This window comes from Lagenorhynchus albirostris, chromosome 18 (genome assembly GCF_949774975.1).
Source record: "Lagenorhynchus albirostris chromosome 18, mLagAlb1.1, whole genome shotgun sequence".
Taxonomy (NCBI): Eukaryota; Metazoa; Chordata; class Mammalia; order Artiodactyla; family Delphinidae; genus Lagenorhynchus; species Lagenorhynchus albirostris.
In genome coordinates this window covers 17,194,054-17,266,142 of record NC_083112.1, presented here as the reverse complement: position 1 = coordinate 17,266,142, position 72,089 = coordinate 17,194,054, and positions in this window count along the sequence as shown.

The window sequence follows — 72,089 nt, the reverse complement described above, 5'->3', positions numbered from 1 at the left end:
CATGTCATTTATTGTCTGGAATCCTGAGAGGGGTTTGGGACACTATCCCCTAATGAAATACACTAGTATTTCTGTGGTGAAATGTGCATCAAATGGGTTAAATAAAGACTATAAGCTGCCTCACGTTGGGTCACGTCAGCTTTTGCTGCCAAGTAAATTTGCTCTAGACTTAACGAAAAAACTTTTTTTCCGAACTTTTGGATTTATGAATTACAAATGAGATAGAACTAAAAAAACACTATAATGGATAAACTGTGTGTAAACTGTGTACAGTGCTGGGATACAGTAAGCATGAAACAACAATGGCTATTGTTGTTATTAGTAGGTTGAGCCATATGAAAGTTTTGTTTTTATAGGTAAAAAATAATCAGATACTTTAATTATAATATTATTGTCACCATTGGAATTCTTTGGATTGATATCTATTTGGCTCTATTACTATTCCATTTCTTTTCTTTCCTTCCTTTACATACCTTTCCCTCACCCCCTCCCTCCGTCATGCCCCCTTCCTAAAATCCTTGCATATGAAATGTGATGTGAGTAGTCATCTTTGGTTGGGTTACTAAACAGGCTCTTTAAGCATCATCTACTTGTATAGGGGTAGAAGGCGTGCTTAAAGAAGACAAAAACCAAGACCAAAACAAAAACAGTAAAACAGGCAGCAGGCATTTTACTTGTCGTAGATTTCCATGCCTTTCTTTCTCAGCAAGCCCTAAGTGTTCTAACCACAGTGATTCTGATGACCAGCATTTCCAGAGCTGGTAGTCTGGGCTGAGTTAGAGAGATTTGAGTCGCATCAGCACAGAGTCCAGGCCAAAGTCATGGTGAACTGGCATGAAAAAAAAAACACAACACAACACAAACACAGAGCAGCCAGCTGCCAACCACCTCAAAATTGTACCTAAATGACCTGCTGTTCATAACTCCATTTCTCTGCATTCCTTTCTGACTGTAGACCTCGGCCACTCAGATCATTTTCAATCTTAAATAATGTTATGGACCATCCACAGGAGCAGAAAAGCCAACAAACTCACAAACTACACTCTGTTTACAAGTTCACTTCCAAGGCTGATTATTTATTTCTTTGATTAAGAATTTCTATATCCTTAAGAGGACCTTAGTAATTGAAAACTGCTTTTATTTCACTAATATGTAAATACTCCTGACTTTTATAGTAGGAGTCTCGTCAAATATTTTCATGGTAATTCCTCTGATGAAGATAGAAGATCTTAATTAACCAAATAATTTATTATGAATATAAAGGCATAGAAAAATGGAATAAATATCATTGTTAATTGTTCTTTCCTTCTGGAAGATTGTTTGCTCTGTAGCAGTAATTCTTAAACTGGGTTTAAGAATTAAACCATGGTTAACTGGTATTAGTAGGTATTTTGGGAAAAAGAGAAAGGATTCTGTGCTCAAATAACTTTGGGAAACTTTTCTTTGAACAAAATCAAGCAGGTGTTATTACTGTAGAAACCGTCATAGCTTTATTATTTTTTGAAAGTTTTATTTGGCCGTGCCCCACGACTTGCAGGCTCTTAGCTCTCTGACCAGGGATCAAACCTGGGGCCCCTGCAGTAGAATCATGGAGTCCTAACCACTGGACCCCCAGGGAATTCCCCCATCATAACTTTTAATATACTAGTTTACGTTATGAATCTCCAAGAGGAGACTGAGTTTGTAGGAACTCCTAAGGCTGTTTGCACATGAAAATTTTCCTTTTGCCAACAAACTTAATATCTTGTGGAACACCAGTGTTGCAGGCAGTACAGTGTCTGAAATATTGTCCCTGGCCTATACTGGTAGGTCAGTTGTGATGCCTTGATACCCACAGATTTAACTGAGTAGTTAATAAGCCACTGATCATAAGCATTCATAATTTGACCTTTCACGTCCTCATGGCTGTTTGGAGTAGAAGTGGACACCTGATCCCAGGTGTCTGGGACTGGCCAGAACTGAGAAGCATGAAAAAGGCCAGCCACTTATTAAACATATAAAGAGGCTGCCATGAGAGAATAGGGTTCTTGAGGGTCCCTGAGTAAATCATAGACATGCATAGGTAGAAGTTTTGAGAAAGAGGCAGGAAAGATATGCAGAGTGGAGGGTGAGATCGTTGATGGGCTGTGTCAAGAGTTGTGGAAACAGAGACAGGGCATGTGAATCACCAGTGAGGAGGTAAATTTTGACTACCTGCCCTGGAGGGGCAAGGAGGTAACCTCATCCCTGGAGCAACTTGGGACCTTCCCATTGCTTTTGCCAGACTGGGACGTGCCCTTTCCTGGGTTCCTCAAGATAGTCTTGTACTTTTTTCCAGTGACTTATGGTTATAAACTTTCTCATTATCCAATACATTCTCATAAGAAATTCCATCATAATTTGAAGTAAACTGAGAACTCTTCACCTTCCAACTTAAAAAAAGTCGGATGAGCACTTCTGGTGTATTCCAAAGGCTACTTTTTTCCTATTAAAAATACTTTTTTTTTCTTGCAGCAAAATTGATGCATAGAAAAATTAAAAGCGCAATAAAGTCCAAAGCAGACAATAAAAATTACCTACAATTCCCCCCAACCTGGATAATTACTGTTAAATTTTAATGTATATCAGTGTAGCACTCTTTCTCTTTCTAATTACAGAAGTGGGAGCACTCTGTTTATGCGATTTTGTGTTTTTTTTCACTTAACTGTTGTAAATATCTTTTCCTTTTTATCACAACATATTTAATGGTTAAACCATATTCTATTGTGTGTACAATTAATCACCAATGTTGGACATTTTGGGTGTTTATTTTTTCACTACTATAAACACTTCTGTGATCAATAACTTCGTAGCTAAATGTTTGCACATGTATGTGATTATCTCTCTGATAAAGTCTTAAAAGTGGAGTTACTGGATCAAAGTGTAAGCACAGTTTTAAGGATTTTAATTCTTAGGGGCAAATTACCCTCCAGAAAATCTGTGCTGATTTACATATCAAATCCAGCAGTCTCAGACAGTCAAGCTCTCTTTTCTGTGGCTTCTCTCTGGGAGCTTTTCACTGCTTCTGCATCGATATTGCTTGTCCTAAACTTGCAGCGCTGGCTCTAGCCACTTCGTCTCAGAACACTATCCCAATCTTCTCTTTCTTTTTCTGCCACTGGATCTCCCTCGATCGAATTGCCTATTGAGCAGTAGAGGAGAAAAGTGAACCCAAGTTTTTTTTTGCACCCCATCCAGCCTGAAGGAGGCAGCAGTAGCAGCAAATTAAACTCAAGCCTTACAAGATTTGCTTTCCACTAGGAAATGAAAGACCCACAAGGTTCAAGGAGCCCATTAGTGGCAAGAAAATTAAGAGCATAAACCCAGAAAATGCCCATAGCTTGCAGCTTGGTATTACATGGTTGCTTATGGTTCATATAATCGCTCGTTTCTGAAATGTGTTTAAAGACAATGACAACTCCAGTTGCATTCCTGATATTCTACCTAGCGCCGACCACCTGTGGCCCCAGCCAACAATCAAAGAAGGTTGTGATAAATGCTGCATGAGAAAATAACAGGGGAATAAAAGCATCAGTGCTGATTTTTATTCTGTAACTTTTCTTCTTAAGTGTTTAGGGGAACAGGGGCTGACACGCCTATTTATGGGCTTCAGGGTCTCTCCTACTTCCTGAGGAGCATTCTTATTTTTGCATGGCCTTCTTCCATACTGCATATCACCTCTTTTTCTTTATTCCCCCAAAATACTACTAGTATAAGACTGTTGCATGAAGTAGATTTTTCTGAGGGTTTGGGGGGTATTGCAGGGTAATTGCAGTGGAGTTTGTCAAACTTGCAAGGTCTGGGGGAACAGTCCCCACACGACTGTCCTCATTTCTGACACCAACTATAATTTCAGGGGGCTCCAGAAGTAGTCACAGTGTTACCAAACCAAACTTGGGTCCACTCACCCATGCACAGTAAAGCCAATCTACTGACACCAGGTTGTGGTGAAGGAAAGTGCAGCTTTATTTTAAGGCACCAGACAAGGAGAACGGGTGGCTTGTGCTCAAAAACCCCCGAACCCCCAAAGGGTTTCAGCAAAGCATTTTTAAAAGCTAAGTGAGGGAGGATGGTCGCAGGAATGTAATCAGCTTGTGTACAATTCTCTGATTGGTTGATGTTGAGGTAATAGGGTGGTATCACAGGGATTAACATCAGTCCTTAGACCCCACTAAGCCTGGGGGCTACATGCTTATTGTCATCAAGTAGTTAAAGTCTTCCACTTGGTGCGGGTTTTTGCATTTGTAAAACAACTCAGATATCTAGGTACTTCAAAGAGGAGCTAAAGCAGAGGATATGGGGGGAGGGTTCTGCCCTGGGAAGGCCCCATAGGGTCTTGCTCAGTTAAAACAGAACCCATTGAAAGGAGAGGGATACAGGTTAACATCACCCAAGGGAAGAGATGTATAGGGCAGAGTCCAGGAGGAGTCCCAAAGTCAAGCTTCCAACTGTCCTTTCCCTGTTGAGTCATGATGCTGTTACCTCCTCCTGACCACAGTGTGTGACAGTATGCAAAGTATTGCCCACCAGGGAATCCCACTCGAGCCTTCGGTGTCCAGACTTTTTATTGGTGCTCATTCACACACTGCTTGTGTGACTAACATTTTATTTTTATTTAATTTTAACATCTTTATTGGAGTAAAATTGCTTTACAACGGTGTGTTAGTTTCTTCTGTATAACAAAGTCAATCAGCTATACATATACATATATCCCCATATCTGCTCCCTCTTGTGTCTCCCTCCCACCCTCCCTATCCCACCCCTCTATGTGGTCACAAAGCACTGAGTTGATCTCCCTGTGCTATGTGGCTGCTTCTCACTAGCTATCTGTTTTACATTTGGTAGTGTATCTATGTCCATGCCACTCTCTCACTTCGTCCCAGCTTACCCTTACCCTTCCCTGTGTCCTCAAGTCCATTCTCTACATCTGCATGTGTGACTAACTTTTAGTCTGCAGACCCTCTCAGAGGTTCAAGCTAATACCTTTAGTCTCCAATTTCTCTGGACCTGGGAATTTATACATTTCCCAAAGCCTCCATTATAAATCACATAGTTAGACCATTCAGTGACCAGATCCCCCTGAATGGCGTTAAAGAACCCCACAAAGACACTCCTGTCACGTAAAACATTCCAGGGGCCTACAGATCACCTCCTAGTAGCCAAGGGGCAAAAGCCAGATCTCTCTTTGGGTAAGGTTAATTCCTCAGTACACAATTACATTAATGAGACGTTTCTAGAAACTTACTGGTCAATCTTAAATCTCAGTAACTGGGACCACACCCCCTATTAATTATGTTTTTCAAGGTTCTCTCTTTCTCTAAACTTCTTAATGTCTCCCTTTTACCTCATTTCTGGATGTATATGCTGTTTTTGTCAGGCTGCCCTTAGAAATGTAAAGTTCTCTCTTTACTATGCAGAACAATCCATCTCTTTTGGATTTGCCCCAGTACAACCAGATTGAGCCCTGGAAGGCCTTTCTTGTCCTAAAAGCGCTTCAACCAATGAAGGTATTTTCCTCAACAAAAGAACCGTCTATTCTTGATTCATGCCACTCTTTAAGAAGGCAAATACTGAATGAAAGTAACCATCAGCCATAGATTTCTATACCCAGTTAAACTATCTTCAAAAAAGAAGATAAAATAAAGACGATTTTAAACAAACAAAAGTTGAAAGACTTCACTACCAAAAGTCCCTTACTAAAGGGACTTTCAAAGGATGTACACTGAGGAAGAAGGGAAATGGTCCCAGAAGGAACATCCAAGATACAGGAGAAAAGTTGAGTAAACAAATAAACTAAAAGGTTAACAAGTGGGTTAATATTTTTTATTTTTTTCTGTAAGATTTATTTATTTTATAAATTTATTTATTTATGGCTGCATTGGGTCTTCGATGCTGCGTGTGGGCTTTCTCTAGTTGTGGCAAGCAGGGGCTACTCTTCGTTGCGGTATGTGGGCTTCTCATTCAGTGGCTTTTCTTGTTGCAGAGCACAGGCTCTAGGCATGCAGGCTTCAGTAGTTGTGGTGCATGGGCTCAGTAGTTGTGGCTTGCAGGCTTAGTTGCTCTGTGGCATGTGGGATCTTCCTGGATCAGGGCTCGAACTGCTGTCCCCTGCATTGGCAGGCGGATTCTTTTTGTGGTACGCGGACCTCTCACTGTTGTGGCCTCTCCCGTTGCGGAACACGCGCTCCGGACGTGCAGGCTCAGCGGCCATGGCTCATGGGCCCAGCTGCTCCGCGTCATGTGGGATCTTCCTGGACCGGGGCACGAACCCGTGTCCCCTGCATCGGCAGGCGGACTGTCAGCCACTGCGCCACCAGGGAAGCCCGGCAGACGGATTCTTAACCACTGCACCACCAGGGAAGTCCATGATTGCTTAAACTTTAAGTTCAAGAAAACCGGTCTGGATGGCAAACTGTACTTTGTAGTGTAGTTTAGTAAATGAACAAACAAGATCACAGAGATCAGCTTCTCTTTAGAATTGATTGCTTTGGAGCTGGAAGAGCTCACAGAGCTTTTCTATACCTGGTAGAAGAAATAGAGAATCAGGAAAGTACAACAGAGCTGCTGTGTTCTGACATAGAGAGGTGGGGCCATTCAAGAGCTCTGACCAGATCCCCTGACTGTCAGAGGACTGTGGAGATTTTCAAACTTGCAAAGCTGACCTGTTCTTCTCCACCTTGGGCTTCTCCACTGGGGAACTTTTGTGAAGCCTCTTTTATTTTTTTATCTTTATTTTTTTACATTTTTTTCACACCTTTATTGGAGTATAATGGCTTCATGGTGTTGTGTCAGTTTCTGCTGTACAACAAAGTGAATCAGCCATATGTATACATATATCCCCATATCCCCTCCCTCTTGAGCCTCCCTCCCACCCTCCCCATCCTATCCCTCTAGGTTGTCACAAAGCATTGAGTTGATCTCCCTGTTCTATGCAGCAGCTACCCACTAGCCATCCATTTTACATTTGGTAGTGTATATATCAGTGCTACTCTCTCAATTCATCCCAGCTTCCCCTCCCCACCCGTGTCCTCAAGTCTTTCTTTACGTCTGCATCTTTATTCCTGCTCTGCCACTAGGTTCATCAGTACCGCTTTTTTAGTTTCCAAATATGTACGTTAGCATATGGTATTTTTTTTCTCTTTCTGACTTACTTCACTCTGTATGACAGACTAGGTCCATTCATCTCACTACAAATAACTCAGTTTCATTTCTTTTTATGGCTGAGCAATATTCCATTGTATATATGTGCCACATGTTCTTTATCCATTCATCTGTCAATGGACATTTAGGCTGCTTTCATGTCCTAGCTATTGTAAATAGTGCTGCAGTGAACATTGTGGTACATGACTCTTTTTGAATTATGGTTTTCTCAGGGTATATGCCCACTAGGGCATATGACCCAGTAGTGCTGGGTCATATGGTAGTTCTATTTTTAGTTTTTTAAGGAACCTCCATACTGTTCTCCATAGTGGCTGTATCAATTTACATTCCCACCAACAGTGCAGGAGCTTCCTTTTTCTCCACACCCTCTCCAGCATTTATTGTTTGTAGATTTTTTGACAATGGCCATTCTGACCGGTGTGAGGTGATACCTCGTTGTAGTTTTGATTTGCATTTCTCTAACAATTAGTGATGTTGAGCAGCTTTTCATGTGCCTCTTGGCCATCTGTATGTCTTCTTTGGAGAAATGTCTATTTAGGTCTTCTGCCCATTTTTGGATTGGGTTGTTTGTTTTTTTGATATCGAGATGCATGAGCTGTTGTATATTTTGGAGATTAATCCTTTCTCAGTTGCTTCATTTGCAAATATTTTCTCCCATTCTGAGGGTTGTCTTTTCGTCTTGTTTATGGTTTCCTTTGCTGTGCAAAAGATTTTAAGTTTAATTAGGAGCCATTTGTTTATTTTTGGTTTTATTCCCATTTCTCTAGGAGGTGGGTCAAAAAGGATCTTGCTGTAATTTATGTCAAAGAGTGTTCTGCCTATGTTTTCCTCTAAGGGTTTTATACTGTCTGGCCTTACATTTAGGTTTTTAATCCATTTTGAGTTTATTTATGTTTATGGTGTTAGTGAGTGTTCTAGTTTCATTCTCTTACATGTAGCTGTCCGGTTTTCCCAGCACCACTTATTGAAGATTCTGTCTTTTCTCCATTGTATATTCTTGCCTCCTTTGTCAAAGATAAGGTGACCAAATGTGCATGGGTTTATCTCTGGGCTTTCTATCCTGTTCCATTGATCTATATTTCTGTTTTTGTGCCAGTACCATACTGTCATGATTATTGTAGCTTTGTAGTATAGTCTGAAGTCAGGAAGCCTGATTCCTCCAGCTCCGTTTTTCTTTCTTAAGATTGCTTTGGCTATTTGGGATCTTTTGTGTTTCTATATAAATTCTAAAATTTCTTGTTCTAGTTCTGTGAAAAATGCCATTGGTAATTTGATAGGGATTGCAATGAACCTGTAGATTTCTTTGGGTGGTATAATAATTTTCATGATGTTCATTCTTCCAAACCAGGAGCATGGTATATCTCTCCATCTGTTTATGTCATGTTTGATTTCTTTCATCAGTGTTTTCCAGTTCTCTGAGTATGGGTCTTTTGCCTCCTTAGGTAGGTTTATTCCTAGGTGTTTTAATCTTTTTGTTGTGATGTTTTTTGGGGTTTTTCTTGCAGTACGCAGGACTCTCACTCTTGTGGCCTCTCCCATTGCGGAGCAAAGGCTCCAGACGCGCAGGCTTAGTGGCCATGGCTCATGGGCCTAGCCGCTCCGTGGCATGTGGGATCTTCCCAGACCGGGGCACGAACCTGTGTCCCCTGCATTGGCAGGCAGACTCTCAACCACTGCGCCACCAGGGAAGCCCTGTTGTGATGTTAAATGGGATTGTTTCCTTAATTTCCTTTTCTGATCTTTCATTGTTAGTGTATAGGAATGCAAGAGATTTCTTTGCATTAATTTTGTATCCTGCAACCTTACCAAATTCATTGATTAGTTCTAGTAGTTTTCTGGTGGCATCTTTAGGATTTTCTAGTATAGTGTTATGTCAAGGGCAAACAGTGACAGTTTCACTTTTTCTTTTCCAGTTTGTATTCCTTTTATTTCTTTTTTTCTCTCATTGCCGTGGCTAGGACTTCCAATACTATGTTGAATAATAGTGGCAAGAGTGGATCCTTGTCTTGTTCCTGATCTTAGAGGAAATGCTTTCAGTTTTTCACCATTGAGAATGATGTTTGCTGTGGGTTTGTCATATATGGCTTTTATTATGTTGAGGTAGGTTCCCTCTATGCCCACTTTCTGGAGAGTTTGTATTACAAATGGGTGTTGACTTTTGTCAAAGGCTTTTTCTGTATGTATTGAGGTGATCGTATGGTCTTTATTCTTCAGTTTGTTAATATGGTATATCACATTGATTGTTTTGCATATATTGCAGAATCCTTGCATCCCTGGGTTAAATCCTACTTGACCATGGTTTATGATCTTTTTAATATGCTGTTGGATTTAGTTTGCTAGTATTTTGCTGAGGATTTTTGCATCTGTGTTCATCAGTGATATTGGTCTGTAATTTTCTTTTTTGTGGTATCTTTGTCTGGTTTGGTATCAGGGTGATGTGGCCTCGTAGAGTGAGTTTGGATATATTCCTCCCTCTGCAATTTTTTGGAAGAGTTTGAGAAGGATAGGTGTTAACTCTTCTCTAAATGTTTGATAGAATTCACCTGTGAAGCCATCTGGTCCTGGACCTTTGTTTGTTGGAAGATTTTTAATTACAGTTTCAATTTTATTACCTGTGATTGGTATGATTATATTTTCCAGTTCTTCCTGGTTCAGTCTTGGAAAGTTGTATGTTTCCATGTATTTGTCCATTTCTTCAAGGTTGTCCATTTTATTGCCATGTGGTTGCTTGTAGTAGTCTCTTATGGTCCTTTGTATTTTTGTGGTGTCAGTAGTAATCTCTCCTTTTTCATTTCTAATTTTACTGATTTGAGTCATCTCCCTTTTTTTCTTGGTGAGTCTGGCTAAAGGTTTATAAATTTTGTTCATCTTCTCAAAGAAGCAATTTTTAGTTGTATTGATCTTTGCTATGTTTTCTGCATTTCTATTTCATTTATTTCTGCTCTGATCTTTATGATTTCTTTCCATCTACTCACTTTGGGTTTTCTTTGTTCTTCTTTTTCTAGTTGCTTTAGTTGTAAGGTTAGATTTTTATTTGAGATTTTTCTTGTTTCTGAGGTGAGCTTGAATTGCTCTGGACTTCCCTCTTAGAACTGCTTTTGCTGCATCCCATAGGTTTTGGATCGTTGTGTTTTCATTGTCATTTGTTTCTAGATATTTTTAAATTTCTTCTTTGATTTCTTCAGGGATCTCTTGGCTATTTAGCAGTGCACTGTTTAGCCTCCATGTATTTGTGTTTTTTAGAGTTTTTTTCCTGTAATTGATTTCTAATCTCATAGCGTTGTGGTCGGAAAAGTTGCTTGATACAATTTCAATTTTCTTAAAATTTCCAAGGCTTGATCTGTGACCCAAGATACGATATATTTCGGAGAATGTTTCGTGTGCACTTGAGAAGAAAGTGTATTCTTCCGCTTTTGGGTGGAATGTCCTAAAAATATCACTTAAGTCTATCTGGTCTATTGTGTCATTTAAAGCTTGTGTTTCGTTATTGATTTTCTGTCTGGATGATCTGTCCATTGGTGTAAGTGAGGTGTTAATATCCCCCACTATTATTGTGTTACTGTCGATTTCTTCTTTTATGGCTGTTAACATTTGCCTTATATATAGAGAAGCTCCTATGTTGGGTGCATAAATATTTATAATTGTTATTTTTTGTTCTTGGATTGATCCCTTGATCATTATGTAGTGTCCTTCCTTATCTCTTGTAACAGTCTTTATTTTAAAGTCTGTTTTATCATATGAGTATTGCTACTCCAGCTTTCTTGTGATTTCCATTTGCATGGAATATCTTTTTCCAACCCCTCACTTTCTGACTGTCTGTGTCCCTAGGTCTGAAGTGTGTGTCTTGTAGACAGCATATATAAGGGTCTTGTTTTTGTAGGCATTCAGCCAGTCTGTGTCTTTTGGTTGGCGCATTTAATCCATTTACATTCAAGGTGATTATTGATATGTATGTTCCTATTACCATTTTCTTAATTGTTTGGGTTTGCTTTTGTAGGTCTTCTTCTCTTGTGTTTCCTGGTTAGAGAAGTTCCTTTAGTATTTGTTGTAAAGCTGGTTTGGTGGTGCTGAATTCTCATAGCTTTTGCTTGTCTGTAAAGGTTTTAATTTCTCCGTCGAATCTGAACGAGATCCTTGCTGGGTAGAGTAATCTTGGTTGTAGGTTTTTCCCTTTCATCACTTTAAATATATCCTGCCACTCCCTTCTGACCTGTAGAGTTTCTGCTGAGAAATCAGCTGATAACCTTATGGGGATTCCCTTATATTTTATTTTTTGCTTTTCCCTTGCTGCTTTTAATATTTTTTCTTTGAACTTAATTTGTGTTAGTTTGATTAATATGTGTCTTTGTTTGTTTCTCCTAGCGTTCATCCTGTATGGGACTCTCTGTGCTTCCTGGACTTGAGTGGCTATTTCCTTTCCCATGTTAGGGAAGCTTTTTACTATAATGGCTTCAAATTCTTTCTCAGACCCTTTCTCTTTCTCTTCCTCCTCTGGGACCCCTATAATTCAAATGTTGGTGTGTTTAATGGTGTCCCAGAGGTCTGTTTTCATTCTTTTTTCTTATTCTGCTCTGAGGTAGTTATTTCCACTATTTTATCTTCCAGGTCACTTATCCGTTCTTCTGCCTCAGTTATTCTGCTATTGATTCCTTCCAGAGTATTTTTAATTTCAGTTACTCTGCTGTTTGCTCTTTAGTTCTTCTAGGTCCTTGTTAAATATTTCTTGTATTTTCTCCATTCTGTTTCTGAGATTTTGGATCATCTTTACTATCATTACTCTGAATTCTTTTTCAGGTAGCTTGCCTATATCGTCCTCATTTATTTGGTCTTGTAGGTTTTAACCTTGCTCCTTCATCTGTAACATATTTTTTTGTTGTTACATTTTTTTTTTTTTGATGGGTGGGGTGTATTTTTGTCTTACTGGTTGTTTGGCCTGAGGTATCTAGCACTGGAGTTTGCAGGTAGTTGGGTAGAGCCGGGTCTTGGTGTCAAGATGAGGATCTCCAGGAAGCCTCACTCCGATTAACATTCCCTGGGGTCTGAGGTTCTCTGTTACTCCAGCAGTTTGGACTCGGCACTCCCACCACAGGAGCTCAGGCTTGACCCCCAGCCTTGGAACCAAGATCCCTCAAGCAGAACGGCCCCAGTCACTGGGGGTTCCTCCCATCCCCTTAGGTGTCTGTAGTCCCCCACCAGTGTCTGGTAGGTGCCCTAGTTTTGCAGAGATGCGAATTCCACGTCCTCCTAGTCCACCATCTTGACTCTGTGCTAGAAATTGGGAAAAAAGTTCTATGTCCAAGATGGACAGTAGGAAGGAAATGGCATCCTCTGCTGTTGCAGCAGGGCCCCTGAAGCCTCTTTTATTTCAGTGCATGGTTCTCTTGTTGCCAGCAATGGCTGCACAGCTGTTTTCCTTAAAACAACAATACTTTTTTCCTCCAGAAAGTTTTGTGATCAGGTGACAATTATATCTGGACAAAAGCATTTGGGGAAACTTGAAGCCAGGACAAATTTATCTAAGATCATTGTTGTTGCTTTTAAACATGTGGCCAGCCTTGCAAGTTTATGGATTGGCTCCCAAAGTTTGTGCTCTGTGACTACTCTTTCTTGACAGGTTAGCAATGGAGAAGAAGAGAGACGAAGGCCACACTCCTGGGAAGAGCCATGGGGGTGTTGCGAGATTGAGGGGTGTGTGTGTGTTTGTGTGGTGGGGTGTGTGGCTGTTGCTGGAGAAAGATGATTAAGTATAGGAGAGAAAGGAATGGCTGCCACACTTTTATATTTGGAAGCAATTTCAAAACTTGTATGTAGAGATTGCTATGCATGGATATAACTGGGAAAAGCCTCAGAAAGTTGAATGCCTTAGACCAGTTTCTGTTTCTTCCAAGAGAATGCCTGTATGGGTATGGTAGGTGGCCTCTGGATGTTCATGAATATGGTTGTTATATGTCTTCTCTTCCTGGGGCTAGAACTCAGCCTGAGTGTGGCATTGGCCTCGACTGTGTGGATGGTGCAGGGTTTGTGCTGATGTCGGAGACTTCATGACTGACCCAACCTCTGTCATTGCCAAAATGTTCACAAGGACTATGCATCCTTTGCTCCAGAACAGCTGCTTTCATATGTCAGTAGTGGTGTATCTACACAAGTGACACTCACCTCTGTCACCAAATCCTGGTGAGCTTTTCTAGGGCCCTTGCCTCTCTCCCTCTCCTGGGTGACAAAGGTGTGAATTGTGTGGGGTTCAACTGAGGTGTTTTATTGAAATAGAGGGTTGTATTTCATTAGCCTCTATTTGGAAATGGGGATTGCAGAGGTCTTTTCTTATTGTTTGGTGTTATAAACATATGCAGGTGAGGAAGAGCAGAGGAAAGCAGTTCAGGAACTTAAAAAGGGTGGACAAATTCCTAAAATGTTAGCTCTGTGGTTCCATCTCATAAGCCAAGTCTGACTGGCTGAGACACAACGAAAAGAATAGTAGGAAATTTAATTAGAGGAATGAGTAAAAAAAAAAAAAAAAAAAGAATGGATATGAAAACCTGAACCTCCGAACACTTAGAGACTTCTGGAATTAAAAATACCTCAGAAATAGTTTTTTCTGACACTGCCTTGCAGATGAGCAAATAGAATGAAGATGTCCCAACATCTAGCCTGCTTTCTAGCTTAGGGCACATCATTAGAGAGCCTGGGAACTTGGCCTTGAATCGAGGACCTTTGACTGGACGAGATGGGGGTTTGCTTAAGAGCCTCCAGCTTTGTGCTCCTTCCTTGGGGACATCTTCATTCAGTATCATCCCAGGTTCTCTGCCCAGATGATCCTAGTGATATCTAGGCAGAGATGATATGATATCTAACTTTTTATGTAATGAAAACTTTTTTTACTGTGTATTTTTGCATTGAGACTATTTTGTTATAGTGATTTAAGTTCTTTTGTCTTTTTCTTTTAAATCATTGCCCCGTATAGTATTATCTTCTCTTTTTTTCTCACATTTCACATTTTCTGCTTTAACTTTTGCTTTCCAGTATCTGTTTCATGTGGTGATGATGAGGGTGACAATGACAGAAAATGGTTACATAGCAATCACTGTGTACTAAGCACTGTTCTAGGTGCTTATGTATGTAACCTCTGGAGGCCTGTTGTTATCCCCCTTTTATAAATGTACATGCACTCAGACATTTTCTTTTGATGAAAATAGATTTTAATTCTGATTTTTATTCACTTTTCACCCCAAGTTTTAGTTCCTTTCAAGTTTATCATTCTTAAACTTTTATTGCTAAAATTCTTTCTATTTTAAGGTCTATTGTCCCTTATTTTCCATTTTCCTCTTATTTTTGTATTTTATTTGCTGAACTACCTTTGATAATTATTTTCTTTTTTGCTGCCTTAGGTTTAATATTATTTGTGTATTTTAGCCCATTAAAAAAAAATTCTTCCTTCCATACAGGAGACTGAGAAGAAGTTAAACAGTAGCAGGAGGTCATATTCAGACAAATCCAGGAAAGAGCCAACATTATGGGGGTGGGAGGAAAGATGGGGGTGAGACTGTCACAGGCTAAATAAGAGAGACCAAAGAGAATTAACAAAATATAACTTGTGAACCTTGGTTAGATGCTGGTTCTAGAACAGTAACAACAACAAAAAAATCCAGCCCAGCTAGCAAAGACATTCTTGGGGCTATTGAGAAAATTTGAATATGGACTAGAATGATTGTTTATTTTGCTAGGTGTAATAGTGGTATGAGAGTTTTGTAGGAGAATCCTTACCCTTAGGCCATGCATGAGAGAGATGGATAAAGGAAATATGGCAAAATGTCAATGATTATTGAATCTAAACAAAAGATGTATAGCTGTTGACTTTACTATTCCTCAAATTTTCTGTAGATTTGAAACTTTTTGTGATAAAAGAAAATACAAACTAAGCAAAAGGCCCTTGTTGATTATCTATTTTATATATAGTAGTATGTATATGTTAATGCCAAACTCCTAATTTATCCCTCCCCCCACCTTTCCCCTTTGGTAACCATAAGTTTGTTTTCGAAGTCCGTGAGTCTGTTTCTGTTTTGTAAATAAAGTTCATTTGTATCATTTTTTTAGATTCCACATATAAGTGATATCATTTGATATTTGTCTTTCTCTGTCTGACCTACTTCACTTAGAAGGATAATCTCTAGGTCCATCCATGTTGCTGCAAATGGCATTTTTTCATTTTTTTTTATGGATGAGTAATATTCCACTGTATATATGTACCACATTTTCTTTATCCATTCATCCATTGATGGACATTTAGGTTGCTTCCATGTCTTGGCTACTGTAAATAGTGCTACAGTGAACATTGGGGTGCTTGTATCTTTTTGAATTACGGTTTTCTTTGGATATATGCCCAGGAGTGGGATTGCTGGGTCATATGGTAGTTCTATTTTTAGTTTTTTAAGGAACCTCCATACTGGTCTCCATAATGGCTGTACCAATTTACATTCCCACCAACAGTGTAGGAGGGTTCCCTTTACTCCACACCCATTCCAGCATTTAATAGGCTTTTTGATGATGGCCATTCTGACCAGTGTGAGGTGATACCTCATTGTAGTTTTGATGTGTTTCTCCAATAATTAGCTATGTTGAGCATCTTTTCATATGCTTTTTGGCCATATGTATGTCTTCTTTGGAGAAATGTCTATTTAGATCTGCCCATTTTTTGATTGGGTTGGTTGTTTTTCTGATATTGAGCTGCATGAGCTGTTTGTATATTTTTAGATTATAAAAGTAATGCATGAGTATATGTTTATTATTAAAAAATACATTTTTTCCCTCCTGTGAATCTTCCACTTGGAATTCCAGTACTAATTCTCTCTTTGTGCAATCCCCTTGAACATGCTCCCTCATTCGTCTGGATCCCTCAAAGCAGCTCTACTACGCCCAGCTAAAAGGATTGAAAGGAAAGATAGGACCCCCATCACAGAGTATTTGAAGTGGTTACTTACTAGGCCTGTATATGCATATTAAAATTCTCTGAGTTGTTATGGCAGCTGTTGCAACTGAAAATAATTCAGCAAACAGGATCATTTTCTGTGCAGTTTATGGGCTCAGCAACAGTCCAGAAGCATTGTTATTTGAGTTACTGTTAGCCTGCTCAGCCAATCTCCACATGTCACAGGCTGGTAATTCGATCTATAGCTCCCTTGAAGTGAGTTTGCACTAAACACAGAAAGCTCTTTTTTTTTCTCCCTTTTTGCCAAACATTAAATGGACTTTTATGTGCGTCCTTTTTTCCCCTTACGAAATCGTGATTTGATTCAACAAAAATATTACACACCTTCCTGAGGGTTTTGTATCCTTTTCTCACAGCCACACATTTTCTGCAGCTGCCTGCCCTCTGTTCACCAGAAGGCCTGAGTCCCTAAGATGGGGAGAGACTAGCTTTGAATATAGCTGGGCCTAAGAAAGCACAGATGGCAGTGAGGAAAATATCTTCCAATGACTTTTCCTTTCAAGACTCAGGAAGTCTGCTGCTTCTCAGTGCTCTTATCATTGCTGTGAAGTTTTGATTTTTACTATCTCCAGGGGTGGCTTTCCAGGTGAATTAGAGCTGAAGCTGAAAGAGCCTCCTCTATTTAGAGAGCTGGAGGAGCCCTCCTCAGGATGGAAGCAGCCCCACCTGGCCTCTCCTGACCACCTTCCAGCAGCCAGGGCCAGGGGCGTGTCTGATGATGGAAACATTTGGAACCACGTCAGCAATGGAAGCTGGCGCCGTGTTTATTCCATCTGCAGATATGTAGATTGTGGTGGGTAGGGCAGAAGGCCTGATGATGCCATTGACTCACCACCATGCAATAGGCAGCCTGCTTTCCAGCCACTTTGCATGATATCCAGACTTCCTGGCAGTAAGACTGGTGGTTCATAGAGCCTGAAGCAGCACCTCTGAGCTCAATTGCTTCCAGTTTTTAATGATACCCTAACCAGAGGTTGAAATACCTAGGTAATAGTAGTCACAGTGATGTGCTATTTTGGGTTACTGAAAACTGAAATTTGGTTTTTGCTGAAGACAGTTTGTCAGACAATTTCGTAACTTTTATATCAGTAATATGAGGAGTCCTGTCTATCTAATTAGCCAGTTGTACTACAAGGAAAGGTTAAATATCTGTCTTCAGAGTCACTGAGTTCTTATAACATTTTAAGTTAAAATCCAATACTTTCTTCCCTAGAGACATCTAAACTTATTTGATCCAAGTTCAGGGATGCCAAAAGCCATTGTGGTTTAGATGATATCTGTTTATGATTGACACAAATAGTCACAAGTGTACATAATCTTGAGTTGTGGGATCTTGCTGTCCATCTGAAAGGCCATTGAATAAATCAGAAATCTGTGCTTGTCTGGGGCACCCAAGCCAGGGGAAGTGGGAGTTTAGATGGATGAACTTCAGGGTTCAAGCCACATACACACGATATCCCAATAAACAAAAGCACCAACTACTGTAATCTACTTCTTGATTTTTCAAGACAGAGATTGATTATGAAGAAGGCAAAAAAAAAAAAAGAAGAAAGAAAAAATCAACTCAGAAAACCAACCAAACAAAAACACAACCACATATTTAATTATAACATTAATTTTGTGATCATTTCAAAGGGAGTATATAAGAGACATTAACTGGGTTCTAACTCTGGAACAGACAGGTCTCTGGCTTTGAACCCAACTCTTCAGAATGATGTCCCCCAGAAGGCCTTGCTTGTGCCTTGACACTTGACAGACAATACCTGAGGAGTAGGTTTTTCTGAAGCTTTCCATGGACAGATCTTGGCGGGCAGGCTTAGTGATACTGGCCCTGCTCATGCCCTTAGCAAAAGGAAGAAGGCAGATTGAAGGCTCCCCCAAACACTTAATGGAATTTTGGGATAAAATATTTAAAAGGTTAAAAAGCCTTTTTATAAGGGGGGAACTTCTGGTCTTCCTGTGGAAGATGACCAAATGCTATTAAAATATTCCCATTTCTGGTGAGTTAATCAATCCCCAGATATTTATAGCATGCCTTGCACAGTCAAAATCTGGATCCAGAATCGCTCATTAGAACAATTTCATCTGCAGAAAGAACTTCCCTACATCAAATGGCAAGGTCGTAACTACACACAAGAGCAAACTGCACAGCCCCATTTTAGCAGAGTGCCCGTTTGCAGCTTGCTGTAGGAGGGAGTGTCCTCCAATCCAGACACTATACTAAGAAATAAGGTAATTCAATGACAATAATAATTTTAGCTGCAGCTTAAGGGAACTTTACAGCTTTAAAATAGGAAATGGAAAGCAATAAGTAAGGAACTATAAAATAAATTGAGCAGACAGCTTTCTGTTACATTTTATACCCAGTGGTACATAGCATTTACTTTAGGAAATGACAGGCTTATTTAGAAGGCCAGCAACTTCTGGAGTTTCCCTCTTTTTTTAAAAATTGAAATGGAAGTGGGAGCAGTGTTGGATACACTTAAGGCTTAGTTTTCTATTTCTTTTTAAGTTTCTAATTAGGGAGCTTTAGTATGTGTCTAAAAGTTTTTTTTTTTTCCTTTAATATTTACGTGCCATCTTATGGCAAAATAAATTCTACTGTTGATTTGAATCTGGGTATTATTAGCCATGTTTTATTAAATGATTACAGTTAGCCAGGCCCTATATTAAACACTACAATGCATTAGCTTATTTAATTAATTTAACATTATGATGTAGGTATTATTATTATCTACATTTTACAGATGAGGAAACTGAGGATCAAAAAACTTATGCTGCTTGCCTAGGACACAGCTACTAGCAAGTATTGTACCAGGAACTCAGATCTACTTGTCCCCAGAGCCCAAGATCTTCATCTATTCTGCTTTTATTCTATATCATGAATTTCACAATCTGAAGTGTGGGAACTCCTGGGAAGCCATGGGACAATGTTTAAGAAATATTTAAGGGTGCTGTATACATTGCAACTCCCATGTTGAATCATGATTTCTTTTAAATAAAGTTTCTTTAAAATAAATGCGAGAGGGGGTCTCTGACTAATGAACTCAGATCTCCAAAGTGGCTGAAATTGTCATGTGCCATTCCTCCAACATTTGGGCTTTAATAGACAAAGTGTGAGTGACCACTCCCTTCCCTGGGCTTCAAGGACTTTAAAAATGTCCTGCCTGCCCTCAAAGTTAGAGAACTCTGATTTTTAGCATTGGTGGTGTGTGTTATCTGAATGGCAAGGGTCAGGGTGTAGGGGGAAGATGATAGGATCCGTAGTCTAAAGAAGATCTGGGAATCCTAGTAAACCCATTTCCATAGAGTCTGAGTATTCTCACCTTTAATGGAAATGATATCAATACCTATTAAATCAGAGTGTTGCTAACATTAAATTAGACAATGCATGTGAGTGAAATTTATGGGTTACTGTTTTTAGAGGTATTGAAGGTCTCCTCTACTGTTTGACCGCATGTGGGCTGGTACTTAACATCCTCTCTTTCTAAGACCTGTTAAAAGTCTTTTTTTTTTTTGTCTGAGAGTGCTCTATCCTTCAGGATCCTGGCAGGAAACAGATGGTGCACTCATACTGGGAAGAGTTTAATAAAGGGACTTTTTACAAAGGTGTGTGCTGGATTTAGGAAAAGCACTGAGGGATGTTGCAGTACCCCAGCAGGGAGCCATTTACCAACCCTAAGTCTGAAGGGGCAAGCAGAAGGAGTGTTTACCAGAATCTAGAGTTTTTGGAGAAAACCGTCTGACAGGAACTGTGGCCTTTGGTGGAAGGATGCAGTCAAGCCACAGAAAACTACCAGGGAGAGATCTTGGGAAAAAAATTTCCTGACCTCACTTTTTTCCCTTGCTTTGATCTCCTGCAGGTACTCACCACTGGCTGAATCCAAATGGAAGCCAGAAAGGAAGGGAACTCTTGATGCATCCGTACAGGTTGGTCCCAAGGCAGAGAGCAGAGGAGAAGAGTGGAAAGTGGATCTGGGCAAGCAGAAGGTATGGAGCACAGCCTCATGGCCTTCCAAACATGTTAACCAATAATCTTTATCACTCTGGTCAGATTTGGCTTAATCGACGGTAATGCAAAATTATGTTGTCTTTAGTGGCTCTACCTCCCCTTCTGTATTTTCTCTTTTTAGAAACGTTCACTCTTCACTTCCAATCTGTCTTGTGTTCTTTTACTCCTCTAAGTCTTCTTGTGAAAAAAATGAACACAAGAAATTAATTCACACACTTAAATATCTTATGCCTAATTTTTATTTTTAAAAATGCATACTGATTTTCACTCCTGGGATGGCTAAGTTGCTACCAAACTGACTTCAGATGAAAAATACAAAGAACTACCTTTGAAGGCACTGGAAAGTGAATAAATGCAAGGAGATTATGGAGGGTGGTTGGCACGTGAAAGGACAAGGCAAGGAATTCCTTCCCTTATTTATAGTATTTTAGCTTAAGAGTTGGCTGTAGGCAATGTCCATAGTCTTTCTGGCCTGAAGAACTAGAGGAACGAGTTGAGAGCAGCTACAGCCATTGAAAAGTGAGGGGGAAATCTCTAAAAGGAGAGAGCCCGAGAGGCGAGCCCTAAATTCTGTGTATAAACTTCCCAAATTCTTGGCTGATCCCATGAATGTATGTGGCAGACTACAAGCAGCTCTGTAAAGGGTAAATGCACTAAACTGAGATAAAAGCTGTTGCTCAAGAAAGAGTCCTTTTTAATTTATTTTTTTGCAATTTTGCCAAAACAAAAATATCATACTCTTTGGGAGAAGTATAATATAGTTCAGAGTCCTCACAAGAAATCCTCCACAATATCCAGGATATCATCAAGAGTTTCTGACATACACAAGAACAAGAATGGGGTTCTTGACCTCTTCTTAAGAGAAAATATAATCAGTATAGATCAACCCTGAGATGGCTCAGGTATTAGAATTATCAGACATGGATTTTAAGGCAGCTATTCTAACAGTAATTAGGGGAAATTTTATATCTTTAAGGGCTTGTATTAGAAAACAAGAAAATTATAAATTAATGATCTAAGGTACTAACCTTAGAAATCTAGAAAGACAGAGCAAATTAAAACCCCAATTCAGTAAAAAGATGGAACCAATTAAGATAACAGAAATCAATGAAACTATGTTGGTTACAAGAAGTGCACTTTAAATATAAAGACAGGTGTAAAGTTGACTTTTGAAAAGATAGAGAAAATTAATAGACCCATAGCTAGACTGACTAAGAAAAAATGAGCGAACACAAATCACAAATATCAGGAATGAAAAAGAGGATTAACTGCAGATCCCATGGAGACATAATAAGACAATATGGTGACTACTCTTTTCCTCTGTGATTCCTGGGCTCTAGGATGCCAGAGTGCCCTGTCAACAGTCATAACTTATAGTTCAATGGGACTCTTGCTCTGTCTTCTGGCAAGAATGTACTCTTCAAGGGCCAATGCCTCCAACTCTGCAGAGCCCAGAATTGTGGAGATGGGAAGGACAAAATCCCCCAGTGAGTCACTGGAAGCTATGGCAAATGGGGTCTCTCTGGTTTCCCCCCTTGGTTACACATTTGGAACACAGAAACATTTCAGAGCTTTTTGGTTGTGGATATTTGGGTACAGGAATACTGTCATTGAGAACTCTTCTCTGAAATTCCTTCTATAAATACTGATCCATCTCCCTCATCACTATAACCTGATTTCCATGTCTTTTTTCCCTCTGTCCATGTAACATACCTCAAAGCAGACCCTTTGCTTAAATAGTTTATCTACTTGCTCCCCTACCACTTCTGGAGGGGAGAAAGTGAGTAGAGTGAGGGAAGGAGCTGGGTTTATCTGCAGGAATATAGTTAATGCTCACTACATGCTCGTTCCCCTGTATTTCCCAGTCATTTTTGCAGTTAGTCTGGCCCATGTGATTAGTTCTGCTCAGTGGACTGTGGGTGGATCTTCTGAGTTGAAGCAGTTAAGAGCCAGTGTACCTCCTCTGTGGCGCTCTTGCTCTGGTATGGCCACACTGGAGGCCACATGTTAGAGATAGTGCAGCTATGAGATGAAGGAGGCCTACCTAACACGTATCAACTAAACCTTTATTATGCTAAGCCTCTAAGATTTTGGTTTATTTGTTGTGGTTGTAAGTGTTAATTACCTTGATTAATAAATCTATTCTCTCCACACCCACCAATCATAAACATTTTAGGACCTTAATTGTAAATGTGTTTACACTTGGAAAAAGATTAGTCAATCAAGACTTTATTGAGGGTTACATGCACTTAGGATTATGCCAGGTGTTTCACTATTGAGTGCCCACTCTGGGTATGTGGAACCTTCTTTCCTGGTGGTTGTGGCCTTTCTGGACCAGATAGAAGTTAAGATATTTTAAAAACATGCCAGGTCAGCTTATTCAGTTCTTACCAAGGCTTGGAGAAGGTTATAGCCTGCCCAGATATGCAGAGAATGTACAGTGCTACATATTCAGGGTTCTTCTTTGGCTGACTTTCTAATCCCTTCTAAGTCCCATTCCTAAAACTGGAACATCACCAGTTAATCTCTTAATGTATGTGCATGTACATGTACATGTACATCTTTCTATGTATTCTCTGTCTAGCCATGAGTATTAATACTGCTGTCATAACAGTCTTGGGGTTAGTTTATGTGCAGTTCCTACTGCTGTGGTCTTTGGTTCCTTCTTTAGTCTCTATCTTATCAGTCTTTCACTTTGAATCCACACTTTGTGGCCTCATCCTTACAACTTCTCTAATTTCCTCTTTATCCTATTATTAAATAAAAGTTAATAACTCTATAATCAGGCCAGTAGAATCCAGCCGCAGGCACAGATGTTGGGTGGTTTACATGTGTGATTTTGTGTCCAACTGTGAAGTAGGTTTTTTTTTCCCCCTCTTCACAGATGAGGAAATGGAAGCTCAGTGAGGACGCAAGAGAAATGTGATGTGATTCTCATAGGTACAATCTAGGTAGAGAAACAATATGGATATGAGAGAAGTTTTTAATAATAGCAATATTTGTATACTATAAACAACTAAACCTTGCTAAGAGAAATTAAAGGACAGCTATATAAATGTGGAGATATGCTGTATTCCTGGAATGGGAGACTCAGTGTTTTTAAGTTGTTAATTTTCCCCAAATTGATCCTATAGATTCAAAGCAGGCTTTTTTTTGAGTAGCAATTAAAGAAGCTGATTCTAAAATTCATATAGAAATGCAAAAGATTTAGAATAGTCAAACAACTTTGAAAAAGAACAAAGCTTGAGGACTCCCATTACCTGATTTCAAGACTTACCTATAAAGCTACTATGATATAGATAGAGTGGTAATGGTGTCAAGATGGACAAATATGTCAATGGATATAATGGACAAACAAGTCCACATGTATATGGTCAATTGATTTTTGATAAAGACACAAAGGGTTCAGTGGAGTAAGAGTGGTCTTTCCAACAATTGGTGCTGGAACAATTGGACATCCATATACAATAAAAGAAAAAAAAAACCTTTGATCTGAACCTTGAAACATATATAGACCAAAAAAGGATCATAGACTTAAATGTGAAATCTAAAAGAATAAAATTTCTGGAAGGAAACATAAAAGAAAATTTTGGTGCTCTGGCATTAGGCAAAAATTTCTTAAATTTCATATCAGAGACATGATCCATAAAATAAAAGCATATAAAAATTGGACTTCATCAAAATTAAGAACCTCTACTCCTTAGAAGAGAATAAAAAAAGCTAGCTATTGGAAGAAAATATTTACAAATCACATATCTAATAAGAGATTTGCAAACAATACATAAAGTAGTAAGAGAAAAAGCAGTTCAATTAAAAATAGGCAAAAGATTTAAACTGGCACTTTACCAGAGAAAACATCAGATGGCAAATAAATATATTAAAATGCTCAATATCATTATTTGTTACAAGCAAATTAAAACCATAATGAGATACTGTTACACACCTAGGAGAATGAAGACTGACCATGCCAAGTTGAGGATGTGGAGCAACTGGGAACCCTCATACACTGATGATGGATATGTAAATTGTGCAACCGTATGGAAAATAGTTTGGTAGTTTCTTAAAAAGCTAAACACATACCTACCATATGACCCAGCCATTTTACTCCTGTGTATTCACTGAAGAGAAATGAAAGTATTTGTCTATATAAACACTTGTACATGATTATTCATAGCAACTTTATGGTAACAGTAAAAAACAAGAATCAACTCAAATGTCCATTGATAGATGAATGGACAAATTACAGTATGGTGTATCTATGCAATGGAATACTTAGCAATAGAAAGGAATGAACTATTGATACATGCAACACATGAATGAAATTCGACATAACAGATGAAAATGAGTCCAAACTGTATGACTCTATTTATGTAAAAATCTGGAAAATTCAGGCTATACTGTAGGCACAGAAAGCAGATAGGGGGATGTGGGGAGTGGGGAGTGGTGGGAGGGAAGGATTACCAAGGGGCTTGAAGAAATTCTTGGAGCTGATGGATATGTCCTCCATCATATTGTGATGGTTGTGGTGACAATTGTGGTGACAGTTTCACAGGTTGTGGTGTGGTTGTGGTGACAGTTTCACAGGTGTATAATATGTCAAAACATATTATACATCATATTGTACATCTTGAATATGTACAGTTTATTGTACATCAATTATACTTCAATAAATGTGTTAAAATAGCAATAACAATAGGGAATATTGAGAGGCAGGAGATGATAGTAGGGAGACTGAGTCTGGAGCCAGAATGCCTGAGGTACCAATTGTGGCTTTTCCACTTGTTAGTTGTGTGACTTTGGATGGGTTAGCTCTGGACTTGTTTTTCTGTATACAAAATGGAGAAAGTTCCTGCCTTGGTGTGTTGTTGTGAGTCTTGTTAGTTCATTAATGTAAAGCCCTTATGGTATTCCCTGGCATGTAGAAAGTACTTAACAAATATTAAGAAATCGCGTGCTGGGCATTATGCTGAATGCTTTATAAGAATTATCTCATTTAAACTTCACAATCCTATGAAATGAGTACTAATATTCTTATTTTACAAGTGAAAAAACTGAGGTACCAAGAGGATGTATAACCTTGCAGAGGAGGCAAGTAGCAGAATCCAGATTTGAATAAAGGCAGTCGAATTCTACACACTTTTAATCCTATGAATAAGTGTTAACAGATGGGGCACTGACTCAAGTGCTAATAAGAAAGTTGTCCATACACTGTCCCTGTTTTCTAGGATGTTATTATCTGAGATATGTGAAACTATTGAAGACCAACATATTTGGGCAGCTTTCTGTGAGTTCCTCATGTAATTATTCCTGGCAACTGGCTCAGTGCTCACCAAACCTGTTTCTTCTTCCTGGGAACATGGTCAAACTGTATTTACCACTCCTCCTGTATCTAGTAAGGTCATGTGACTAGTTCTTGCCAATGGAACATGAGCAAAAATGGTTGTGTCACTTCTAGGCCAAGGCAGGTAGGAATGGGTGGGCTTTCTCCATTCTCCACCTCCCTTATTCCTGTCGACTAAAACATGACCTGCAATGAACCACCTTTGATGTATTAAGCCACTGACATTTTGAGATTTGAGACTGTTTATTATAGCAATTAGCATATTCTGACTAATGCATTAGTCTTGTGCAATATTACCTTTGCTGACATATTCCATCTCTACAAATTTCTGAAATACAGGTCAAATACCTAGATCAATTCTATTGCTAGGAGATGGACCACAGAGAAGTTAGAGTAGAAGTTTAGTTAATAAAAATAATATATAGTTAATAGGAGATAATAGATATATGAACAGTACATGGAACCTAAGTGTTTCAATATTTAAATTCTTTCCAAAATTCCAATATTTAAATCTCCTTTATCTTACTCGTGGTAGTTGAGTGGTGGCATGTGTTCTTGGTTCAAATTCCCTATTGGCTTTTGCTGTGTGTGCTCTCTTGGGGCTTCAGTCATGGCATCAACTCTAGGTATTCCAAGACTTACAAAAAATTGAATCATTCCTGGCCCTCTCAGATGCATTAAATTGTCTTCCTCGGTTATTTTGAAACCTTCCATTCACATCTCAAAAACCTATTTAAAGGGACAGGTTGCCACCATCTGTTTTTCAACTGCCATTTCCGTCCCCCCCCCAACCTTCTTGCTCATTGGAAGGTTTGCCTTCCACTCATTTTACCAACTTCCCCATCTGTGGTGTGTCTTCTTTCAGACCGTATCCTGTCTCAACTATGACAATTCATGGTCTGCTGACAGTCTTCTGGTTCCTGGCCAATTACAGCTGGTTCATGACTCCATTAATCTCCTGGCACAAGAGGCTTCTCTCTGTTTCCTAGGGCTTCCGAATGAGAGAAAAGAAAAGGAACACTTACTTACCCTGGCTTGAGGACCATCTGTGACAGCCTGAACATGTAGCATTACTTTTATGTTCCATCTCTCCCTTTTCTAGTTCTGGATTAGGAAAAAAAAAAAAAAAAGCCCAGAGACAGTACCTTTTGTTCTGCTTGAATTTGAGAGGTTTGGGGAGAGAACAGCTGTTCACAAAGCTGGACAGTGAGTATCTCATGCCATTGTCATGGAGAAGGGACTTGGTTCTGGGCATCTGGTTCTGCAAATCTGCTGTTTTTGGCAGAAGGTGATCACTTATGATAGCATTCCAGGGACTATCTATGAAGGAACATACATGGGAGATTTGATCCTCTGGTCTCATACTCTCATTTTACTGATGAGAAAACTGAGTCAGATGGAGGGCTTCTCAGAGTGTGGTCCTCAGACTGGTGCCAGTCTGAGAACCACTTACTACTGGTTGGTATAGGTACGGAAAGCAAAAGTAAGAAGCATTTAGTTAAAATAAATGAGCTACAGGGATACATTGTACAACACAGGGAATATAGCCAATATTTTATAATAACTTTAAATGGAGTATAATCTATAAAAATTTTGAATTACTATGTTGTACACCTGAAACTAATATTATAAATTAATTATACCTCAATTGAAAATAAAGAAAAGAAAAATGGAAAAAAGAAGCACTTAGAAACTTTTATAGTAATTTGAGAGAGAAATTTTAAGTCGATTGACACTAATAGTTTAAAGAACTAGGCTTATATTATATACGCCTCTTAAAAATTCTTGTATATTTAATGTATTTTATTTTTTATAACAAAATTATTTTTAGAACAATTTTAAATTTACGGAAATATTGAGAAGATAGTACAAAGAGTTCTCATAGCATCTGTCCAAGTTTCCCCTATTATTAATATATTACATTAGTATGGTGCATTCATTACAATTAGTGAACTCATATTGATACATACTTAGCTAAAGTTCATATCTTATTTATACTTCCTTAGTTTTTAACCTAATGTCCCTTTTCAATCCCAGGATCCCATCTAAGCTCCCACATTACCTTTTGCTGTCATGTCTCTTTAAGCTCCTCTTGGTTGTGACTATTTTTCAGACATTTGTTGGTTTTGATGACTTTGACAGTGTTGAGAAGTAGTGGTCAGAAGTTTTGTGGAGTGTCTTTCAGTTGGGATTTGTCTGATGTGTTCTCATGATTTAATTGGGCATGTGGGCTTTTGGGAGGGAGACCAGAGAGGTAAAGGGCATTTTCATCACATCATGTCAAGGCTACAAACATGACTTATTACTGTTGGTGTTGACCTTGATCATGTGGCTGAGGTGGTGTTTGTCAGTTTTCTCTACTGTAAAGTTATCTTCTCACATCTCCTTTCTATATACTCTTTTGAAGGAAGTCACTATATGCAGCCCACACTTAAGGAGTGGAGAGTTGTAATTTATTTTATTGTACTTTATAAAAATATAGTTTGTGATATATATTAAATATATATAGCGTGTGATATAAAAATATAGTTGGTTTGTGATAGATTGAAAACGAAAAAGGTCTTTCACCACTGATCATTTGAGAAGCACTGCTCTAAAAACCTGCTTAAGGGCACACAGATGAAGCACTGGAACTGAGCCCAGTGCTCATGGACATGTTGGCTCCAATCCCAGCTCTTTTCATTCCCCAGAGCCCAACCTGAGTATCCATCTTATTGTGGAGCCAAGAGCCAAGCTGGCTCTGTAATACCATAGACGACTCCATGATATTTCCATGGATCTTAAGAAGGGCTTCAAGTCTTAGTGAAGTTTCTGGAATATCAGTCTCACTGTGCCTTGAAATGTTACCTCTGAGCTATTGTTTATGTCAGGTTCAATGGCAAACAGATACTGAGATGGAAATTTGCACTCGGGATATTTATTAAAAGTGAGGGGAATGGTATTGGGCAGAAGGAGAAGTTGAAGGGCAAAGCAGTCCAAACAAAGGCTCTCATCAATGATATGGGGAGCACTGGATCTGGGATGTCCATTCAGAGTTGCTCTAAATTTAGGCAGAGAGACCAGGCTTTGAACACCCACATTGACCAGGTGTTGAATGCTGTCTGTCTTTGGGAAGGAGGTGTAACCTTGGGAGCGGTGGCTCCCTTAGCCCAGGGACATAACCTAGAAGGGGACTTAGCTGTGCCACCAGCAGCCTATACTTCTGGCAGCTAGGGGAATGAGCTAATGGGGGGATCTGGATGGCACCCCACAGCACTTGTTATAGATACTATTGCTGTTTTTATTTCTTTTGCCTTTGTGTTGTGTCTAGATTCTAGGAATCAGAAGGTTGTTTGCTCCACTCCTCCTTGCATTGTTAGCTGTCTCTAGTGCCTGAATGCACTAATTGTACTTTGGCTATGGATGAGGTAATCCAGCAAAGGAATGCTGGGAAGAGAGGCCATATGAGAAGGTTAGTGTGGGTGTAAACACAATGCAGAGGATTTGTATTTGTGCAATCTGCCTGCTTCTATGATTCATCTGGGACTCTGCACCCTCATAATCAGCAGCCTCCAGTGAACTAAGTGTTGCTTTCTAAAGAAAAATTGAAGCTGGAATTTCAGCAGGGAGGAAGGCATATGCCCAACAGTAATGAGTGCAAACAAACACACAATACCAGGGAAGCCACATAGAATAAAGCTACGGGAAGATTGTTATAATTTTTTTTCATGGAAAGGGGTGTAAGTGACAGAACTGTTTTAATTGGTCAAGAATTTGTCTCTCCAGTCACTTGTCTCTCATAGGATCTCAAGCTTGCTCTTTCCCACCCATTTTGAATGGGGGTGAGACCAAGGGAATTTTAATTACAGGGCAAAAGATGGAATTTGAAAGCAGAGCAAATTTGGTACAAGTAATTCTTATGTAAAAAAACATGCTTCCTGTACTTGGCATCTTGCTTCCCCAACTCTGCCTGATGTTCATTTCTTTTATTCCTTGCAGTTTGAATTTAGACATGCATCTTCCCTTTCAGCTTCACCCTGGATTGGAGGATGCTTAGCATGAATGAACTCAACCTGGTTGATAGGATAATCTTATACTTAGATAAGGGGACTCAAAAGAAAAAAAAACCCCTTTCCCTCAAAGAGCCTTTTGCACCAACAGCCTCAGGACATGGCACCCACCATTTGGATTATATGTAGCTGTGGGACAGAAAAGGGTTAAAGGACTCAGAAAGCATTGCAATGGATTTTTTTTTCCTCTTGAGATAGCAGAATGTGATCCACCATTTCTGCATAATAACCACAGACATATTACCTAACTGAGCTCTGTCTAGGTTCTGGGCACTGTGTTAAGCACTTTATAGGCATCATCTCATTTTATGTTCATAATGTTGTGACGATTATTATAAACCCCTCGACACAGATGATAAAACTAAGAGTTGCAGAGCTTAGGTAAGTTACCTAAGTGTGGAGACGGGATTCAAATCTAGGTGTTGGATACCTTTGCACCACTTCCTGTGTTGCTTCAGTAGCCATGAAATTGGGAAGGGGGAGTGGTTTGAATAGGAAAACAGGAAGTATGCTCAGAATGGCTTCCTAGGAAAAAGGTCTTCTGAGGAACATCCTACTGTAAGCTCCTTCTTTTAGTTCAGGCCATTTTCTTTTAGTCCTAAAAGGAGAGACCAAAGGGACAATTGAGATCTGAGAGTCAGGACCTTAAGACTGAATTTGGAAACTCTTATATTGATCTGTCAGTTTGTGACATGAAGGTGGTGATGGAGGCCCATAGGTGTGGATAAGATTGTCCAAGGAGAGAAGGTACAGCAAAGAGGTTAAAGGGCACAGGCTGGATTCCTAGAAACCAACACTTAAGGGCCGTGTAGAGGAAGACAAACCAATAGGAAGGTCCAAAAGGAAGAGCCAATTTTGCTGCAATCATCTAGGTCAGGGTGGTGTGTGGTCATTTAGGAGAGGGTGGTGTGTGGTCGTCCAGGACAGAGTGGGGTTTGGTCATCCAGAGCAGGGTGGGGTGTGGTCATCCAGGAGAGAGGAGCGATCAGAGTGGAATGATGCAAAGCTGTTAGGTTAGGTAACATCTCATCTTCTAATCGAGGAGAGAAGGAAGGGAAGATGGGAGGAAAGGCAGATACATTAGAAAGTGTAGAGAAGACAAAGTTAGGGAAGGTTATGTCAGTGCCCATATATTCTTAAGGAAGTATTATAGAATGTTCTTTGGGTTTTTCTGGCTCAATTCCTTCCTTCCCAAAGTATCCTTTCAATAGTTCCTCTCATGCTGTGCATGAGCAGGAGCACCTCAAGCACAGGGTAACCCTGCTGCGGACCTGCCAGAGTAATGATGCCTTGTCAGGGATAGGTGCATCTGAGCCTTTGTTGGACCACTGGTGACTGTGGTTGCACCACATGGCCCTGTTGGGTGGTTTTTCATCCCCTGAGGATGTTCTCCAAACTTTCTTGGAAAACTTTCTCAGAAAACTGGGTGATTTGACCTTTTGTCTTAGATAGAGCTCATTTCTATCCAAGTTTGTGTTCACTGCCAGTGGAGCATCCAGGGACAGTGGCATGTGGATATTCAGCTGACTCGTCTTTTAACTGAGAACTTGGGCTGAAGGAAACTCTTGTGAATGCTAAAGTGGTCAAGTGTTGTCAGATTCATGGTAAACACTAAGATCAGATGCTTGTGAGATATTCGAGATCTGTGCTTCCTGAGTGCTCACCTCCCAGAGGTCTTCCTTGCTCTTCAGTGTTCTGGTCCCTACTAGAACTTTCCTGCTCTATTTATGTGACTAGTTGAATATTCTGTTCTTTGAAAAGATATGAAACACATAAGTCAGTGTAGTAGGATCTTTCTCATAATTTTTACCATATTTATATTTCTTGCTCCCAGTAATTCAGGTTATAACTGACTTTGTCTTTCCAGGGAAGTATACCCATAGCCTCATCACCATGGCTAAAACAAGTCTATCCCCTGAGTCTTTCCTAATTACAATATGGCTCTTGAAGTTTTAAAATTTGTGAACAAAGCTCTTCTTTCCACAGCTAGAGATACACCCATAAGACAGCTATCTTGGAGAAATCTGATTTAAATTGGAAGCAAATTATAAAATATCAGTGTAAGATGTTTTCCTGGGAGCAGGCGTTTAATGGAGGTGGGAAGAGATTGCAGTAGTGGCTCGATGTTGGGTATTTTGCATACTCTATTCTAAGTCTATAACAACACTGGGCATTGTTCCATTTTATTGCACAGGAAACTGGGTCACAAAGAAGCTAAGAAATTAACCTGGGTCCCCTAGGATTAATTATGTTAATTAAGTGGCAGTGCTGGATTTCAGATCTTGGTTTATCTGCCTCCAGTATCTGTGCTCTTTCTATTACCCAATAGTTCTCTAACTTGACATAAAATCTTTTGGGAGATTTGTTTAAAAAGCAGATTCTACCCGACTCAGGGGTTCTAATTCAGCAGGACTGGAGTAGGGTCAGGAATTTGTCTTTAAAAAGTGCCTTCAGTGATTCTGTTGTACGGCTTGTTGGGAAATACTGGAGGGTAAAACAAGAAAGGGGGGCAACAAGGATAGATGGTGGGTTCCCCTCTTTGATAGTTTGGGGGCAGGCCCACATACCCCCTGAGGCTCACAGCCTTTCTAGACCTGGCCAGTGTTCTCCGACTCCAAAGGTGGGGGGATTCTCCTTGAGCTCTGCTAGAGGAACTTGCACTAAGGCAAGGCTTGCCAGCATGGAGGTCCAAAACTGGCCCAGAAGTTTTCAAGTTAGAAATGAAATTCCTGTTATCTTCTTCCAAAGGAAGGACCACTTACAACCACACTCTAAGCCCAGAAATGGGATCTTCCTCATCTCTGTGTTCTTAGTGTCTGGCGCAAGTATCTGGCACATGGCGGGTGCTCAGTGTACATTGGGTCATGCGGGGTGGTGGGTGTGCTAGTGTCCAGTCCTGGTAGGTAGGGCTGAGGGCTTACATTTTTAAATATCTCCTGTTTGGAGGCCACATTCTGTTTGGGGGGGGCCACCCTTCTGGCATGTAGCTCTGAGGAGGCATAGCTGAGAGTCCAGATGTAGCCAGTTTTCTAAGGTACACAGTGATGAGTGTGTGATAGCCTTTTTTCCTTCATAATGTTTTATAAGTTGAATCTCATTTACTTGTGGGAAAGCCCCATGGAGATTAAATTTCTAATCTAGTCAGCCTGTAATTATTTCTTTGGCCGATTACTGATATTTCAGGTGGCTCCCTCCCAATTCAGAGTCAGCAGTGAGTATCATTAACTTGCCTTCTAGTGTTTCTCCCATATCATTAGTATGAGATGAACAATCAGGAGATTCCAAGAGCCTGAAGCTTAATCAAAGAATCGTGTCTTCTTGTTCTGAGATAGCGTCACACGTTCCACAGCTCTAATTTCCCATGCCTGCAAACGTCGAGTGCTCAAGTGAAGTCCTTTGATGATTTTCAATAATGTGATTCCATGTTTTATAGGATCCCATGCCTGCCCCCTGGCTCCAGCTGTACACTATATTTCAAGTAAACCACTCATGCAGAGGAGACACGAGATAACTCACCAACCTGATATTCAAAACTTTATCATATGTACAAACTCCAGGTTTTCCTCTTAGTCCATGTTGTCCGGAAAACTGAAAATGGTCCAGGCACAACTTAATGAAAGAGTTGGATGGAAGGCATCAGGAAGTTGTAGTCGCTACAGTGGCCTGGCAGGGCCCCCAAAAGAAGCAGTAGTAATATTTTAGCAAAATAGGGGCTCCAAGGAGACTGGACGTCTTCCTCCCTCCTTCCCTCTCTCCCTTCCTTCCTTTCTTCCTTTCTTTCACAAACACTTCTTAAGCTCCCCCCCCCACCGTATTCCAGCCACTGCACTAGGCCTCTGAGAATACAAAGAAGCAAATGACATGCCTTTGCATTTTGAGAGCTTAAGGCTCACTAGAGCTAATAGTTTGTCCAAGTGGAGCTGTGAATGGAGCGCCCGTTTTCTGAGCCATCATTTCTGCATCATTGACCCCTGACCTGGAGGCTGCTCTGATGCAGAGTGAAGTGGCAGGAGGTGCTTGAGTGCTGCTCTCCTGTATCACATGCCCCCCTCCCTCCAGCCCTCCCTTCTATCCAAGAATTTCCTCATTTAGATCAGAACTGGTTCTTGGTTTATGGGAGCGTGGCAGAGGGGAGGGGGTTCAGAAAGGTCTCATTTCAGAGTCACTTTTCTTTGGGAAGATTGGAACATGATTGCTGTGCAGTCAAAACAACTGCAACTCTGAGTGCTCATGGGTTTGAGGATGTGTAGCCACTGATTCTATAACTTGGCTACTGGTGGCTGGTGGTGATAAAGACAAAGAGAGAAGAAACCTTCATGTTGGAGAAATGCAGTGTTTGTAATGAACAAAACCTTGTAACATTTCTAAGAAATATCCAGATAAGTAAAATATTCAGTACACTGTGTGCTAGTTTGGTCCATACAATGCCTGTTTGTTCATTCACTCATCCATTCACCCATCCATCATGGTGAGCATTGGGTTTGGAGCTGGGTGGACATGAGCTGCAGGCCCTGCTCAGTCCGGTGACTGGGAAACCGATGTTTCCAAACACTGGATCTGAGTGTCTTGGCATCAGGAAGAAAAGGACTTGTGACTGCAGATGTCTGGTGGGTAGAGAAGGTGGCTCTTGGCATTTAATCTATGTTAAAAAACACTTTCCACTATCATTTTACCAACACCCCAGAGCTGTAAAATATGTTATGAAATTAAAAGAGAAAAATCAGAGAAGAAACTGTTAAAATGTAGAGTATTTTAGCTGAAAAACTTGGACATTAAAAAAAAATTTTTTTAATTTGGGACAACTTTGTCTCAAAGGAGGTTTAAAAAATCTTAAAAATAATAGAAGCTTCAAAGTAGGTGGTCATTTACTATATACAGGGCTTACTGTACTTACTATATACAGGGCTTACTGTTTGCTAATGTTAAACTTATGATGCTTGGTAATTTTAAAAGTTAATTATTTTGGCACTCTCTCACTTCGTCCCAGCTTACCCTTCCCTCTCCCCATTTCCTCAAGTCCATTCTCTGCGTCTGCATCTTTATTCCTGTCCTGCCCCTAGAACCAATTTTTTTTTTTTTTTTTTTTTTAGATTCCAAAAGGGTAAGCTGGGAAGAAGTGAGAGAGTAGCATGGACATATATACACTACCAAATGTAAAATAGATAGCTCGTGGGAAGCAGCCGCATAGCACAGGGAGATCAGCTTAGTGCTTTGTGACCACCTAGAGGGGTGGGATAGGGAGGGTGGGAGGGGGACACAAGAGGGAGCAGATATGGGGATATATGTATATGTGTAACTGATTCACTTTGTTATAAAGCAGAAACTAACACACCATTGTAAAGCAATTATACTCCAATAAAGATGTTAAAAAAAAGTTAATTATTTTGGGGTAGAAAAAAAAAGTCTTATTTGTTCCTCAACTCCAGTCACTCCAAAGTGGGAGATGGATTCTGCTCCCATCTTCCAATGCAAGCGAGTTTCCATTGGGTTGAGACCAAACTTGCACAATTTCAGCCTGAAATGATTACTTACTGGAAATTTTCAGTGAGTGGAAAAAGTCACCACATAGAGGTGTGGATCTTGCTACCTGGATCAATAACTTTAGCTAGTTAAGATTGTCGCTGAGGAAAGTCAAGGAAGATCAAATTTCAAAGACCTAGCAAACCATTGGAAACTTCTTGCATGTGTATGTTCAAGGATTGCTTTTATGATTTATAGAAATCAAAGCACTCACTGGAATATGAATAGTAGCTAACATTTATTTGTCATTTATTATGCTGGCCACTGTGCCAAGTATTTTATATACATTGACTCATTTAATCCTAATGACAACCCACGGGCAGGTACTATTAGTTTTCCTCCTTTATAGATGCGAACATTGAGGCACAAAAAGCCTAAATTACAGAGTAGGATCAATGTGTCATTCACTTAGAAAATGAGTCAAGCGCCATATGTGTGAATAAAGTGAACATTCCTATTTCCTTGTCATTTCATTTTCCTTCTCAAGTTTGGTGTGTTTTCTGTGTCTTCAAAGGATGTTGGTGACTTCTAAGTCCTTTGAAGAAAAGTCAAAATTTGAATGCAGAAGACGGTTTTGAAACCCACAGCATGAATTCATGAAGCTAAAAGAAAATCTTACTTCACAAATAGGATACTAACAGCTTGGAAAAATCCATTGCTTTTGCAGGGTTTGTTCTTGGGGTCCTTTATCTTTCTCTCTGAACACCTCTTACATTTTCTTCTCAGATAAGAGGTAACAAGATGCTACCAACTAACTCATTTCCTAAGCAAGTGACACATTTACCTACTCTTATAAGTCTAAGCTTTCAGCAATTCCCTAATGCTTAGGACACATGAGATGTAATTTTCTCTTCCTAAAATGTCTGGCCTTCTCCACCATGGCTTCCCACAACTCATTCCTGACGATGCTCTGGCACCACCTCTCTCCTGTACTGAGGAAGTTTTCTGGAATGTCCTTTGAAAACAGTGTTCAATCCGTCCTCCACTGGTGTCTTAGCTCCAGCCTTTTCCCCTTGTGTTCTCCTCACATCCATTCTTCTGAATGACTCCAGTATTGGGCTATTAATCACTGCATTTTATTACTGAATCACTTCCAGCCACAGGTGTTCCAGTCAGAATGCCTCCAGAGCCTGGACCTGCAGGAAAAAGTTTGTGTAGCTTCTGGCTCTGGCACCAAGCCAGGGAATCTTGGTGAATCATACAATTTCTCTGAGGCTCAAAGAAGGCACTTTGTAAATTTTAAGGCATTAACCAAAGGAAAGGAGAGATCAAGGGGCTCTGTTCTACACTTACAGGTAGGTGTCTTACTTCATTGTGATAGCCATCATCCTTAGAAACGTGTCTGAGATACATGCCCCTTGACATGCTTGGGCCTTAGGGAACACGTGTCCAAAGCCAGTGTCAACAGGGTCAGCTGGACGAACATGTTTCAGTGGCTAAGGCTGTTGGAAATTACCACTATGTTACATTTCCCTTTAAACTCCTCCCCTTGTAAAGAAGTAAAGTCAGGGCAGAGAACTGGATGGATTTGCCCTTGGCCACAGGATCAAGCAGTAGAGTAAATGGAAGGAGAGTAATCGTGTATGTTAAAGACTGTCAGCATTTGCGAAACCATGGTCTTTTAAAAATATATACATATATTGCACAGAGTTTGACATTATAAAACGGATCATGTAAGCACCATAGTCTTTTATCCAGAACATTAATAAGAACTTTTTATTAAAAATTAAGATGCCTTAGAAACCACATAAAATTTTAAAAGTCTTTTCAAGGGCACCTCAGGAGATATGGCAGAATTCTCAAGCAGTTGGAGAGCTCTGCAGAGGGACACTGCACTCAGCCAATATGTCTCCATACTGGCCCAGGGCAGCCATTCACCAACTTGTTTGGTTATTTCAGCTGCTGTTAGGAGTTCTCCTTTACACACACCTGCATCATAGCAGGCAGAACGCGGTGTGTTCTTGTGAGCTGTTGACGTGGGCCCTGCAGCCCCGTGTGCGCCTCTGTCTGACCTCACCTAGCTCTCCTGAAGTTTTCTGGGTTTTGTGTGAATTCTCTTACATACTGTGAACTTAAGTACAGGATCAGCCTCCTATTCATCAGTGCAGTTTTCTTTGTTCAACTCAACTCAGCACAAACGGGGTCACTTCATTTTGAGGGCCTCAAGCAATCTGCCCTATTGTCCCCTTCTTTGCTTGCCCTCCTTTTCTCCTGGACTAACATAAGGACAGTCTTTCTAAGTTTTTCCTGGACCAAGAGACCCTTCTCATGTCCAAGAAATCCTTTGCCATTCTAGGATACTGTGATTTGGCTAATAAGTTATATGTTCCTTCCCACCCTTGCTCATCCCACTTATCCCCTTCCTGGGTTCCTCACCTTGGTCCTGTCCTTTCAGCTTTTGCTTTTTTCAGAGGACAGCACCTACCGTTTTGTCTGCTGTTCACTGTGACCCCTTAAATTCCCTTCTCTTGGGTGCTCTTCCATGTCTTTTTTGTATTGCTCTAACAGCAAGCTTGTAGGCTCAGTTTGTAAAGGCATGTATTTTCCTCCTTCAGCTCCATGTGATCAGTCAGACTTGCCTTACTGTCAGCTCTTTTGGTTGAAGACCTGAAAACTCTGAGTTTGTCCTCTCCTGAGATTCTCTCTTTTGCTCATGGAGTACCGATAGAAGCTGAATAGAGTCAGGAATTTTCTGGCCTCCTGCAATTGTTCTTTCATGTAGGAAATATTTTGTGGAGTCCCTTCTTTATGCAAGAGTGTCCTCAGTGCTGGGGATACAGAGGCCCTGTCCCAAAGGGGCTTGCATGCTTGTGTGGAAGATAGACATAGTGACACATCCTACTCTCTGTTGAATACCAGTATGCTGCGGTAGAGTTGGAGGAGGGTTGTATGGGATGCTCTATCCCACACAGAGAATGGACCACCTAATTCAGCAAGGGAGAGGTGTCAGGGAAAGTGCCACCCAAAAGTCCTAGTTGAACTCAGTTCTGAAGCATGATGAGGTGTTCACCAGGCAAAGTCAGCCAGGGCCTTCTTGGTGGAGGGAGCAGCACAGGCAAAAGCTCAGAAGTATGAAAGAGGATTGATGATGTCCAATCTGTTTATGAACCTTGTTAAATATCAGATAGTCTTGCCTATGTGCATTTCTTGCCAGCCCTATAAGCAGAATGTGCTTTGAGTGGGTTATCAGGAAAGGTTAAAGCCTGCATAGCTGGTGTGGGGCTTGGCTGGGGAAGGGTGAATCACTTGGAAATTCTGTGCGCTGTGACAAGGCTCTTAAAGGATCCCCAGGGTTTTTGCAGAGGAGAAAGTGCTTAAAGGCAGATTTTGCAGCCAACGGTGAGACAGGAAATGGTTTCACTGGGACCAGTACTGGGACATTTTGACAGCCCTTTTTATTGGGCTTGGGGCTCTTTGGCTATCCAGTACCTTTGTGACTCTCCTTTCAAATGCCCAAGAGGGGTTAAGGTGAAAATATAGAGCTTTTGAGCACTTTAATGTGATTTCAATTGCTTTTTAATTTTTAATAAAACTTTTAATAAAGTTGTGCTTTAAGAGCCACAGGGATCAAGATATTCCATTTAGTAGGGAGTCCAATATTATAGTACTGGGAGATAGATGGGTTTAACAAGCCTGTGGTACATCTCTTCAAATAAGTGCAATAAGTGGTTCTGTTGGAATGGGAAGAAAGGGAGGGTGCCTACATACATGCATATATCTTTTTATTTTTCTGTGTAGCCAGTAATTTCACTCTTTGGAAGTAATTGCTGAGCTTCTGGCATCTTTGACTAATACCCTTTTCATATGATAGTTACAAGGCTCCAAAGACAGTACAGACATCTGAGCCAAACACTTTTCTCTTTCGTTTGCAAGAAATTGAACTGACAGATATACCTGTCTCTTTTGGTTCCAAGAAAATGTCTTGTTAGAAATGTGTGAAAATATATTATATGACAGTTGCTGAAAATGTTTCAGATGCAGCAATAAATTGATTGTGGTTTTGGGACCAGATGTGCACCATGTTTAGAATTTATTGTGTGTCTCCATATTCTAGCTCGGTGCTTAAGTAAACAGAAAGAAGTACTTTGCTTTTCAGCAAAGAACTCCTTGTGTGAATGGATGACATTTTTTCCCCCATTTAGTAATAGGAAATGATAGAAATCATGCAAATTGGAAATACTCAGTCTCCTCACATCCACTGTGTAACTGACAGGACTCAAATTAAGGGCCTATTGTTTTGTTCTGACTCCTGAGGCTGACAGTGAGACTTAACCAGCAAATGACCATAGCTTAACTGTGCAACATTTTTGAGCTCACATACAAACTAAAGAAATGTTTTTCCTGTCTTATCATAGTATTTTATATTCCTGTCTTGTGATTTAATGTGTGATAGGACCTAATCAGAACTCAGTTAGTTAGAAAGCCTGAAGGAGACATCTTTTTATTGCATATCCCTGCAAGACTCAAGGAAGCCTCTTTTCAAGGTGTTAAGACATTTGATTTTCTATGTGTGTTCAATAAAATATCCTTCTCATATGGAAATGATCTGTGTGTTGTGACTGGTCGGTTTTTTATGCTATCTCATTTTCCAGTTCAATTCTAGAGGCACGTTGTCTTGAATGGTTAAAGATGTCTCTCATTTCCTCACCAACTGAGATTATGTGTCTAGCTTTTTGTTAATTCTAGACATTTCAGCAGTTCCTGCTGATCAAGTCCCAAGTCACCGTGCTAGGCAATCAGTGGACCTGGGAACCAGTGTAGGAAATGGTCTTGCCCTCAGGAAAGCCATTAGAGGGTTCACGAAGGACAGGAAGGCCAAGAGCTTCACATTTGAGACCTCATTTAATGGATGGCAACCCTCAACTTTGTAAGGGGGTGTTTATTTCTTCATTTTACAAATAATAAAACTGGGCCTCACATAGCTCAAAAATTAAGCTCCAGAGCCAACAGATGCTTGACTGCAGAGCCCACACCCTCTCTCCAGCTCACTGGCTGGCTGGTTGGAGAGTCAAGACAACAGTGAATACCAGGCTAGAAAAATTTTGAATAAAGGCTAACAAAGGTGCTATAGCATTAAAATACCACGTGGATTAAAGAGAGATCTCTGTGCACCCCCTAGTCAGTGAAGGCTTTCTGGAAGAGCATCTGAGCTGTGACTGGAAGTCTGGAAAGATGAGGGCGAAATCACGGATGCAAAGATATTGAGGGGATGAGCTTGCTGTGGTGTTGACAGGCTATATCAGATAGCTATAGAGCTGGGCTGCAGTGGGCAACCAGGAAAGGTATAGGTGGGGGCCGATGATAAAGGACCCTGGATGCAGAACGGAGGTGTTTAGACCCTTGTGAGAAACTGTGTGTGTGTGTGTGTGTGTGTGTGTGTGTACACATGCATTTCCAGAGAAAACTTTTAAATGTGGAGGTAAAATGCCATTTAACTAAAAACTGCAGCATCTGGGGGCTATACAATGTTAAACTTTTCCTTGCAGAAAGAAAAATAGTGTTTTAATAATGAGGAGAATGTCACGTTTCTTTTTCCCACCAGGGAATAAAATAAGTCAACCTCTTTGCTGAACTGAAAGCGTCTGAGAATTGTTGGCAAAATGAACAAATTTTCTTTGAGTCTCAGTGAGAGAAGGAGGAAACTGGAGAGGGGGCAATGGGGCACATGAAGGAGGACAGGAGTGCAGACTACCCTAGTCTGGCAGTTCCTCTGATGTTCTGGAGATGCCTGGACACTAGGAGGCAGATGAAAATATAAAAGAAAGAAAATTCAAAGGGAAAGGCTGATGAGCCCAGAGAGCAGCAGGGAGCATGTGGGTCTGCTCTTTGAACCTGGGGGAAGAACTGGCATTTGGGAGGGGCTTATCTTCTCTCCCAGAGAATATAACTTTTTAAATGTTTCCAACAAATATTTTTTGTGCCAGGCAGGCACTGCAGCATAAGGCCCCCCTTTTTCCTTTTTGTTTATAGAGAGATACAGAGCAAGATGCTGTACAATTTTAAAGGTGATTATGACATGTGAGAAAGGCATGTGATTTTATAACTAGGCAGAAGAAAAAAATCTAAGAGGTATGGATGACTTAAGAATTCCTTTGTAGTAATCACGTTGCCTATCTATTGATAACCCTGTTTCAAACATGGAATCTAAATTTAAGAGAAAGGGGCACACAAGTCACACCTGTATTTTTCTGGTGGTTTGAAAGAAGGCATGGGAGTTTTGTCAAATGTTTGAAAACTTAATATGAAATTTTCAGTGTGTACATAATCATTTATGTAGTGGAAGATTGGCTAGATGCTGGGGTTACGAAGAGGAAGTCCAGGGAGCTTGCAATCCCTTGAGGGAGGCAGAGAAATATGTATACGAAGTGATTGCTACTACAATATATATATAAAGAGTGGTGAAAATATAGAAGAGGAGTGATTCACATAGTCTGGGTAGATCAGTGAAGGCACTATCAAGAAGATGACAGTTGAGTGGGTTTTGCAGTGTTGATAGGAGTTTGGGTGAAGAGAGGTGAAATAAAGGAGAATGGTGAGGAGCATGATAAGCAGAGAAATATACAAATAAAAACTCAAGCAGAAAAACATGGTCCTAAAGGATACACGCACCCCAGTGTTCATTGCAGCACTGTTTACAATAGCCAAGACATGGAAGCAACCTAAATGTCCACCGACAGAGGAATGGATAAAGAAGATGTGGTACGTATATACAAAGGAATATTACTCAGACATTAAAAGAATGAAGTAATGCCATTTGCAGCAACATGGATGCACCTAGAGATTGTCATACTGAGTAAAGTAAGTCAGACAGAGAAAGAGAAATACAGTATGTACGGAATCTAAAAAAAAAAATGATACAAAAGAACTTATTTACGAAACAGAAACAGACTCACAGACTTAGAGAAGGAGCTTATGGTTACCAGAGGGGAAGGATGAGAAGAAGGAATAGTTAAGGAGTATGGGATGGACATGTACACATTACTATATTTAAAATGAATAACCAACAAGGACCTCCTGTATAGCACAGGGAACTCTGCTCAATGTTATGTGGCAGCTTGGATGGGAGGGGAGTTTGAGGGAGAAAGGATACATGTATATGTATGGCTGAGTTGCTTTGCTATGCACCTGAAACTATCACAACATTGTTAATCAGCTATATCCAATATAAAATAAAAAGTTTAAAAAAAAAACTCAAGCATGTTAAGGTGTACCATCTACTTAGAGAACTAACAATAAGGCAACAAGTGTGGTGCATGATGTACAGGAAGGAAAGAATGATAGGAAATAGGGTTGCAAGGATAGATTAGAGACAGATTTCAACAGCCTTAAATACCTTGCTGAGAAGTTTGAACTTTATTCCTTAGAGTAGTGCTTCTCAAGGCTTTTTGTTTGTTTGGTTTTGTTTTTTTGCATGGGGTTCCTTCCTTCCTTCCCTCCCTCCCTTCCCCTTCCTTCCTTCCATCCTCCCTCCCTCCCTCCTTCCCTCCCTCCCTCCCTCCCTCCCTCCCTCCCTCCTTCCTTCCTTCCTTCCTTCCTTCCTTCCTTCCTTCCTTCCTTCCTTCCTTCCTTCCTTCCTTCCTTCCTTCCTCCTGCAACATGCTCTGGAAGAAAAGGATTCTGTGGTCACAAGTTTGGGAGAGATGCTGTAAATATGCACCCTTCCTCTTGGATATGCACAATATTTTCACTACACGAACACATTTTAGCATTGCTAAAAGCCAAATAAGCTCAAATAACAAGCCCTGAGAATTCCTGAAAAAAGCACAACCAAATGGTCTAACTCTGTTTTACCCTTTGCTTCCCATTTATGTTAACACAAGGTCCCCTATTCATGTAATACCTTCTCAGATTCCCTGAAACTAATATCCCCCAAACTAGATCAGGAAATGACACTGGGGAACCACTGAGATTTTTTAGCAGGAGGGGCATTTAATCTGGAATGCACTGGAGGAAGGGAACTGGTGCCAGCTTGGAGGCTGGAAGGGTGGTAGACCCAGCACTGGCACAGAACGCGGAAAGCTGCCCCTAATCCCAGTAAGTTCTCTGTCATAAGAATTTAACTTTGTGCTGTAATTTCCATCTCCTCCACTGACCTGTGACTTCCTTGTGTTAGTTATTTTGCATCCCATGCCCAATACACAGTAGATTCAGAATAAGTCTATGTTAAAGGAGTCAAGGGAAGAGTGAGCTACTGGAGCTGTTTAGTTAAGAGATACTGATGAAGATATGAGCCTCTTAAAAAAGCCTCTTAAAAAAGATTCTTTGAAGCTAGAAAATAAGAAAAAGCAAATGCCTAAGTGCGGTTTAGACATAGCTCTCACTCTTGATATTGACTCTGATAAAGCAGTCTGACTATTTTTTCTTAATTTTTATTAGATGCGGTATTTCACATGGATGTCTTTTCTGTAAACCACCAATAAGTTCTTTTGTCCACACTGAAATGTTTTACCTGTTCTTATGAGAGAATAAAATATAAAAGGGAAAGTGTTATTTAATATATTTATGAAGATGGAGAAATACAACAAGGAAGATAAATTATGAGCCTTTTGGTGTGGACTGACAGTTATTTTAGCAGGTAAAAGACATGTTTTCTTAATGTTTATCACAACTTTTATAGAAAAGGCAAAACAAGGAAAGAGGGCAAATCTCCATTAACAATTTACTTTCTCTCAGATTTCACAATTTGAGACTCACTCTAAAGGCAAATCTTAAAGAAAACGAGGTAAATGGTTCATCGTACATCACCATTATCACATGTGAAATGGCAGAACCACAGAGCCCTCAATTTTGCTGAAGCTTAGAGATACCTCTCTGCAGCTTGGCCAACATCATCTGGAGGAAGTGGACAGTGAAATCAAGGCCTATGGCCGGAACAAAGCTTTGTGAGGCTGTAGGGTCCTCATGCACTGTGGTGGGGCAATATTTTGAAATATCAGCTGAGGATTTTTCTAGTATTTCCTTGTGTTGCTTGGTTCTGGCTTCCATTTAATACACTAGGCTGGTCTAGTTTTATTGCCTTAGGGAAGGTAGGTTGTAGAGTAAGCACAAGATATAAAGTCAGTCTTGGCTTTTGGGTTCTAAAATCCTAGCTCCTTCAGGAGAGAGAAGAACCTCAGGGCATGAGAAATAGATGAGCTAGAATATCACAGGGAGGGTCAGCTTCCCACCATGAGGGGTACAAGAGTCGATGGAGCAGGAAGCATCAGGGAGTTGTGGGAGCACATTTGGGAGCTTTGGTATGGATAACCCCTGAGAAAGAGGACTGGCGCCCAGTCCTTACCCAGGTCAAGCCCTGGGTAGGTGTGACTACAGAGCCCCTAGACAGATTTGTCGGAACTGGATGCACACAGGACGTGCACCTCGCTGGTGGTGCTCAGAGGGGAAATGACTGTAGGGGAGGAAGAGCCTTAGCATCAGTTTCTCATGGCCCAGTGGGGCGGGAAGAATGATTCTCTGAGCCAAGTGGATGAGTTCTTGGGTGACCCCACAGTTTCTCTCTGCCCAGCATGGTATGGAGCAGTAAGTGAATTCCTGGGCACAAGAGAGGAGCACAGAAGAAGCAAAAGCAGAGGCATTGATGGGAATGTGGGCTGGGCAGCAGTGAACTTGTTGCATGGTAACCAGGGCCAGGGTCCCAGGGGGCATCTCAACAGATACCGCTGTGGAAAGCAAATGACGATGACTGGGAACTCAATGTCCACCACCCCCATCCCTGCCTCCTTGTTACCACTCAACCTGCCCCCACCCCTCTAGAATCCTGAAATGAGTGGACTAAGCTTCTACCCCTTCAACAAGGGCTCTCAAAATAGAAATTCAGTTGTGGTATAGAAAAATAAAGTCACACTGCTTATACACATGACTCCAGGGATTGAGATTCAAGCCTGCTTTTTGTATAATGAGGAGAAATTCCATTTGATGATGTCTAGTCAAGAATGGGCACTTCTCTGTCCTGCAGAGATCAGAATGCCCTTAAACTCAGGCCAATACAAAGAAGGGTTTGTTGAAAGGATACACAAAAAATCTCTTAGAAACCAAGCGCAGAGTAGTATAGATGGGTCTGAGGGGATTCTTGGAAAGTGGAAAATGAGGTTCTACTGTAACTAAGGGGCTGCATGAGCTCTTTAATCTCTCCCTGAGTGCCCTTCCCCTCCCTCTTCTTTCCTCGCTTTGCCTGCCTCCCCAGCCTGGGCAGTCTGTGACGGCCCTGGCCCAGGTCTCATGCCTGTGCAACCACCCTGCTAAGGAGCTGACAGTCTACTGTCCACACAGCAAGAATCTGATTGGTTCTCTTTGGTGAGGTGTCTGCTGTTGGTCCAATCACTGGCCGGCTGTTGGTAAAGTCACAGCCACATTTAGATCATCAAGAGCAGGGATGCCGTATCAGATGTTCATGGTGATCAGAAGGAGATTACCTTGTCAACTTGGGTGGTTCCTGGTTAGTACAGTGGTTTAGAGGATGTGCTTTGATGTTCAACAGACTGCATTCAGATTATAAAATGCAACGTTGGTAGAGTTACTTGATTTCTCTAAGTCTCGGTGTCTTCACTGATAAAGTGGGGATGATCATTTCTATCCTACAGGGATTCTTATAAGGATTACAGGGTTCAACACATTTAAGGAATTTAGGCTGGTGTCTGGTGCTCCACAAATACCTTATAAGTGCCAGATATCATCAATTCTATTATTAGTGATAATAAACCATATAAATTATGCAGTCATGAAATATTGACCCATTATATGAAAAGCATTTATTTATATGCATTCAAGGTAATTACTATGTGTTTGGTTAAGATCTATGGAGTTAAAATTAAAATCAGAATCACGATGTTATGCCAAATTGATACTGGTAATAATTAACGACAATTACAGTGACATTGATGATGAAAGGATAAACTTGGATAAAATTCCGTGTGGCACATATGTATTATATCTAATTTGGATTTTATTTAAAAATCTTTGTCCTAATGGCTTTTTCCTTATCATCTTGACCCTATTGTGACATCTAGCAAGATGTGATCTTTTTCAAGATACGTGTTTCATAAACAAAATGTATGTTTATATCTGACTGTACCCAAGCTGCTAATTATGGGCATCTCTTTCTATAGCTCACTATTAATCATTCATGTCTTTGGGGTTATATAGAAAACAATTTATGTTACAAAATAAAATCCTCCCTCAAAAATGTTTGCCCTGGGAGTGAGGAGAGAGGAAATCACAAACTGTTATTATTTTCCCTTAGATAGATCTAAATATTAACATTCCCTTAGCTTTAAAGATTATTTTTATGCCGCTCCTTTATAAACAGTCGAAGTACACTCACTCTTCTGTTGTCTGGGGTTCTGTCTGCAGCATACCCAAACAACCAAGCTAAAAAAAATGAGAAAATCAATTCAACAGGTTATTTGGCATTGCATGCAGAAAATAAATATGTTCGAATAGCTTAAAACATTTTAAAAAGCACAGCATATAGTAAACTGATTTGAATATTAAACACAGACTAAGGATCCCTTGCACAGTGGAGAAGTTTCTAGGTTTCATTGCAGCTGTGTTAACTACCCAGCTTCTAGGAGGACAGCAGCAGCATAATAGGAAGAACTGGAGAAAGAGGAGGAGGAAGCTAGTATGTTAATAACAGCAGAAGTAGCTGTACTAGTAGTAGTTGTAATGATAATAGTTAATGCTATGGGCAGACAATGTTCTAGGCACTTTATGTATTGTAGCAGTCACTCTTTACAGCAACCTTAAGAGATGGCACTGTTATTTCCCCATGTTCCTGAAAACTGAGACTTCAAGGAGTAAAGTACCTAGTGGAGGAATCAAGATCAGAAAAACAAGAACAATGATTGACACTGATGGAATGTTTCATGTTTCTTAGCTATTGATGTGCATAACCCCACTGAATTCTCAAAGCAATCCTAGGAAGTAGCCTTCTTTATTATGCCCAGTGAACACAGGAGGACACTGAAGCTTGGAGGCTTGACTAATCAAATGGCAGACAAGGGACTGACCAGGGATCTAAAGCTACAGCTGGAAACTGGCCTTTCATTTTGGGGTTTAGAAGTAGTATCTTGCTGGTTTTGCTTGGACTGATGTGTTGAGAGAGAAGGAGAGTCCTGTACCTAGAGATTCCCTCAGGACACCACTCTCCCTGATAACAGGTTTTCCTTGAGCTGCTCTCTCCTACTGCCTGGGTGGAAACAGGTGCTCTTCTGCTGAGGGACCCTGATGGGACCCCCACTGCTGGAGGTGAGGCAGTAGGGTAAGGCAAGTGAGATGTTTGCCTGGGGCACAAAATTTAAGGGCCCACCAAAAATTCAATAATCAAGATAAATAACATTTTAATGTTGTATTTTAAACTATGTAAATAATAACTATTTAAGATAAATATTTTTGAAAAATCTATACCTGAACAAATTATCAATATTTAAAATAAAGACAGGATCAGTGTGGCCCTGGGTCATCTGATACCAGGCCCCTGGATGGAGACAGACAGGAGGGTGAGCCCGATGCTGGCCGTCTGCTCATGGCCACCCTGGCTGTCCTCACTTCCACAGGGCCTTCTTGGGCCCTTTATAACATTTTGGCCCCTCTGTCCACCTCTCTACACCACTGCACACACAGGCCTCCTGTACAGAGTCACCATGAAAGAGAGGAACCTGTGTGGTGGTGCTTCTGTAGGCAACACCAAAACAATATGTCTTTATTCAATACTATTTTTAAAATTGAGGATGGCATTTTCCAATGATACGCTAAAAATGTTAAGCCTCTTCTCTTCCAACTTTTCTCTCCAAAACTCAACTAAGGGAGCTGTTTTAGAAAGAGACAGTCAATGCCTTTCCAATTTTAGATCCGTGTGTTGGACCACTCTTAGTTTCTCTTTTCTTATTTACTACTTGGGGTGTCAACTTAAGAAAACACTGGCTCTCCTGCTGGCGCGTCAGCTGGGACACATGTGTCCTGCTGATCTCTTCCAAAAGCATTGAGGAATTGTCTGGTTCCAGTGGCCTTGGGCTTTGAGGACTCAACCCAGCATTCATGATTTTGAATACGAATATGACTGCTTCCCACCCCAAAAGACATTTTATTTATTATTTTAAAAATATTTTCTTTGGGCTTCTTTAATCCTAGGGGACATTTGCTTGATGAATAGCAAGTAAGTTCCCTAACCAGACTGTTGTTATAAATACCCATGGCATTAATTCAAACCATTCGCATCGGAAACTTTTTTTTTTTCTGGAGGAAAAAGGGTGGCTGACTTAACCTCAACATTTGGGACATGATTTTCCCTAAAATAACCACAACATCCATCATTTTTTTTCCTGCTGGTGTGTCGATTTTTTAATGAGAGTCTGGGTCCCTCCAGTACCTTTGGTCTCCATAGTAACAATTCCATGTGTTTACTCTGGCTTACTGAAATAAAACACTGAGGAAAAGGTCAGTGACTCATTTTTGATTGGGGGTTGCTCTAATTAGAGGATGATTATTTAAAAGCTGATCACTAACACAAAGATACTGTGTGCTTAGAAATAAGATCCATGGCAAGGATTTTAAATGACAAATTATAAAACTTTTAGATAGTGAGATGCTTCCAAACTCTGGCTGTTTCTTCACAGGTGCAGGTGTTTTCAAGATTATTATTGTTTCACCCATGTATAACCAACCTTGACTTCCTGCCATTCCGTCCTGGTACCAGGATCTGAGTAATGCATTAAGTAATGGATTAAAGTGTCTAGAATGACTAATGCAGTTATAGGAGTCTATTTGGACCTATGGTATATGCATCTGAGATGAGCTGAATCAATACAATAAAGTTTTTCTGAGGTGGCCACTGGATGGCCAGGAGAGGTGGAAACATTGCTTGAGTCCCAGTCTTTTCATCTCCCCTGTCCCTTCAAGTTGGGTTTTGAATCTGTGGGAAGGCAGAAAGGGGCCTGCCATACTTTTTGATTGTTGCTTTGGGTTGCCATTGTTTGATTTAGTAGGTATTATGCCTCTCTTTCCTCATCTGTAAAATGGGAGCAACAGCAGAATCTGCATCATAAGGTGTTTGAGGGGATTAACAATAATAATTAAGGAGGTATGTGTGGTGTTTAGCAAAGTGCAGGCTCTTATTAAACATCAAATTAGTGTTAGCTGTTATAATTACTCTTTTTACTTTCATTATTAGATCAGCACTCAGGCCTTTGGATTGAGTTCCTTTGTTCAAAATTTATTTAAGACTCTGAGTGGCAAATGAAATGCTCACTTCAAGAGGCAAGAAATCATTCTGAGCAGGTGTGGATGTGTTCGTCTGTGAGGAATTCTACTCCATTAAGCCTCTGTGAAGCTCACTTAGCTCTCTCACGTTTGAGAAGTATGGGGTATTTTGTCCTCTTGAACCCAGGCTCATGTGGACTGGCTCCCAAGACTACATATGGGCAAGGCTCAGGTGGAGAACCTGGCCCTCATGCCCCAGGTGGTTGAATCTTGATCAGTATATACAATATAAAAATATGAGGAACCTAAAAAAGTCAAGCTCCAAAAGTAGAACCAGAGAATACAACAGTTGTTGCCAGGGGCTGAGGGTGTTAAATGGGAAGATGTTGGCACAAGTGTTCACTTTCAGTTATGAGTTGAATAAGCTCTGGGGATCTAATGGTAACTATAGTTAATAAAACTATGTGTTCTTGAAGTTTTCAAACAGTAGATCGTAAGTGTTTTCACCACATGCACACACAAAAGTAACTAGGTGAAGTGATGGATGTATCCATTAACTTGATTGTAGTAATCATTTCACAATGTATGCATATATTAAATCATCACATTGTACACCCTATTTTAATCTGTCAATTATAACTCAATAAAGCTGGAAAAATATAAAACATAAAGAGATCCAGTCTTAGCTGACAGAATTGGAAGTCAGTTGCATCCCTGTGATCCCTTGTCAGTGGCCTCACTTGTATGAGGCACCGTGAGACCAGCGTGGACACAAGTTGGGTGGGCTCTAAGAGAAGTTGCAGAAAAAAGCTGGTATCTTTTAGATAGAATTTGGGCATTTGCATGAGGTGTTTTTCTGGGTACTCGTGAAAATCCATCCCTTTGATGACTCTTAGTAGACCCTAGAAGCCAGGTCTTTATCAGGGAACTTCAACCATTCACTTACTTAACAAATATTTATGCCTATGATGTGTCAAGCGTATGGCTAGGTCAGCTGTTACCACGAATGCCATGATTCTTCTCTCTTGGAGCTTTCATTCTAAGTCGAAGAGATAGTAAACAAGTAAGAGAAAAAGAAGAAGATAATTGCAGATATTAAATGCTACAAAGGAAGGGAAAAACGTGTGCTAGAGAGCATTTATGCTCATCTCTGTATTGCTCCTAGAGGAACATTGTGTCTTCTGCAGCAATGAGGATGGATAATGTTCTGGTTGCTTCCTCTGTGGTTAAGACTGTGGAATGATTCCTTCTCCTTAAGTGTTGATACCAGTTCAGTCTTTCCTGTCGGGATGTGCAGTTGGACTGAGCAAAGTGATCGCTATTGCTATTCTTATTTTAGTTGTGAATAATAATGTTGCTAGGGCCCTGAGTCTCTGTTAAATGCTGTAATTACTGTTTTTACCATCATTCTCAGAAAACACAGTTTTGCAAACTTATTTGCTCACTATTTGCTTTTTTCTTCACAAAGCATCTCACGGGCCTAGTGCTTTCCAGAGCACCTTTTGGGAAACAGTGTTTTAGAAAGTACAGTTTGGATGGTCCTGTGTTAATGTATTTCTGAAGAGTAATATGTCTTTGAAGAGAAATACTGCAGATAAGGCATGTCTACTTGTTGGCTATCTTAGGGGTCTGAGTGCCTGGATAAGGCCACTATTTTTGGTTCATCTTCTAGGTCTCAGCCACCTGCCTACGATTCTTTGAGATTCAGAACCCACCTCCACCCCTCCTTGTCAGTGTTATTGCAGAGAAAACTATAAGTAGCCCCCCACGCAAAGCAAAGCAAAACAAAACAAAACAAAAACAACCAGTGTTTGATGGCACACATATAAGGAGATTCCATCTTAAAGGTTAATGCAAAATAGATGGATATAAATCAGGCTCGTTTCTAAAGTTTACAAAAGGATAAAATGACACAGGAATTTCTTGGGGAAAACATTATACATGCCAAAAAATGTGCTGTGCTTCTCTTTTCCATCCTTAGATCATTGTAGTTCTTAAAATATTAAAAAAAATTTAAAACTATCTTCTTTGCTTGAAGTATTTTAAAATAGTGTAGCTGTAAAGGGAATTCAGTTGCATATCCATTGGGCTGTCATATCCATCAGAGAGAATGCAGTAGCCTGAGTCTAGTTTGCTGCTCTGGGGACCCAAACAGTTTCCAGCTTCTCCTGACCATCTCCAGCTCCACAGAATCTGGATGCTAATCATCTGGGGTCAAGTTTTAGGCCTAGAACCATGGTAATAGGTCTGAAGAAAAACTGTGATGTTTTTCTGTGGTATTTTTCTGTGAGGTACTAGAAACAGATTTTGGTGAGATATTTTTGAAAAAATGTTTTTGTTGTTGCTTAAAAGTATTGAGAATTATGTCCAAAAGACAGTGTCCATACACATGCCAATAGATGACCAAATGGTTCTATTAGGGGAAACCTCTCCCACCTCCTACCTCCCCTATGGTCAAGATAACACTGCACTTTGTAGCTAACTGATTAAAAGAAGGGATGCCCGGCTACTGGGTAGAGTAGAGAAGATGGCACTGCTTCACAATAGCCAATTTTGCCTCATGAGTTTCAAATACATTCTGGAAGAAGACGCTTCTTTACAATTCAAGGCACGAAGCAATAAGTCCAAAAGAGATTACTATGATCGGGGTCCCACTTCCCATACTCTAGCCCTATAATTACCCATTGTTTGTGTTACCCCTCATTTAGTTCTTTCTGTGCCTTCCTCAGAGCAAACTCTCTTCCCCATATTGTTGGCTCTTTTATTTTTGGGCTCTTCCTTCAAATGTGGAAATAGTTCTTAAACATTAATGTGTATCAGAATCAGTTGCAGAGCTTTTTAAAAAGTGCAAAATAACAGTAAAGAATATATAACTAGAAAGCAGTGTTCACCACTTAGTAATACTAATACTCATGTTTGGAGAGTATAATGTCCATGAACAATACTCTTGTACAATTTGAATGTTTCCCTATTCCAGCATCCATGGGCTGCTCATTGCTTATGTGCCTGTTGGGTTATTAAACCTAATATCATAAACTTTCTCCACCATCCCCCCCCTTTATTTAACGATAGGAAATTACATTTAATAAATTATCCTTTTCCTACTTCTGGCCTCTTTCCACTCAAGCCTTTCCTCTCCATAATTTATGCATATTTGTTCATTCATTTTTTCATTCAGCCAGTCAGAAAACGTGCTGTCTGCAAAGAATCAACCACTCTGCTAGCTATTCTATTCTGTCATCTTGAATTCTCACAAAACTCTGAAAGGTAGATATTTTTATAGATAAAAGCAGTGAGACAGAGGTAGAGTAACTTTCCTGAAGTTTTGTGCAGCTGGACTGTAGCAGAGCCAGGAGTTGAACTCCTCACAAAAAAGCCTCTTTGGTTTGTGGGCTTCTCACTAGCTAGAGAGGAGTTTTCTGTTGATACTGCCAACTGTGTCCTGGAACAATAACCCTGAAAGTTTACTGGTGCCCCAGAGAAAAAAGAGGAGGGAAGGAAGCACAGAGCAGACACCCAACTTTATGAACTAATAAAACCCGAAAACAACCTTGGAGTGTCTGATGTGGAAAGCCTGTTTTTGATAACTGATAGAGCACATGAGGTGACTTTTATTTTGATCTTGCTGAATTTGAATACAAAGCAAAGAGAAGGTCCATTCCACCTGAAAGGAAATAAGAATGATACGGCCTCTGAGAAGATTAAATCCATGGTGGATTTTAAGTTATTTGGGCAGTTTTTGTCAAAGTTTCAAGTGCACAAAAATCACCAGGAGTCTTGTTAAAAAATCTGATTTTCTAAGTCTGAGAGGAGCCTGAGAATCTGCATTTCTAACAAGTTCCCCAGGTGATGCCCTGGACTACACTTTGAGTGCTAAGGTTGTAATGTGCTGGGAACTAATTGCACCCTGACACAGACTGGGTCGTGGGGTACTCTCTCTCCGAGGCTGACAGCTGTGGTCCCAGGTTAACTAGATGTAGAGTCAGGAGAGTTGGAATTGAAGCCAATTTTGTAGCTTGAAACAAGACACAAACTTTCTGAGCCTTTCTCTTACTTGAAAGGAGGACAACAGCTCCCATTTTACTGGGATGTTGAGAAGATCAAAATGAGATAATATGTGAAAGAACTTTGCAAACTCTGAAGTGTTAGGTTATAGCTTGGATTAGTCTGTGACTCAGTTATCCTTGCGTAATATTGGGAGAATGCTATTATTGAACCTCAGCTTGACAATTAATTCCCTAAGTTTGAGAATAAGGAATGAAGGATCTCTGAAACATGGAAGAAGGAAAGAAGGATGGACCTCAGTGAGTACCAGTATGGAAAGGGAAGTAGTATTCATGTGAAGTATGGCAGTTTGGAAAACAGGCAGTTTCAGTGAGCTTGGATGCAGGACAGAATGTACCTTCCCTGGGTATAGTTTTTCAAGCGTGCATTGAAGGAAGGTGACCCTAGGTGAGCAAAGTTAAGGAAAGTACATGGAGTAGAGTTCTTTTATCCCTGAAAAACATATTAAAAAGAAATGAGACGTGGATGGACCTAGAGAGTGTCATACAGAGTGAAGCAAGTCAGAAAGAGAAAAATATTGTGTATTAACGCATATACGTGGAATCTAGAAAAATGATATAGATGATCTTATTTGCAAAGCAGAAATAGAGACACAGACGTAGAGAACAAATGTAAGGATACCAAGGGGGAAAAGGGGTGGTAGAAGGAATTGGGAGATTGGGATTGACATATATACACTATTGATACTATATATAAAATAGGTAACTAATGAGAAGATACTGCATAGCACAGGGAACTCTACTTAATGCACTGTGGTGACCTAAATGGGAAGGAAATCCAAAAAAGAGGGGATATATGTATATTTATAGCTGATTCATTTTGCTGTACAGTAGAAACCAACACAACATTGTAAAGCAACTATACTCCAATAAAAATTAATTTAAAAAAAAGAAATACAGGTCCATTTTCAGTAGCCCAGACAAACCAGATAACCTGAAACCCTCCTGCTGAAAAACACTTGGAAATGCTGGGTAAAATATAACAAACATCCTTTTAAATGCATATTTAAGCTCTCAAGAAAATAGGGGAAATACATAGGGATATAAAACAAAGAGGAATGTGACAATTAGCTGTTGTTTCAGTTACCTTTTATTTTGTAAACTTGTTTTAGTAATTGGGGAGTTTGGGTTTAACAATAGCCTTCCAGGGTCTGAGACAAGGCATGAAGTTGTCCAGAGGTGGGTTGTTGGAACTGAGATCCCTCCCTGCACAAGCCTAAAGCTGAGACTCTCGAATTCCTGTTCGCAGCTCTGACCCTCACTCTCCTTTCACCCATTCTGTAGTTTATTCAATAAGTATTTATTCAGTGTCTCCTTTGTGTCAGACACACAGTGCTGGGCCCTGTAAAGAGAGGATTCTGGTTATTCTGAGGTCACACTGATACAATGCATTAATGCAAAAAAAAAGGGTTCTGAAGACTGTGAATTTCCGTACCAACATGCCATTAAGGTCCTATGAGAGTCGCCTGGAGGAAGAAACTAGCTCGTTTAACACCACCCCCCAGCCCCATCTCAGCATGCACCCTCCCATCCCTGAGGGCAGCAGTAAAAGCCTTGAAGATGCCGGCAGAGGATGGACTTTCCACGGAGGTTGGCTCCGGGGCTCATCCTGCCTCATCCTCTGAGGAATGGCCCCCTCCATCCACTCCAGGGTCTGGTGGATATCATGGAGACCCTCCAGAAAGCCACCTCCTGAGGTAGTTTCTCAGACCCCTGAACAGTACCACACATAAAGCTGGAGGTAGAATGAAGCCATGAGAGGAAGGAAAGGGTGGGGGCAGGGAGAATTCCAAGAGCCAGGGGGTTTGCCCGGCCACCCCCAGGCAAGGCCTAGTCGTCCTCAGGTTGATGCTTTACAACAGGAAGACCTGGTGCAGTAGAACACACAGCCTCCCACTGTTGGAAGTCTCAGGGCCTGCGATTCTGGGGGCTGTGGGGCTGCTGGCTGGGATCCCGAGTGCCTGCTTTGCTTTGAGACAGAGTGGAGAGCGAGGAACTTTGGGGAGCGGCTGACTAACCACCCCGCAACCCCTACCCCGCCCGCCCCAGGGATGGAGCTTCTCCCATAGATGCCTTGCTGTTGGATTCTCAGGCTGGCAAACAGAAATTCTAGTTTCTGAGTCATTTAATTGGTAACATTCAAGAGGCACTATTTGTTGGTAAAAGTATAAAGGGCAGAGCTTGCCTCTTATTTCTGGGGCTGCTGTGTGGTTGGAGCACCTCCTTCTACAGCCTATTTTCAAAGCTTAGGAAACTGAGCTGGTTGATAGGCTTAGTTGAAGGTTGGGTCATTGGGGGGGCCACTGTCAACAGCTGTTTGCTGTCCAGTCAAGCGTATGTTTTCCGGTCATTTGTTCAGCAAAGTGGATCCCCTTTGAGGCATGGGCTACTTTAAAAGTTGACGGGAAAGTCCATTTTTCTTTAAAGACTGGCATCCTCCTTCTTTTTTTTAGAAGATAGCATATGATTTTGGTGACAGAGAGATGTGGCTCTCTACGTCTGGGCATTACCACTTATTAGTTAATTGAACATAGACACGTCCATTACACTCTCAGAGACTCAGTTACTTCACCCTGATGATAGGAATGCTTGGCTTGCTCTGGTAGAAATTGGATGTGTCGGTATTTTGGTGACTTCTATTTGTGTGTGTGTACTTTTCAGGACATTTTTGTAAAAAGTGCAAAATCAGGTTTACTTTTAGTCCCTTGCTCATCTCTGGTTACACATACACAGAGATAGAGCTCAAAGATGGACGAGGACCCTCGAGCCTGTGCCACGAGGCTGGGGGAAGTTCTCCCTAGAGAATCTCAACTGTTAGGAATCCATAGAGTTTGCCTTAGAGACATTGCCCACTGATAATGTTCATTACACCTAGAAAGTAGGAGAGCAGTCAGAAATAAAATGTAAATTTGGTTTGACAGTGTAAAAGTAGTACTCATCACCATCAGCACTCATTATCATCTACAAATCACTAGCTCAAGCAGTGTTCAACACAAACTAGGAGTGAATGAATATTAGTGAGGCAGAGCCAAAGACTCATTCATTCATTCATCAGATTTTTGCGAAGCTACTGCCAGGTGACAGGCAAGAGTCTCAGAGGTGGGAGCGTGTTAGTGAAGACAGCAAAGTGCTGCCCTTTCAGAGACAGACAAACTAAGAAATTAAAATGTGACATAATGTTAAGTAGTGACCAGGTATTTGAAAAAAAGTAAAGCAGGGAGAGAAGATAGAGTCATTTTCCAAGAGTGAGATCAAGGAAGACCTCTCTGAGAAGATGATGTTTGATCAGAGACCTGGATCAAGTGAGGGCATGAGTCATAGGGATATGAGGGGAAGCACCTCATTAGCCATAAACCAGGATTGTCCCCCCAGAACTAAAACCTTTGGTTACTCTCGAGGCCCCAGTGAGGACTTTGGATTTTATTCTAAGTTCAAAGAGTAGCCATCACGGAGAGACATGATCTGATTTTTTTTAAAAAAAGATCACTCTTGCTGCCATATGAATGTGGACCTTAGGAAGGCAAGAGTGGAAAAAAAGAGACCAGTTGGGAGGCCACTGCAAAAGCCCAGATGGGAGATAACAGCTCATTTTTAAATGGGGTTGGCTTACCACAATTTTATTTGACTCCACCCTGAGCTCATCCTGAGCATTCAGCCCTCTTATTCATTCATGAAGCAGGATCACTTGCTCTCAGTATTAAAGAAAATCGGAGAGATCAGTGATCCTCATCATCTCCCTTCCAAGCATGGTGCTGGGCTGGTGGATGTATCAATACACAGCAGCTCTCTCCAGTGTTTCACTGTCTTCCCTCCTTTGCCCTTCCCAAGGAGAATGGAGATATCAGTCCCTCTTCTTGCTCTTCATTTTTTCACAGACTTTTGGTTCCAGAACTGAATGTCCTCTCCTCCTTTTAACTTTCCATCTTTGAATCAAAAATTTCCATTAGTCTTCTGAAGTAATTTTGAGCATGCACCAATTGCATCCATGAACAGTCCCATCAGGGACATTTTGTATTTCGTTGAAGTTGGTCCAAAGGTTATGATATATGAATTTGGAATTGTCAGTAAAACTTGGAAAAGTTTTATTAGGTACATGGTGGACCTGGGAAAACATGTTGGAACTTGTATGTTATGTAACTCTAATAGCATAATTGCTAGAATGCTTGGGACTCTTACCAATGACTTCATTTCTCCTGAATGTGGGTTTCATGCATCTTGTTGCTTGGCTGTTTTCAGAAAGTAAGGGTAATAGCCACATTAATGTATCATCTGTTCCACGATTAGAAAAGAAACCTGAGAATGCTTTCCTAGCAAATATGTAGACACAGTTTCCTCCAACACCTGTTCTCTCAAGTCATGAGATGTTTGAAAATAACCACACAAGTTCCTGTGTCTGATCCAGTCTTTTGAATACCTACTAGGGCAACATAAAAATTTTGCTAGTGTGAGCAAATGTCATCATGGCCCTTCTCTTGCACCCCTGCCCATGGATTCAAGGAGAGTAAATACCTATTAATTTGGAACGACCAGTGGATGGGTTATTTTGGTTCCACGTAATTAATCAGCAGATGAAAAACTATGTTTTTGGTTTTTTGTTTTGTTTTTTTTTGCGGTACGCGGGCCTCTCACTGCTGTGGCCTCTCCCGTTGCGGAGCACAGGCTCCGGACGCGCAGGCTCAGTGGCCATGGCTCACGGGCCCAGCCGCTCCGCGGCATGTAGGATCCTCCCGGACCGGGGCACGAACCCGTGTCCCGTGCATCGGCAGGCGGACTCTCAACCACTGCGCCACCAGGGAAGCCTGAAAAACTATGCTTTTTAAAAGTAAAATGCCTAATGTTATATTGCTTTTAAATTAAGGAGCTGGAATTCCATATTCCAGATACTCATCCACCCTGCTATACTTTGAAAGTTTAAAAATTATGCAAAAATACTTTCTAATTGTGGAAAAATTAGGAAACACAGATGAATTTTAAAAATGAACCTCAAAAAATATTTCCACCATTCAGAGATAACCACTGTTAACGTTTTGGTTCACTTATTTCCAAACATTTTTCTATACAAATATAATTACAAATATCTTTTCAAAGATGGATACTGCTTTACAACTTCATTTCCCCTTTAATAATATCTTGTGCTTTATTAATGTCGTTCTATGGCATGAATATCGATCTGCACTGTCATTTTTAAAACTTGCATTGTTCTCCATCCCAGGATGCTAGTACTATTTATTAAATAGTTCATTATTTTTTTTCCTCTTCTGAGTTGGACTACTACTTGATTAACCAATCCCCCTGCCTTAGGACATTTATTGAGTGCTAATGATATTCTAAGTGTACACTAGCACTTTACATATGTTATTTCATTTATTTAACTTGTTTACAATTTCTTGGTATTACTGACTGCTTATTCTTTACATACATTTCTGTATGATTATGCAGTGGTTATTTAAAGGTTTTGTCTTAAATACTGTCAAAGTAACCTTCAGAAATGTTCTAACAATTTATGCTCACAAAGCATCAAAAGTATTTAGCTCTTCACATCCATACAATCACTGGGCATCACCAATTTTTAAAATCTTCTCTAGTCTTGTAGGAAAAAATGGTATTATTTTTTAGCTTAGATTTATTTGATCACTAGAGAAGCAAAATATTTTTCTATTGGTGTATTCATCTTTTTCCTTAAAATATTTAAAATCTAACATATTTTAAATAATACATGTTTTAACTATATGTACCCACATATACATAATTTGGTCAAATGCAAACCTTTAAAATTATGAAGTGCTCTTTTTACTGCAAGTTTTTCCTTTTCTATTTTGTTTGCTTCATTCTGTTCCTTCCTTTCACAACAGCCTCTCTACCTCCCAAGTAGCAACTAAAACAGCATCAAATGTGTCTTTTTCTGCATGTTTTATCTATCCTCCATATAATCTTCATATAATGTATAATATACATGCATACACACAATATCATATTGTTTTATGTGTTTTTTTATGGAAGTAGGATCATATGTTACATGCTTTTCTGCATCTTGCTTTTCTCACTCAACAGTATCTCATTTGAAAATCCTCCAAGTCATCTGGTAGAGCTCCAACTCATTATTTTTAATGACTGGAATTTTTAAAAAGGCATTTTCCTATTGATAGGCATTGCTTTTGTTTCTCGTTTTTCTTTTTTCCTACCACAACTCACAATGCTGCAATCAATATCTTTTTACATATGTCTTTATAAAGAAATACTTTTATTGGAATATCCATGAATGTTATTGCTGGATGGGTCAAAGTGTGAGTATGTGTTTTACTTATAATACATGATGCCAGATCGCTTTCCCCAAAGGCTGTACCACTTCACATTTCCACCAGCAATATATGACAGTATCCTTTTCATTATATCCCAGCCATCAATAGATATTGTGGCCCTTTCTAATTTTTGTCAGTCTGATGGGTATAAAGTGATAATCATGTAGTTACTATAATTTACATATTCATGGTTACTTCTTGTGAATTTGTACGTCTTTTCATTTGCAACTTACCACAGGATTTGTCTGTGAATTGTCTTTTTCCATTATTTTATTGGGTTACCTGTCTCTTTCTTGTCTATTTGTAAAAGATTTTTGCATATTATTAACTTAGAATTTTATCATCCGTGTTACAAATTTTTCCACATCTATTATTTGCCCATTATATTTGTATATGAGATTTGTTGTCATGCAAAAGCTTTTAATTTTTATTTAGTCAAATGCATCAAGCTTTAGCTTCTGTGTTTCTAGTCAGAGTTAAGAAATCATGAATTCTACACAACACTGGATTGTGAGGTCTCAGATTTTTCATGTTTATTTCCTTCCAGATACATATCTAAGATATTAATACCAATTATTTTTTTCTTCCAGTTTTACTGAGATGTAATTGACATACAGCACTGTATAAGTTTAAGGTGCACAGCATGACGATTTGACTTACATACCTTGTGAAATGATTATCACAATAAGTTAGTGAACATCCATCAACTCATACAGATATAAAATTTTATATATATATATATATATTTTTTTTTTTAAATCTTTTTTTTCCTTGTGATGAGAACTCTTAGGATTGACTCTCTAAACAACTTTCATGTGTAACATACAACAGTGTTAATTATTAGGTTGGCCAAAAAGTTCATTAGGGTAATTCCATAACATTGTATGTAAAAAGCCGAATGAACTTTTTGGCCAACCCAAGATACTAATCATGTTGTACATTACATACGTAGTACTCACTTATTTTATAACTGGAAGTTTGTACCTTTTGACCACCTTCGTCTAATTCCCCTTCTTCCTACCTCTTGCCTCTGGTAACCAAAAATCTGATCTCTTTTTCTATGAGATATTAGTATCTCATATACGAATATTAGGATATTAGTACCAATCATTAAACAATCTATAATTTTTCTATTGATAATACTCCATGTTTATATTAGCTCTCATCTACACTGGGATTTATTTCTGGAGTATCTATCATGTTTTACTGCTCCATTTACTTGCTCCTATTTGATTATAATGATAATGATAGATTATAATGATAATGATAATTTATAATATATTCTGATAATTGTTAAGGAAAATCTTCTCCTATCATTTTTTCATACTTTTCTTAAATACATTTTCTTTCACATACAATTTTAAAATTATGTACCCAATTAAAAATTTAATGGGATACCAGTTGATACTGCACTTAATTTGTAGATTAATTTTTGTAGAATTCATGTTTTTCTATTAATTATTCCCTTCTAAGAGCATGGAATGCATTTTCATATTTTCATGTATTACATATTTTAATAAGATTCTATATATCCTATGACTTTTTAATGAAATTACTTTAAAAGTATTTTATAATTTTTGTCACTATTGTAAAAAGATTTGATTTTTCATTTCTTGATGCTAATTGTCAGAAAAAAGCTGTTAATTTAAAAAATATTTGTTTTTAATCCAGAAATTAGAACAAATTAGTAGTCTAAGAATGTTTTGTACTAGAATTTCTTGTTTTTTTCTTTTTTTTAAACATATTTATTGGAGTATAATTGCTTTACAATGGTGTGTTAGTTTCTGCTTTATAACAAAGTGAATCAGCTATACATATACATATATCCCCATATCTTCTCCCTCTTGCGTCTCCCTCCCACCCTCCCTATCCCACCCCTCTAGGTCTTTGCAAAGCACGGAGCTGATCTACCTGTGCTATGTGACTTCTTTTCACTAGCTATTTTACATTTGGTAGTGTATATATGTCCATGACACTCTCTCACTTTGTTCCAGCTTACCTACCCTCTCCCTGCATGTCGTGTCCTCAAGTCAGTTCTCTACATCTGCGTCTTTATTACTGTCCTGCCCATAGGTTCTTCAGAACCTTTTTTTTTTTTTAGATTCCATATATATGTGTTAGCATACGGTATTTGTTTTTCTCTTTCTGACTAACTTCACTCTGTATGACAGACTCTAGGTCCATCCACCTCACTACAAATAACTTAATTTCGTTTCATTTTAGGGCTGAGTAATATTCCATTGTATATATGTGTGACATATTCGTTATCCATTCATCTGTTGATGGACACTGAGGTTGCCTCCATGTCCTGGCTATTGTCAGTAGAGCTGCAATGAACATTGTGGTACATGACTCTTTTTGAATTATGGTTTTCTCAGGGTATATGCCCAGTAGTAGAATTGCTGGGTCATATGGTAGCTCTATTTTTAGTTTTTTAAGGAACCTCCATACTGTTCTCCGTAGTGGCTATATCAATTTACATTCCCACCAACAGGGCAAGAGGGTTCCCTTTTCTTCACACCCTCTCCAGCATTTATTGTTCATAGATTTTTTGATGATGACCATTCTCACTGGTGTGAGGTGATACCTTATTGTAGTTTTGATTTGCATTTCTCTAATGATTACTGATGTTGAGCACACTTTCATGTATTTGTTGACAATCTGTATATCTTCCTTGGAGAAATGTCTATTAAGGTCTTCTGCCCATTTTTGGATTGGGTTGTTTGCTTTTTGATATTGAACTGCATGAGCTGCTTCTAAATTCTGGAGATGAATCAGTTGTCAGTTGCTTCATTTGCAAATACTTTCTCCCATTCTGAGGGTTGCCTTTTGGTCTTGTTTATGTTTTCCTTTGCTGTGCAAAAGCTTTTAAGTTTCATTAGGTCCCATTTGTTTATTTTTGTTTTTATTTCCATTTCTCTAGGAGGTGGGTCAAATAGAATCGTGCTGTGATTTATGTCATAGAGCGTTCTGCGTCTGTTTTCCTCTAAGAATTTTATAGTGTCTGGCCTTCCATTTAGGTCTTTAATCCATTTTGAGTTTATTTTTGTGTATGGTGTTAAGGAGTGTTCTAATTTCATTCTTTAACATGTAGTTGTCCAGTTTTCCCAGCACCACTTATTGAAGAGACTGTCTTTTCTCCATTGTATACTCTTGCCTCCTTTATCAAAGTATAAGGTGACCATATGTACATGGGTTTATCTCCGGGCTTTCTATCCTGTTCCATTGATCTATATTTCTGCTTTTGTGCCAGTACCATACTGTCTTGATTACTGTAGCTTTGTAGTATAGTCTGAAGTCAGGGAGCCTGATTCCTCCACCTCTGTTTTTCTTTCTCAAGATTGCTTTGGCTATTCGGGTTTTTTTTTTTTTTTTTTTTTACAGCTTTATTGGAGTATAATTGCTTTACAATGGTGTGTTAGTTTCTGCTTTATAACAAAGTGAATCAGTTGTACATATACATATGTTCCCATATCTCTTCCCTTTTGCATCTCCCTCCCTCCCACCATCCCTATCCCACCCCTCTAGGTGGTCACAAAGCACCAAGCTGATCTCCCTGTGCTATGCGGCTGCTTCCCACTAGCTATCTATTTTACGTTTGGTAGTGTATATATGCCCATGACACTCTCTCACTTTGTCACAGCTTACCCTTCCCCCTCCCCATATCCTCAGCTCCATTCTCTAGTAGGTCTGTGTCTTTATTCCTGTCTTACCCCTAGGTTCTTCATGACATTTTTTTTTCTTAAATTCCATATATATGTGTCTTGATTACTGTAGCTTTGTAGTATAGTCTGAAATCAGGGAGCCTGATTCCTCCAGCTCCGTTTTTCGTTCTCAAGATTGCTTTGGCTATTCCGGGTCTTCTGTGTTTCCATATAAATTGTGAAATTTTTTGTTCTAGTTCTGTGAAAAATGCCAGTGGTAGTTTGATAGAGATTGCATTGAATCTGTAGATTGCTTTGGGTAGTAGAGTCATTTTCACAATGTTGATTTGTCCAATCCAAGAACATGGTATATCTCTCCATCTATTTGTATCATCTTTAATATCTTTCATCAGTGTCTTATAATCTTCTGCATAGAGGTCGTTTGTCTCCTTAGGTAGGTTTATTCCTAGATATTTTATTCTTTTTGTTGGAATGGTAAATGGGAGTGTTTTCTTGATTGCACTTTCAGATTTTTCATTATTAGTGTATAGGAATGCCAGAGATTTCTGTGCATTAATTTTGTATCCTGCTACTTTACCAAATTCATTGATTAGCTCTAGTAGTTTTCTGGTAGCATCTTTAGGATTCTCTATGTATAGTATCATGTCATCTGCAAACAGTGACCGCTTTACTTCTTCTTTTCCGATTTGGATTCCTTTTATTTCCTTTTCTTCTCTGATTGCTGTGGCTAAAACTTCCAAAATTATTTTGAAAAAGAGTGGAGAGTGGGCAGCCTTGTCTTGTTCCTGATCTTAGTGGAAATGGTTTCAGTTTTTCACCATTGAGGACAATGTTGGCTGTGGGTTTGTCATATATGGCCTTTATTATGTTGAGGAAAGTTCCCTCTATGCCTACTTTCTGGAGGGTTTTTATCATAAATGGGTGTTGAATTCTGTCAAAAGCTTTCTCTGCATCTATTGAGATGACCATATGGTTCTTCTCCTTCAATTTGTTAATATGGTGTATCACATTGATTGATTTGCGTATATTGAAGAATCCTTGCATTCTGGGAATAAACCCCACTTGATCATGGTATATGATCCTTTTAATGTGCTGTTGGATTCTGTTTGCTAGTATTTTGTTGAGGATTTTTGCATCTGTGTTCATCAGTGATATTGGCCTGTAGTTTTCTTTCTTTGTGACATCCTTGTCTGGTTTTGGTATCAGGGTGATGGTGGCCTCGTAGAATGAGTTTGAGAGTCTTCCTCCCTCTGGTATATTTTGGAAGAGTTTGAGAAGGATAGGTGTTAGCTCTTCTCTAAATGTTTGATAGAATTCACCTGTGAAGCCATCTGATCCTGGGCTTTTGTTTGTTGGAAGATTTTTAATCACAGTTTCAGTTTCAGTGCTTGTAATTGGTCTGTTCATATTTTCTATATCTTCCTGATTCAGTCTTGGCAAGTTGTGCATTTCTAAGAATTTGTCCATTTCTTCCAGGTTGTCCATTTTATTGGCATAGAGTTGCTTGTAGTAATCTCTCATGATCTTTTGTATTTCTGCAGTGTCAGTTGTTACTTCTCCTTTTTCATTTCTAAATCTATTGATTTGAGTCTTCTCCCTTTTTTTCTTGATGAATCTGGCTAATGGTTTATCAATTTTGTTTATCTTCTCAAAGAACCAGCTTTTAGTTTTATTGATCTTTGCTATCGTTTCCTTCATTTCTTTTTCACTTATTTCTGATCTGATCTTTATGATTTCTTTCCTTCTGCTAACTTTGGGATTTTTTTGTTCTTGTTTCTATAATTGCTTTAGGTGCAAGGTTAGGTTGTTTATTTGAGATGTTTCCTGTTTCTTAAGGTAGGATTGTATTGCTATAAACTTCCCTCTTAGAATTGCTTTTGCTGCATCCCATACGTTTTGGGTCGTCTTGTTTTCATTGTCATTTGTTTCTAGGTATTTTTTTATTTCCTCTTTGATTTCTTCAGTGATCACTTCTTTATTAAGTAGTGTATTGTTTAGCCTCCTTGTGTTTCTATTTTTTATATTTGGGGTATTTTGTGTTTCCACACAAATTGTGAAATTTTTTCTTCTGTGAAAAATGCCATTGGTAGTTTGATAGGGATTGCTCTGAATCTGTAAATTGCTTTGGGTAGTATAGTCATTTTCACAATGTTGATTCTTCCAGTCCAAGAACATGGTGTATCTCTCCATCTGTTTGTATCATCTTTAATATCTTTCATCAGTGTCTCATAGTTTTCTGCATACAGGTCTTTTGTCTCCTTAGGTAGGTTTATTCCTATGTATTTTATTGTTTTTGTTGCAGTGGTGAATGGGAGTGTTTCCTTAATTTCTCTTTCAGATTTTTCATCATTAGTGTATAGTAATAAAATTGATTTCTGTGCATTAATTTTTTATCCTGATACTTTACCACTGATTAGCTCTAGTATTTTTCTGATAGCATCTTTAGGAATCTTTAGGGTTCTCTATGTTTAGTATCATGTCATCTGCAAACAGTGACTGCTTTACTTCTCCTTTTCAGATTTGGATTCCTTTTATTTCTTTTTCTTCTCTGATTGCTGTGGCTAAAACTTCCAAAACTATGTTGAATAATAGTGATGAGAGTTGAAACCTTGTTTTGTTCCTGATATTAGGAGAAATGGTTTCAGTTTTTCACCATTGAGAACAATGTTGGCTGTGGGTTTTTCATATATGGCCTTTATTATGTTGAGGTAAGTTCCCTCTGTACCTACTTTCTAGAGGGTTTTTTATCATAAATGGATTTATAATGGTTTATCAATTTTGTTTAACCTCTCAGAGAACCAGTTTTTAGTTTTATTGATCTTTGCTATCATTTCCTTCATTTCTTTTTCATTTATTTCTGATCTGATCTTTATGATTTCTTTCCTTTTGCTAACTTTGGGTTTTTTTGTTCTTCTTTCTCTAATTGCTTTAGGTGTAAGTTTTGGTTGTTTATTTGAGTTGTTTCTTGTTTCTTGAGGTAGGATTTTATTGCTATAAACTTCCCTCTTAGAACTGCTTTTGCTGCATCCCATAGGTTTTGGTTCATCGTGTTTTCATTGTCATTTGTTTCTAGGTATTTCTTGATTTCCTCTTTGATTTCTTCAGTGATCTCTTGGTTATTTAGTAGTGTATTTTTTGGCCTCCATGTATTTGTATTTTTTACGATTTTTTTCCTGTAATTGATATGTAGTCTCATAGCGTTGTGTTCAGAAAAGATACTTGATATGATTTCAGTTTTCTTAAATTTACCAAGGCTTGATTTTGACACAAGATATGATCTATCCTGGAGAATGATCCATGAGCACTTGAGAAGAAAGTGTATTCTGTTGTTTTTGGATGGAATGTCCTATAAATATCAATTAAGTCCATCTTGTTTAATGTATCATTTAAAGCTTGTTTTTCCTTATGTATTTTCATTTTGGATGATCTGTCCATTGGTGAAAGTGGGGTGTTAAAGTCCCCTACTATGATTGTGTTACTGTCGATTACCCGTTTTATGGCTGTCAGCATTTGCCTTATGTATTGAGGTGCTCCTATGTTGGGTACATAAATATTTACAATTGTTATATCTTCTTCTTGGATTCATCCCCTGATCATTATGTAGTGTCATTCTTTGTCTCTTGTAACAGTCTTTATTTTAAAGTCTATTTTGTGTGATATGCTAATTGCTACTCCTGCTTTCTTTTGATTTCCATTTGTGTGGAATATCTTTTTCCATCCCCTCACTTTCAGTCTGTATGTGTCCCTAGGTCTTCAGTGGGTCTCTTGTAGACAGCATATATATGGGTCTTGTTTTTGTATCCATTCAGCCAGTCTGTGTCTTTTTGTTTGAGCATTTAATCCATTTCTATTTAAGGTAATTATCGATATGTATGTTCCTATTACCATTTTCTTAATTGTTTTGGGTTTGTTTTTCTAGGTCTTTTCCTTCTCTGTGTTTCCTGCCTAGAGAGGTTCCTTTAGCATTTGTTGTAAAGTTGGTTTGGTGGTGCTGAATTCTCTTAGCTTTTGTTTGTCTATAAAGGTTTTAATTTCTGTTGAATCTGAATGAGATCCTTGCTGGGTAGAGTAATCTTGGTTGTAGGTTTTTCCTTTCATCACTTTAAATATGTCCTGCCACTCCCTTCTGGCTTGCAGAGTTTCTGCTGAAAGTTCAGCTGTTAGCCTTATGGGGATTCCCTTGTATGATAATTGTTGCTTTTCTCTTGCTGCTTTTAATACTTTTTCTTTGTATTTAATTTTTGATAGTTTGATTAATATGTGTCTTGGGATGTTTCTGTTTGGATTTATCCTGTATGGGACTCTCTGTGCTTCCTGGACTTGATTGACCACTTCCTTACCCATATTAGGGAAGTTTTCAACTATAATCTCTTCAAATATTTTCTCAGTCCCTTTCTTTTTCTGTTTTTCTTCTGGGACTCCTATAATTCGAATGTTGGTGCATTTAATGTTGTCCCAGAGGTCTCTGAGATTGTCTACAATTCTTTTCATTCCTTTTTCTTTATTCCTCTCTGTGGTAGTTATTTCCACTATTTTACCTTCCAGGTCACTTATCCATTCTTCTGCCTCAGTTATTCTGCTATTGTTTCCTTCTAGAGAATTTTTAATTTCATTCAGTGTGTTGTTCATCATTCTTCGTTTGCTCTTTAGTTCTTCTAGGTCCTAGTTAAACGTTTCTTTTATTTTCTCCATTCTTTTTCCAAGATTTGGATCATCTTTACTATCATTACTCTGAATTCATTTTCAGATAGACTGCCTGTTGTCTCTTCATTTGTTTGGTCTGGTGGGTTTTTACCTTGGTCCTTCATCTGCTGTGTTTCTCTGTCTTCTCAACTTGGTTAACTTACTGTGTTTGGGGTCTCCATTTCACAGGCTACAGGTTCATCTTCCCATTGTTTTTAGTGTCTGCCCCCAGTGGGTAAGGTTGGTTCAGTGTGTTGTGTAGGCTCCTTGATGCAGGGTACTGTTGCCTGTGTTCTGGTGGATGCAGCTGGATCTTGTCTTTCTGATGGGTAGGATGATGTCCAGTGGTGTGTTTTGGCGTATCTGTGAAGCTACTATAATTTTAGGCAGGCTCTCTGCTAATGGGTGGGTTTGTTTCTCTCTTGCTAGTTGTTTGGCAAAGGGTGTCCAGCACTGTAGCTTGCTGGTCATTGAGTGGAGCTGGGTTTTATCGTTGAGATGGACATCTCTGGGAGAGCTTTTGCCGTTTGATATTACGTGGGGTCGGGAGGTCTCTGGTGGACCAATGTCCTGAACTCGGCTCTCCCACCTCTGAGGCTGAGGCCTGACACCCCGCCGGAGCACCAAGACCCTGTCAGCCACATGGCTCAGAAGAAAAGGGAGAAAAAGAAAGAAAGAAAGAAAGGAAGGGAGGGAGGGAGGGAGGGAGGGAGGAAGAAAGAAAGAAATAGAGGGACAGAGGGAGGGAGGGAGGGGAAAAAAAGAGAAAATAAAATTATTAAAATAGAAAAAAATTATTAAAGATAAAAAAATGAAAAAGTGTTAAAAAAAAAGAAGGAAAGAAGGAAGAGAGCAATGAAACCAAAAAGAAATCCACCAGTGATAACAAGCACTACAAACTATACTAAAAAAAGAAAAAACAAAAAACAGACAGTCAGAACCCTAGAACAAATGGCAAAAGCAGAGCTATACAGAGAAAATCACACAAAGAAGCATACACATACACACTCACAAAAAGAAAAAAAGGAAAAAACATATACATATATAAAGAAATGAAAAAAGGAAGAGAGCAACCAAATCAATAAACAAATCTACCAATGATAATAAGCTCTGAATACTAAACTAAGATAAACTTAAAATCAGAAACAAATTAGATGCAGAAAGCAAACTCCAAGTCTACAGTTGCTCCCAAAGTCCACCACCTCAATTTTTGGATGATTCATTGTCTATTCATGTATTCCACAGATGCACGGTACATCAAGTTGATTGTGGAGATTTAATCCACTGCTCCTGAGGGTGCTGGGAGAGATTTCCCTTTCTATTCGTTGTTCGCACAGCTCCTGGGGTTCACCTTTGGATTCGGCCCTGCCTCTGTGTGTAGGTCACCTGAGGGCGTCTGTTCTTCACCCAGACAGGATGGGGTTAAAGGAGCGGCTGATCAGGGGGCTCTGGCTCACTCAGGCCAGGGAGAGGGAGGGGTACGGAATGCGGGGTGAGCCTGTAGTGGCCAAGGCTGGCGTGACGTTGCAACAGCCTGAGGCGTGCCGTGTGTTCTCCTGGCGAAGTTTTCCCTGGATCACGGGACCCTGGCAGTGGCGGGCTGCACAGGCTTCCAGGAGGGGAGGTGTGGATAGTGACCTGTGCTTGCACACAGGCTTCTTGGTGGCTGCAACAGCAGCCTTAGCGTTTCATGCCTCTCTCTGGTGTCTGCGCTGATAGACGTGGCTCATGCCCGCCTCTTGAGCTCGTTTAGGTGGTGCTCTTAATCCCCTCTCCTTACTCACCCCCGAAACAATGGTCTCCTGACTCTTAGGCAGTTCCAGACTTTTTCCAGGACTCCCTCTCGGCTAGCTGTGGCACACTAGCGCCCTTCAGGCTGTGTTCACACAGCCAACCCCGGTTGTCTCCCTGGAATCTGACCTCTGAAGCCCGAGCCTCAGCTCTCAGCCCCACCCACCCCGTTGGGTGAGCAGACAAGCCTCTCGGTCTGGTGAGTGCCGGTCGGCACCAATCCTCTGTGCGGGAATCTCCCCACTTTGCCCTCTGCACCCCTGTTGCTGCGCTCTCATCCGTGGCTCTGAAGCTTCCCCCCCTCTGCCACCCGCAGTCTCCGCCCATGAAGGGGCTTCTAGTGTGTGGAAACTTTTCCTCCTTCACAGCTCCCTCCCAGTGGTGCAGGTTCTGTCCCTATTCTTTTGTCTCTGTTTTTTCTTTTTTCTTTTGCCCTACCCAGGTATGTGGGGAGTTTCTTGCCTTTTGGAAAGTCTGAGGTCTTCTGCCAGCGTCCAGTAGGTGTTCTGTAGGAGTTGTTCCACATGTAGATGTATTTCTGATGTATTTGTAGGGAGGAAGGTGATCTCCATGTCTCACTCCTCTGCCATCTTGAAGGCGCCCCCCCCATTTACTTTTAATGTGATTATTGATACGGTTAGAAGTATAGCTGTCATATTGCTGTTTTTTTCTGTTTGTCCCATCTGTTTATTGTTCCCTTTTCCCTCATTTTGATCATTAGGATACTTATAATCTTTAAAAATCTTGTCCAGTCAAAATGAGAAGTTCATTTTTATGTTGAATCCAAAGCTTCTCCCCTCTCTCTGCCCAGGTCTGACCCATGGTTCCAGGGTCCCTTTTCGTTCTTCGTAGCTCTTTCACTTCTCTTCCCCAGCTCTTTCTGATGTTTTTGCCCTTCTCCAGGTTTGAGGTAGTGTGAAGCTAGATTTGAGTTAAAAACACCATAAGTCTTTTTATTCAATGGTAGCAGTAGCAACCAAAATCTTTGTTTTTATCTTATTTATAGAAGCCTCAGGTGTTTAGCCCATAGAAAGCTTTATATATTGAAAAGCAGACCTTGGTATTAGTGTATTTACAACTTTTGCAAACCTGTTGGATTTAAATGCAGGAGACAATGGATGTTGGAGCTTGGTGTATAATTGCTTACCTTAAATAGTTATTAGTAAGTTAATTACTCATTGTGTTATCATTCTGAACTAAGATAGGATGTCTGCTAAGGTAATGTGAGGTACTGTAACAAAAAAATCTTTTTTTTTTTTTTTTTTGTGGTACGTGGGCCTCTCACCGTTGTGACCTCTCCCATTGCGGAGCACAGGCTCTGGACACGCAGGCTCAGCGGCCATGGTTCACGGGCCCAGCCGCTCCGCGGCATGTGGGATCTTCCCGGACCGGGGCACGAACCCGTGTCCCCTGCATTGGCAGGTGGACTCTCAACCACTGCACCACCAGGGAAGCCCACAAAAAATCTTAATAAGGGTTTATTTTATCGTCTAAATTTGGTTCCCTTTCAAAAGACAACTCTCTTCTCAGTAGTGATTCAGGGTTCCTTCCATCTGTGGCTCTGCCACCTTTGACATCTGTCTTCTAAGGTTGCCATCGTCATCTACATCAAGGTGGCATTGCTTGGGGAGATAGTTTTATGTGCTAAAGCCTAGGGGTGGCATACAGTACTTCTGCTCGCATTCCAGTGGCTGGGGCTCAGTTATACTTACCTGAAGTGTGGCTGGAAATACGGTTATGTGCCAAATGACGACAGAAAAGGTTTGGTAAAGAGCTAGCTAATTTCTGTGTACACGTGTTCCATATATTTAAATTTGAAATTAACTCTCAGTGAACGTGGCTCTTTTTCCCCTCTTCTGTGGCAGTATGTTGACATCATACAGCCAGGCCACTCACCTCTAACTCAGCCCTCAATAGGACATTTCTTTGTGGGAGGAAAAAAAGATTACCCATCACACTAACACTAAAGTTCCCAGAAATGTCTAAACTTGAATTTTTAAGAAAATGTTTTTGAGGGACCAGGTCTTTATATGATAATTTTAAAAGAACACTTATTAAGGTCAAGCAGTGATGTCTTCATATTTTATCCTGAGAGGATTTTATTTTTAAAAAGTAACTCTTGAATGTCTTTCTAAAGATATTTTTCATTTAAAAGTAAGAACTTAAAATTCTATTTTCTGGAGTTTTGATTTTGGACAAAAATGCATTTGTATAAAGAGTCTTGTAGAGTGTTTATGATGTCTCTGTGTTTATTATTTTTCTTACAATTCCCAATCCTCTGGAGTCATGGGGTACTCTGGGCCCAGG